Genomic DNA, 72,089 nt, shown 5'->3' on the forward strand with positions numbered 1-72,089 from the left:
TTTGAAAGATCTTTCATTTGTACTCCTTGTGATTTATAAAATTCCTATTGTGGTGATATATGTGGACGCAAAAAATTAAGTCACAAAAATTATTTCCTTGAAAAATCATATTACAACATTTAAGCACCATTATCATACAAGGTGTTAATATTTTATAAACAGAATACTTTAAAAATACAAATACGATTCTTATTAAAAATTTTTTCAAAGAAGATAGTGAACAAATATATATAAAATTTCAAGACTATTTAAGTTTTAATAATTCCTAAATAATAAAGTTTGAAAATGACAAGTGTTTTTAAACAAATATAAACTACAATTAAAACCTTAAACTTATTTTACTTAGTTCTATGAGCAATATTTTTGGTTGGTTATAACAGTTTATATAACTTAGCTTTGTGATCTTTTAAAAAAAGCTTTTATAAAGCATTCAAATTTTCTAGTTAAGTTAAAATTTATTTTTTTTTTATTACACTAAAACTTAGTCAGTAGCAGTTCTTATATAAGTGTTTCAAATGTTTAACAAAATCAAAATAATAGACTTAAAAAAGGCAGTAGATCTTTAAAACTTAAAATAAATAATGTAAGCTTTGCGCGCAAAATTATAAAAATCGGCGGGCCTGATTCCATTTAAGTTTTAAAACAGGCTTAAATGTTAATTTTTAGGTTAGCGGCAAATTTAAAAAATTCAAGAACAAATTTAGATAACAACTACCACGTATTAGACACAAACTAAACTTTTTAGTTTAAGCAAAAATTAATATAATCAAGCAGTTTTAGTTTTACTAAGAAAAACATTTAAAAAAGAAAGAATTTATCTTAGAAAATTGTGTAAAACATAACCGGAAATGTTAAATTTGCTTCCATACAAATTGTTCTAATTATCTAGTAACACATCGAACATCGAACAAAGTAATTTGATGTTCAGCTGGTCAATATGGTGTCAGAGTTTATTTATACTCCAATGGAGTTTTATGCCAAATAACTAACTTTTATTTAGAGTTTGAGAAGTGGTTTTATAAAATTTGAAATATCGCTATGTCTTCCGATTTATTTTCATTTTACTGGTAATAAAATGCCAAGACATGCCTGCTTGCGGGTATAACTAAAATACTCCTTGAGTATATGTATATTTGATTTGAATCTAAAATAACTGATCGACAAAAAGCAACAAGATTATATCACTAACTGGTACTTACGACTATAGGCTTTCTTTTGGCAAAGAAAACATTTAAAAATTGGTTTTAGTTAGCATTAAGTATTATGTAAATTATAATTTTTTACTGTTTTTATACACAATATTTTCAATGTTTATAAACTATTTTAAACTGTAGAATGTAAATAATTAGCATTATCTTTTTTTAAAAACGTATTGTTATATGTTATCTAAAGTTAGTATGCTGTCCTAAAATTGATGTGTGTCTTAATGTTTTCACTACTAAGACTTTCATCAATTTTATATTAAACTAACTTTTTAAAGACAGCGAACGAAACACAATTTACCACAACTTGCATTAGACTCAGTAATTATGAGTCCGTAAAATGTGCAAACAGAATACATTAACGCACTTAATTACATTCGAGTCGATATGTTGCTTGGTGATATGTTGCTTAGTAACCGCGTTGATATCGCGTTACCATACAAAATTATACTTGAGGCTGTTACCATGAAGTTTTGCTTGCCTTATCAAGGTTTATTGGAATCTACATTTTTCGCTTTTGAAATCCTCAAACAAACCGGTTTGCTTAAAAAGTTTTAAGTTTTGTAATATTTCGTTTAAAGGTTTTATAGAATTTTGTGTTACCTGTTAAAAATACCTACTTGAACGAGTTTTGATAAGATTTAATTGACTCTATGTAGCTTATAACCTTATTTATTATTACTTTAAATAAGTTAGAAAACTGTATGAATTTGAGTGCTCAAAACATAAGAGCTTAATTATAAAAATTTTAGCCAACGATTGTTACCTTAGCTCACACTGTTTCTCCTAAAAGGATCTTCAGACCTTTGATGTAAATTGTAAAATAATTTTTCTATAACCACTTTAATTTATTTTTTACTTTGATACTTATTTTTTGAACTTTTCAAAAACAAAACTGTATTTAACCCCTTTTTTTCTAACCTTTAGTAATTTTATAAACAATGAACCGAAATTACTCTTGCTTCAACAAGTTAAAATAAAATAGAAGAAAAAACAAAAACTCAATTAAATTTTGGTTTAAAACCTTTGCAAGCAATTAAAAACGCTTCAAAAGTTTAAAACACACATATCAATGACGTCACATTTGTTATCGCAACATTCGGACTTATACAGTTGAACTTAAAAATTTACATTGTGGAAGAAAAGAAAGTGTGGCGCCATGGCTTATTATTGTTGAAGACATATCATTTTTCCAAGTAACACGGCAACTAATTCCCGACAGCTGATAAGTTGTTCACGCAGTTACGTAGGCGGAAAAACCTGTTCTAAGTAAAATTAAATTTGTTGACTGATAGATTAGATGGCTTTTGAGGATGTAGTTGTGATTGATGTGAAAGTGTATATCTGCTAATACAAATATACGATGGTTCGAAGTTGTATTCAGTTTTTATTTTTTTTGTCCTTTAACTCAATTGACATTAAAAAAGCAATGTAAAGTTAGTGACATGAGCTTACTTATTACATTAAGCTTAATAAAACTGTTTGAAACTTAAAAATACAGTATAGCAGAAATGTTAAGCTTGATTCTAAATTTGAATACAAAAGCTTTATAAAACTATGTATGTAAATAAATGCTATTAAAAATATTTCTATTGTTTTGTTTTGTTATATATAAACCGTTTAGTAGTTTTTATGAATTTATGTTTTATCAACTTATTTTTTTATCAATTAAGTTATGTAATAATTACTAATAAGACTTACTTAATATAGATCTAAAACTTTTTTTGATATATAAGTACATATAAATACAAACACATTTATTTTAATGTTTAAACAAAATTAAAACAAAAACATCGTTAGATCAAAACTATAAAAAAACTAACTGTCGCTGTCTAGTCAATATTTAAAAATAATTCTAAAAACTAAAAAATACTTATGCAAAATATGGAATGTATTTTTTCATAGTTTGAAAACTATCGTTGTAAATTAAATTGTATGTAAGAGTTTTCAAATACGAGTTTTTAAATAACATCTTAATTTTTTTGATTAACATCAATAATGTTAATTGATGAGGCTAAGAAATCTTATCCACTAAATAACTCTATGTCTTTAATACACATAAATAAAACAACAAAAAACTTTCACAAAAATATCAGTCATAGTTTCAAGTGATAACTAGTTTAAAATGAGGCTTGTTTAATGATCATTTTAAAATTAGATGTATGTCAAACGGCAATCAATAATCGCGCGACAAGATTATAGCAAAGTATAAATTAGGAATGATTTATAACTTTGTTCTTCTTCTCACTCACACTTTTCTTCAAATAAAAAGGTTGTGTGACAGATAAAGCTTTGTTTTGCTTATCTGTCTGTAGTCTCATGAATATTTCACAACTTTAAAAAAGGAAAAATTCGTTATTGTTTTATCCGATTGCTGGTCGCATTTATCACAAACTCTATAAGTTTGACAACAAAAAGATGATAGCTTCTCTTACTAAAAGAAACCTGATTACCGTGTGTCTTAAAACAATTAAAATGTAAAACTTTTAGTGAACGCTTAAATTAAAATATAAATAGATCCGGACGGTATTCAGTTTGTACTTTTAAGTCTTAGCAGTGGTTTACAACTACGCCCTGCAATTTAATTTGAAACTTTTTAAATTAGTTTTTTGATTCTTATTATAAGGGGCTTTTTTATGCCACCAAGTTCATTCAAGCTCGCCACTACATGTAAACGATGGTTTTTTACAAGTTTCAAAAAGACTCAAATCGCTATTGTGACGTAACTTCAAAACAGGACACTTGAGTGTGCTCGGTGGAACGTGTCAACCACTAATGATGCCGATTGTTGCTTGGCAACCTCGCTACAGATTGGGGAGGAGCAATTAAAAGGTTCCGATCTCACACACAAACCTGACGTCGGCCGACAAGCAACTTGCGACGTCGAATTGTTGCTTGTCTTTTTTTCTTAATTGCTCCTTTCCTACATTTGAAAGAATACACAAAGCATACACGGTGTATAATTCAATGAGAGAAACACCTTCTCTTAACAAAACTCGCCAAATTTTGTTACTGGAAATAATTTCATACGTCAAAAGTTGTAACGCTGCTAAATACACCGATATGGTTCACCTTATGATGTCATAATTAACACAGACGACTGCTCAACGACACCAACGGTAAACACATCACAGCTTAACAAATATAAGAAGAGTTTATAATTCTGTCACATTTTTTTGATTCAATCCGCTTGAGATGTTGTCATATTGCCATTTAGTTTGTGTGATCCTTGTTAAGTTAACTCGGGATAAAAGGAAGTTGCAGACAAGTTGCTGCTACATTGTCGTTTGCATTTGTAAGCGTTGGTATGACGTATGTAGAACACTTAACACATTTATGGCCAAGTATAAAGTACATATAGTAGTCAAAAAATAGTTGAAAAAACATGGTTTAGGTTGAAATCATATAACAAACTAATTGATGTAATATATATATATGAACTAGTTGATGTTTTATTCTTATTAACTAAATCCTTTTCAAAATTTAAGGTAAATGTATTATCTTAATCTTCCTATTAATAAAATTAAATTCTACTTTGTGCCATTTCTGAGGCATATTTAGGCATATAGTCCTGGACAAGACGTTAAAAGATATCCGTGGTGTGCGACTTGATGGCCGAAAGGTTTTTGTGCCCCAGTTTTTAGTACCGAATATTTTGAGCTTCTTTTTTTTTTGTTTTTCAATAAACTATAGACCATTATTCAAAGAAAGTAAATAACTATTAAAATGTTTTTGATTTGATATTTTAAGCAAATTAAACTTGTTCGCTATGAGTTACAATAGTTTTAATTTGTTAAACTTACTTAGATAATGAGCAAATCACAAGTTCAGTGAATGTTTTCTCTAAGAAACTTGAGTCAAGAGAAAATAAAAAAACTTTGGAGTTTTTTTGTAAAAAACAAAATTATTACCATTTGAAATTACATGATAGAAAACTATAACATATATGTTTGTACGGCATTTAATACAATCAATTAGCATTGTTTTAAATTTCTATCTCAGTGGGCCGCCGTCGGAAATAAAGTTACGTCACTCTGAAAGTACGTCATTCCTAAATGACTTCATATCTGTTTGAGGTCATAAGTTAAATTTGTGACGATTTTTGAGATTCTAGCTAAAAGATGGCTTAATCAACATATAGAAATCTACAGTTGAGTAATAATCGTTATTTTTCAAGCCTTACTAAAAATATTTCTTTTTTATATACTTATTTATTTATTTTCTTTCAAAAATTTTTCATAACTTAGCTTACTTATTTTAGTGTTATCTGCTGTTTATTGAGAGTTTCTGTCGATGAAATTTTTAACTAAATAATGATTATACTAAACTAAATTTAAATAAATAAATGTTAACTTCTAGTTTTACAACGGAATTACAAGAGCGTAAGAAGTAATCGATAAAGTTGATCTTTATAAAAATAAAATTGCAAAATTACTATAACTTTTTTTGAAGTTTTAAAAGAATAAAAGTTGTTTACCAAACTTTATATAATGATATAAATAATATTCATATTGTGCTCGTAATAAAACTTAAGTTTGTTTGTAACTAATAAAAAAGTTTTATGCAGACAAGCACATATTTTAATGTAAAACTGTTTACTAACACAACCTACCATCACTTTATATATGTATTTAATAATTAACAGTCATCTATATTGTTATCACACACACATTATCGTCTACTTCAACAAAAACATCAAAACTGTCAATTACGTTTATTGCTACACAATACATAAAACTCAAACATTAAACAGATTAAAGCAAAAATTCGTTTTTTGTTTTTCCGTAACTTGCGTCCCACGAGCTTCATTTGTAAACTAGGTTAATATTACTAATGTTAGGAAATTTATATAATTATTACTTAACAATTATATCACGTTGATTTCTGACTATATCTTTTTATAATCTTAAAGTCAAATGATTACTAATTATTTATATTCTATGTTCTTATAAATACTTATTATTAATATTTTAAAGCTAGAAATGTAGCAACAAAGTTGAATTAAGAATTCATTTAATTTTTTTTTCAACTAAATAATTTAAAAATAAGTAAATTTTATATTATAAAAAGGGTCATATGTACATTATACAACTGTAAAAAAATACCTATGATACTTTTTGCTTTTAAATAACATTAATTTATTCAATAAATCAACAAAGCGTAAATATGATAAACTGGGATCTAAAAAGTTAATTATAAAATGATAAAACTGGCTTTTATTTGAAGTCTCCTATTCTTAAAATCTTAATATTACTTGTTTAAGTTTTTTGTTAGTCTAGTTTTAACTCCTTGCAACCTGATGTGATGATTAACAGCTTTGAATACCTTTTTATTTTGGTATCATTATTTTAAAGAATGTTTGCAGTACTAGCATGAGTTTTTAAATTCAAGGGTTTCAATATATAAAGCATCAATCTTTTAATTTTTCAAACTTCCTTTAAATTTTAGATGAATATTTTAAGTTTTACATTATATAAATTAAAAATTTTTAGACTACCTTATTTTCAAATATAGTTAAGTTTATTTTATTTTATAATTATGTGATTAGTGTATTGCCTAAAACAGCACTTAAAAATAAAATATATTGATTCAAAAACTTTTATAGTTATTGTATTAATACTTATCAAGTTTATACTTAAATTCTGGATTTTGATTGATCTGTTGCGTTTTAGTAATTTAGTATAATTAAACATAAAATTTCAATTAAACAAAAGTGTTACAACATCTTTTGTACTTATACACAATCTGTAGTATATTTTATAATCATAATACGCTTAATATTGACGTAACTAATATTCAAAAGTAAATGTGTTTGTATCTTTCCAATAATTAAGATCTATAGTGGAATATTTTTTGTGAAACTTCGTAAAGTTTTTTAACATAATTTTTTTAAAGTTTTATATACTTACAAATAAGAATAATGGATTAATCAGTTATAACTAATTTAACTATTGGGGTTTGAGCTGGCAACGGTTTTAGTCGGCGGCCCGAAAAGTTTAGTACTTAACAGGTTAGAAGCATTTAAATCTTATTGAACTCGTAAATATTATCTAATTTATATGAGTAAAATAATAATTAGTGATCTTTTTTTTACTTTATTAGATTTATATTTCAAATTTTCATTTAACTATGTCACAAAGCTTTTTTTTTCTTATACTCTCGAAGTGCCTAGTGTAAACTTCAAGATTTGGTTTAGCAGTCCAGATTTAAAGGCTCGCAGGCCGCACTTTTATCTTTTTTGGGTCGGATATCTTTTAAAATTTGTGAACACCGGCAAGCTATTTTCACTCCACATGTACCACTACCCGTATGCTGTACGTTGCCCAATCCTAGCATAATCCATTAAATATATTTTAATTAGTAGTTATTATTAAAATAAATAATTTAAAACGAGGTAGACTTCTAGTAAAGTAAGTAATATTAAAAGTAGTTTAGATTGTTTGAGTAAGTTTAGTTAGCTCGATATAAATAAATAATTTTAAAACAGAGTCCTATAGTAACTACAAAATTTTAGGTACACTCAAGCTATAATGATAAGTTTATATATATATAATAATACTATTTTATAACTTTTAAGCTCATCGAAATACTTTTGTTTAATATTGTTTGCAATTGATGAACAGTATTAAACTAATAAAAACTAAACAAATAAAAAAATTATACAGCACTCAGTTTAAATTATTTTGAGTTTTTATAAGTAGTTAGCCGTTTATAATATCCCTAAATCAAGTTGATATATTTTTTCTATAAAAGCACAATTTTAGTTTTTACAGCTTTTAAATAAAGGTTTAAATGAGTACCTTTATTTAATATTACTTATTAAATGAGGTAATAAAAACTAGATTTTTTCTTTATAAACAATAAGATAATTAATAGAAACATACAATGAAATTTGTTTTCACATTCTTAAAGAAACAGTAGCTAATCAGTAACTTTTTTTTTGTTTTAACAAAAATAATAATATGCTACTTCTGTTAAAAAATAGTGTTTAGTCTTAAAAATATTTTCAATAATATTAAGCTTACTTGATTCAGAAAAATGAAAATCAATAAAATTATTTAACTTTTTTAAAACTAATTAAGTTTTATTAAATCTACATATATAGATATGTAAAAATGTAAGTTAACTTTTACAGTTTTTAACCGTTGATAACGTTTTTTGTCAACTATATATTAAAAAAATGACATCCAGTTTCAAAAAAGTTAGCAGAATTGTTAGTGATCAGTTTTCGGTTTTGTATCAAAATAGATATTGTGCTCAGGAAGACTTTAATATTGCTGTGTTTAATAGTAAAATGTATGGCAAAAGTAAATCAAATAACAAAGCTTTTCTGATGAACAGCTTTAACACTAAAATGTACCTTCCTAGCCTGCCTATACCTAAACATCGTCTTAAAGCAACTTCTAGTGGTTCTGATATTTTTGTGTTAGGTCAGCTTAAAGATCGAAGTTCGTCAGCCGTTATAAAGTATTCTTCTTTTACTAAAACCTGGGAAAAATTACCTTTATTAAAAAAATTAAATCTATATTACGTGTGTGCCTTTATGCAAAAGGTCTTTGTTATCTGTGGCACTAGTTATAACAGCTATTGTATGTTTTATGATGATCAACGTGACCAATGGACTTCTACTAAATCTATGATGATAAGTAGGGAAGAGGCAGCTTGTACAGTTTTTGAAGGCAAAATGATTGTTTCAGGAGGTTCAAGAACATTAGTTCAAAACCCAGTTAGAGAAGAGGGTCGGGTGGATCGTACTTTATATGTTTACCATCAAAAGCTCAAATCAATGGAAGGTTATGACTTTCATGAAAATAAATGGTCTCGTTTTCCTAATATGCTATCACCAAGAAGCAATCATGCTGCAATTAGCATTGGAAACAAAATGTTTATGATTGGAGGGAATAGTGACCATTTTGAAGTATTTGATAGTGTTACAAGAAAGTTCACATATATTGAAAATTTTTCAAAATGGGTATGGAATCGAGATTTCCAGGTTATCAGCATTGGATATAAGATTTATTTCTTCCGAAAAGATTACAACAGAGTAAGATTTCACAGTTATGACGTCAAGAGCAATAATTTTCGCTTCAAAACTTCGATAGAGATGAAATACTTCAAGAATATTAATTGCATTGAGGTCCCAATGATATAAAAGTACGAAATTTTCATTTAGGTACTTTATGTCATAATAAGTGCAGTTTTAATGTTGGACTTTATAAGTTTTAGTTTATTGTTATTTTCAATTCGTCTCTTAGTTTGTACGCAATAAAAGTATTTTTGTTTACAGCTTCTTTTTTTAATAATGTAAAATAGCTTAAATATATTTTACTTAACTTCTAGATAAAACTGAAGATCTAAATTTTTTTTTGATTTTTGAAAAACTTGAAACTAAATGTTAAAATTAAGTGAAATAAGAACTTAAAATAACTAAACCGTAAGATAACTATTTATAGGCAAAAATGATATTCTACAGTTGTCAATTTATATTCGTCAAAGCTATTTTTTGTAAAGATGAATGTTTCCAACCGGAAGAAAAATTATACTTAATACTAAAAAATTTGTTAAATAAAACTTCAATTCCTCTTATAACTAACTTTTTTTGAATTCTATGAAGTACTTCGTTATTGTCTTTTTTTTCATAAATGGTTCAATTAGATTTTAATTCATGAAAATTATTTTTAATTATTTTTATGTTTTAAAAGTATTTTTTTTGGCATAATTTATGTTTTATGTTTTTTATCAAATAACTTGATTTAATTTCTTATTAATTTTTAATCCTTTTCAAAGGAACTAATGTTTTGGGCCAAAGATTTTATTAAACAATTAACAAAATTATAGGTGATTTCTAAAAGTTTTGTAAACAAGATTTTGACGTCTTTAATAAGCATTTAATGTGTATTTTAATAAAGCACATGTGGTGGCCGCATTCGGTCACAAAAACATCATTATTTCCAAGTCAGTTTATTTCTACATTCAAACGTGTTAAAATTTTCTAAACCGAATATTTTAAAAAAGACAACAAGTAATTTTGGTTAAATTTTGTTTTCAATGAATACTTGAATCAAAAGATTTTAATTTTTATAGAAAATTAAGTCTTATTAATTTCAATTATAGTACAGTGCAAAGTATTTTCCCAAATATAATTTATTAATAAAGCCTTAAGTAAACTTACGTATAATTTTATAAGCAAGATTTATAATTCGGTTGTAATGATTTGTTTATTTTAGTTTTTCTATTCTTAAAGTGAAAAAGACTTATCAAAGCTTGCAAATATTTAACAAGTTATACAGTAATCTATTTCTTATATACGTTTTTATTATGCAGACACTTTCCGTGAAAACACAATTATACAGATAAAATGTTGTTTTTAAAATACTTGTCTTTAGTTTTAAACAATTTTTTAAAAAATTATCAGTGACGATTCTTACGGAAGTTTCTAAATAATATAATAAGATAAAATAAAAACAAATCACAAACAAGTAGTAGATTTCTTAATATTTATATAAAATATTAAAAGCTTTGGGCGCAAAATTAAAAACTCGCGGGTCTGATTCTATTTGATTTTTTTGAACATTGGCGGGCCGGCCAGTTTCACAGTTATTATGAACAAATTTAGACAAAAACTGCTACACATTAGACATAAGTTCAACTGTGCAAAAAAAGTATACAAGCAGTTATAGCTATACTTACAAAAATACTAAAAAAACAAAAGCAGGAGTTTTTTGAATAAAAGTACAAAATTAATTATATAACATTTGCTCACCGAAAATGCGATAATTTCTTCCTTACAAAATTTTGAGTTTTGTATCATCACATCCAGTATCGGCTGACTCTGGTAACTTAATTTCCGGCAGGTCAATTTAATATAAGATTTCAGTTATATCTCAGTGTAATTTACAAGATAAATTTAGTTGTTTTATTTGGATTTGATAAACAGCTTTTATAAAAAATATAAATTTTACCGTGTGTTTCAATTTGACCCGTTTATTTTTACTGCCTACTAACGTGTCACATTAGTACTTAGTACTCTAATAGTATATTTGCATCGGCATTAGATCAAAGAGCAACTGATCACAAACAAACAATATAATTACAAAAACATTTTCGTTTGGCGACTGACAAATTTTAAAAATAGCTTTCAGTTAGCATCACTTATCATGATGAGTTATTATTATTTAAATTAATTTAAACTTTCAGTTTTATCTGACTATTTCACTATTTACAATAGATTAAACCGTTTAGTATAAATAATTATCAAAATGTTTTATAAAAAAAATCTGGTTTTTGTAAGTATTTTTTTTTAATCAAAGTTGCAATGTTTTCAATTTTTTAGTACTGAGACATTCTATATTTTTGCAGTAAACTAGACTCCTTAAGAGAGTGAACGAAGCCATATTTACCACATTTTGCATTAGATTTAGTATTTATGTATCCGCTAAAAGCAAACGGAATACATTAACGCACTTAATTAATTTCGAGTCGATATGTTGCTTGGTGATATGTTGCTTAGTAACCGCGATGCTCGTTGCCATGCAAATTACATTTGCGGCTGCCACTATGAAATTGAGTTCGCCTGATCAAGCGTTAGTGAAATATATATTTTTTTAATATATCAACCAGTTTTCTTTTAACATAAATTCGATATCATTTTGTTATTATTTTGTTATATGTAGCAATACGATTATAAACTTTCTGTCGAAAAATATGATGTCTGCATTAATCTTGTCATACAACTTACTTATATTTGTAGTTTGGTGTTGAAACATGCACGTAAATCTTAAGCCTTTTTCATTAAAAATGTTTCTTTTGCGAATGTTTTATTTCAATATTTTATATAAAAATTCTATTTTTAAAATATTTTGTATTCTTTTGCTAACTTTTATGAATAAAAAAATTATTTTACAGCATTTATAAACAAAGTCAATACTATAAAAATCCTAATTTATACAAGTTAAAACCTTACAGTTGTTTAACTTTTCAAATGGTTTTGTTTAGACTTAAATCGTAAAAAAGGTAATTATAGAAGTTACTAGTAAAGTTTGTTACTAATATAATTAAATATAAATTTTAATGGCTACGTAATCGACTAACTAACTAAGAAACTCATGCAGTTTAGAGGGTAAAAAACTTTGTTAACACTTTTAGATTTGTCATTTTAGCTGCCATTGAGATTAATTTGCTGTGCATTTGAAAACGGAAGTATGTGCTGGTTAAAATTAGATGAACAAAATGCATAAATTTTTTCTTCATTAGTTTTGTATAACTATTTAAAACAAACTATTTAAATTCTTTAAGAAAGAATTCTTAAATGGTAATTTAAATACTACCTCTAGTTTAACCCGTAAAAGCACATCGTCAAAAACTAACGAACATCTTTTACGTTAATTACTTTAGTCACCGCAAGTGTACTGAAGGTTAGCAGTTAAATCAAGATCTTTGTGTTTTTTTTTCATGGTTCATGGTTTTATTTTTGAACATGCATTTGTTATAGTCAAACCTGTTTTATAGTGTGTCTTAAGTAATTGTTAAACAAATATTTACGACAAAATGTGTTTAATGCAATTTTTCTTGTAATACTCAAAACAGCCGCTAGTGAGGCGCAAAGGAGCTGTAACTGAGCGAACCGAGAAAGAAAAAATGAGAAGGAGAGAAAGAGTTTCAGCAAAAACTTTTTACTGTTACTGCTGCGTTTAGGTTTTTGTTAGAAGTGCAACAGACAAAAAAAATAGAGTAAAAGCTAGTAATTGTTTAATTTATTGACTTAAGGAGTTAAATTACTGTAAACTTTTTTTTAGATGTTTGACGTGTTGTTTTAAGCAGTAGCTTTATTGATTTTTTTTGTTTAAAGCTGCACAAAAAAAAAACCTAAATTTTTTTTTTTTTATTATTTTTGAGAATCAATGGTCATATTTTTATTTTATATAAATGTTTAAAACTAAAGAGCTCGTTTTTATTTTTTTTTGTGGTTCGTGGGAAATTTATTTATTATTTATACGTTTGAACTCTCACAATAGCCTTTTCAAACTCGACTTTACAGCGCTACAACAGGTGTGTGTGTAAAAATTTCGTACATAAAAGAAATACACGCGAAATATTACACCCCATATAATTTGTGGTGTAAGTACGGGTTAAAATGGCAGTTTCAACTTAATCAAGCGTTGAAATATGTGGTCACGTAATATAGAAAAAGAGGTTAGGTGATGATATTTTTGAAATAAAATAAAACCCCGAACAGCTGAACAGAGGCTTTTAATGTTTGTTTTTATTGAACAAGTTTGTAAGTTCTCACGTTTGATTGAAGTATGTTTATGTATCAATGAGACACCTGACTTGAATAGTTAATTATTGATTATATTGATTTGTACAGAAATGGCAAAGTTGTGCTGTTTTATACGGTTTCTAATTAATCCAGATACTTAACATGTAATTGTTTATACACTAAACTAAAATGCACATTTGAAATAGTTGTTTTCAAAAGTAAGTTGTATGTAACAATTAATTTTAACTCAAAATACTATGTTGAATAAAAAGCTAAAGTTTAAAAGTATTTAAACTCTTATTTTGATAAACTGCTTTTAAATAAAAAAAATCATTTACAAAATAGCTTGCGAAACTAGTATGTAATTTACTAGAATTATAGTTGGATATACAATCTATGCAATATTTATTTAGCTTCAATCATAAACTAAACTATAAACAACGAATAGATTGATACAAAAATAATGAAGAGAATAATAAAAATCATGTGGTGTTTTAATAATAAAGCTGTCCATTAAAATCACAACATTTTCGCTTGTGTTTTTACTGGTTTACTACTCTCTATTGTAAAGTGCTTCTTAGTAGATAAAATGTTGACAGGACTACAATGATATTGACTAGTTACGGTTCTTATTTGTAATTAGGCGAGGACGAAATGTTTATTTGTTTTTATTTAATTCGCAGTTTGTTAAAGTTTTCTGTGTCTGTTATAAACGCTCACAGCTTAAAAGTGTTCTGTTTGCTCTTTACAGAAAAAAAAACTAACGTTGATTTTAAAGGTAACGCAAACTTTATGTTTTTGTGGCAACATTATTAAGCTTAACATAATCAAAGTCTTTTTTATTAGGAAATAAAGGAGGTGTTAGAAAAATTATTATTTGCTTTTCAGTTACTATTTGACCAGTATTAAAAGTTATAAGGAGTTATAAATACATCAGCAATATTACTTTAATTAATTGGGCTAATTAGTTTTATTTCGACAAGAATATAAACGTAATTACATTCTAAAACATTAATTGTCTTTGGTAAAATACCTTATCTTAAATAAATATGTATATAATAAACAGTTATATATAACTCTTAATGAAATTTAAAAAACCTTTACACGGTGGTGTTAAAACTTACAATTTATTTTTGTAAATTTCATACACAATTGTTTGTTACTTAAATTTCAAAAAAATAACACAAAACATTTGCTTTATATTGTTTGAAAACTTTTATTTTTGTTTAGAGACTTATATTCTGGTAGTAAATGTAACACAAAAAACACAAACCTAAGTATGTATGTTCTACTAGTTTTTCTTTAGTTTAATAGAAAAACAGGTTTAGAAATAAGCGTATAGACAGCACTGTATAGTTTAAATTAAACAACTTTAACAGCTGATATTAAAAATAGTACTTTTTAGTTTTCGTATTAGGATTAAAAGCGTTACAAAAAAAAACGAAACAGATAAAACAAGTTTGCAGTATTGACATTGATGAAAAGTTGGCAAGTTAAAATGAAAAACAGACATTTTAGTTACATTTTACACGTGTTTTTATTCAAACGTTCTGACAATCAATCAATTTTACGTCAGAATCGCAAACGAAAAAAGAAAGCGACATTATTACGTCATAGAGTGTACAGTTTTCGATCTATAGCAAAGTAAGTTTGTGGCTTTATTGTTTACTTCTGCTTTGTTCTAAAGCATTTTTAGCATAATGTTATTCTGCCGATTACGCTTAAAACTTTTATAGAAATTCTTAAAGTCGCCATTCGTGTCAAGGAAGTTTCAGCTGTTTTGATTTAAATCGTATCATTTACATGATTTTTAAAATGAAGATTGTTACTTTAATTTAAAATAATTGGGGAAATATGATACTTTTTTTATAAGGTTAATATTCTATTTTTGTGGTTTAAACCAGTTTTTTTTTGAGTTATTATAAGTACAATAAAAAATCAGCAAAAACATTGTTTCTACTATTCAAGTTAAAATTTATATTTTACATTTGTTTTATTAAGGTTTAAAAATGACAGCATAATATCTTTTCAAATATTAACTGCTTGTAAAACTAATGGTTTTAAATGTTTTATTACCCTGATAGAAACGGAAGTAAATTAAGTTATGATTGTGATAAAAAAGAAGATAAGTGATGTCACTTAAATGAAAAAGAATTGCGAATATTTGCACAAAATTTAAACTAATGCATTCTCCTTAAATTATATATTACAATTAGATACAGTTGTAATGTAAATTATTGTTTCAGAGTTTAAAAAAATATAAAAAGCTTGTTGTTTTTCTTTTTTTTGCAGACACTGACTTCTTGTCTATAAATTTCTGTTATCTATAGTCAAATATTGCTTATAAACTGATATAAGACTACTTATAGTATATTTATTATTTAAAACTAATATAAAGTGCTCTAAAAAAACAAAAAGTATTATATTATATATCAGATAAAACAATCTTTAACCAATAGTCTATACTTTACTTTTTACTAAAAGGTTATAACAGTTTTATTAGTATATAATGAAAATATGAAAATATTTGTTATTTAGCACAGTGGTTCCGGTATTCGCTTATCCGTTAACTGAGAAGTAGAATTATTTAATTTATCTAAAATCAATGTTAAACAAAATATTTTTCTACCTTTATTTTTATAACTAAGTAAGCAGTTTATACTAACGTTATGAATCTATTGTTTATATCAAAGTTTAGCTTCGTTTATTTTTGTCTTTTTAATAGCTTCTTTCTATAAAATACTAATTTAAAATATAGTAACGCAAACGTTAGTGTGTGTTTTATTGTATGCATTGATTAATATAAAAGGGTAGATTATAAAAATAAAAAATGTTTTATTCGTATACGGAAAATGACTAATCAGGCCATTTTTTTTTGAAGAACATAGCCGGATTAGCGAGAAAGTTCCTTATTAGTATATTATTCCTGCTGAGAGTTACTATCGATCAACTAATGTCAATGAAAACAGGTTTTATTAAACTTTAAAACTTAATTTTAAGCTATATATTAGAACTTCATAACTCTAATTTTGATTTTCGTCATGCAAACATTTCATTAAATATTAAATTTAATAGTTGTATTAGAACTTTACACTTAGTTTTATCCGTATCGAAAATCTTTAAACCCTCTATAATTAAGAACAGGCATATCTAAACTTTTTTTGTCTTCGACATTAAATTACTTTTAATATTGTAGAACAATTATTTAATAAAATTTTGAACAAGTATTGTTATGTTTTTAGAATTTCAATATCATTATAAATTTTTAATACACAAACTGGAAAGTGAAAATAAAATTTTAATTTATGTGTTTCATCAATTAATTCGAATTTACTAAGAAAACTATAAAAGTACCATGAATTAATACGTAAACAACAAACATATTTTAACAAAACTTTAAGCTGTCTATTACATCATAATACTCGTAATATTACAACACTTATTTTGTTTTTTATACTCACCTTGCATGGTAATAATTCAAGTATAGAGCGACTGGTTGCTAACAGCAACGCGTTTCAATGCAGGTTTAACGCATGATTGCACACCGGCGGCGCTACCGTTAAGCTTGAATCAATCACATATTGAAAATATTTCAGTGCTGTGTGACTTGACACAGCAATTACTACTTTCACTTCATCTTGGCGGTTTAATACAAATCCTTTGTCTTGTTTTGAAAACCTGAATTGAAAGCAATTTGTAAACCTCAACAGTTTCACAAATTAAATGCAACTGGAATATATTAAATAAAAGTTAGTCTATTTTGTTAAAACAAACGAATAAACTAAAGTTGTCTTTTACTAATCAAATATTGTACTTGCATTGTGTTCAAAGCTTCAACTGAAGTTCTATTTATAGCTTCTAACCACATTGATCTCTCACAGGAAGGAACAGTTAACTGCAACTTATTAATCCAATTAAAATTTACATACTCGGAGTTCTATCTGTATGTGAACATTGTATTAAAGGTTTTGTATGTGTTGAAATTTAAATAGTTATAATGTGTTGCTCGCTTGATAATGAGTTATATCGGCTTACTAACAACTTAAAAGAAATTTACAAATAGTTATAAATAAACACATACAAACAAGTTTAAATAATTTTGTTTTTAGATATTATTTGAAACACATATAGTCATTTAGTTAAACATTTTACTAAGGTTTAAATAAAAAAACTGATCAAAGTACCTACGAACAGTTATAACAGAATTATTTACGTTATTATTTTTTGTGTACACGATATAACAATTAAGGCTTTAATATGATATAAAATTTAAGTAAAAAAACTATAGTGAAGCTTGTGAATTGTCAGGAAAATACCTTAAAATCAAGTTTTCTATTGGAAAAAATTTAAAACCACACGATATGAAAGATTAATTGCGAAATACTTGGCATGCAAAATATAGTGGTTATATCTGTGTACTTCGTGTTATTTGGAACAAAAGAAGGAAGTGTTTGCTGTTTTATTTTGAGTACAGATCTATTAATCTCGATATTTCAATTAAATATTTTAAAAGTAAGATGAATAGACCTTAGAAGATTTTACGTTTGCAATATGTTTTAATTAGTTTTGAAACTGAAAATTTAGTATACAACTTGAAATGTTTAAAATGGCACAAAACTTTAGAAGCACTTTTTTTGTGACAATTGTTAAAAAAAACGTTTATTTCCGAAACTTAATCATTCTGTTATAAACATTGATAATATTTTTAACGAAGACAACTAGAGTTTTAAAGATATGTTTTTATCTACGGCTCATAAAAATATGATAAATTAGTTTTTAAAGCTTTTTATATTCAGCTTAAAAGAACAGTTGCTAACATTAATAAAATTACCTAATCCTTTAAAGTGGCAATAAATTTAAATTTTGTTTACCTTAAAGCCGTTAATGTTTTATTACAGCAACAAATTGTAAATCAAACAAAGAACTCTTTTTGCTCGTCAAAATAAAAGTTGTCTTTTATGTAACCTTATCTAAAGAGTGCTAGCTTTACGAAACTTTCATCGCTGTTGAATGACAAAAACATGTGCATTAGTATGCAAACTAGTTAATTAGAGTCAGAAAAGGCTATCTAAGTTCCTGATTGCCAATAAATTAATATAAAACACATGTAGCTACAAGATTGTTATTTTTTATGCGCAATAAAGATAATTAAAAACAAACATATTTCACTTTGTCAGCAGGTTTTATCTAATCTCTTTTTTATTTGCGTCTCGTATTTTTATTCCATGAAAAAGCTACGAACCTTGAAAGCCTCTTTCTAAATTTTTTATATGTTTTACGTTACAAAAACTTTATATCAAAAGTATTTCGTTTAAAAAAGATAGGGAGTATTTCATTCTCATACAAGTTAATTAAAATATTTTAATATTCAATCATGTATTTTTTTTTAAACTCTTGATTAACCAAGTCGTTATAATCACGAATTTTTATCGGTTAGGTTTTGTTATATTTGCTTAGAAGATAGTATTAAAAATATCATTCTTGCTTTATTTAAGCTACCTAGTTTTTTATCCAATAGTTGTATAAATATAGATGTAAAGTTTCTTATCGCTTATTTTTCGATGAAAATTTTCAATTCTTTTGTCCTTTTTTATTTCATGGCGTAGGTCACAAATTCTCTCAAGAATTTAATTTACAAAATGGAGAAAAATGAATTACTTTCAAGGGTTCGTTTCAGGATTTTACGGTTTGAAGTACTAAGATAAGTGCGATGATAACTGCGAACAGAATTGTTTGCTAAGAAGTGTATGTATTTGTGTTGTGTCAAATTTTTGTTTACTATTTTGTACTTGTTTTGTTATTAATCTTTTAAGTCTTTACAACAATAGTAATTTTTTTTTATAACAGTACCGATTGGTTGCTAGTAGCAACAACTTATAACGAGCCTATGTTGGCAGGAAACCGTCGAAATTCTAAGTATTTTTTTAAAGAAATTTCTCCGGTGGCAGATGTGCAAATAAATAGTTGCAGCAGAAGCAACGTATCATCATCGTTTTTAGCAGCTATTTAACTAATTTGTTTTTATATATACCGGTTTTAAAAGACACGGGTTCAAATGGCATTTTAGTAGTAGAAACATCAAAAAATTGACACATCTTAATAACTCATTGTTTTTATTTTGTTTTTACAACACAATGTTGCGTTTTAAAGTCTTTTATAAGTTGAATTTTAAATGAAGTTAAATTAAAAAATTTTAATAAAAGCGTAAAGTAGTAATAAACTTAAACAACGAAGTAAAAAAACGTGTTTAATTTACTAAACTTGTAAATACTAGTTTATTTCTTTAACATATTTCTCAAATTTTATAAACACTTATAAAATGAATGATGTTTTGACTAATTCGAATAAAACTAGTGAAAGTTTTAATCGAGTTTATGTTAAACGAGAACAAAATTAAAAACGATAATTGTATATCATTTTATTAACTTTATAAAAGTATCTTCTTGTGAAATAAAAATAATATTTTGTTTTTTCAAAAAACTTTAGCTTGCTAAAAAATAAAATTTAACGAAAAGCAATTATGTAGCTGAACTAAGGTGTGTGAAATTAATTAAAAAATTTTTTAAATGCTTTTTGTTATAGAACTTTTTATCAAGACAGCTGGTTATTTAACACTTTTGTTTTTTCAGTTCTAAATAAACTGATTAAGTTGTGTACTATCAACTAGACAAAACTTGTAAATCATTATAAAACACGAACTTTTTTTCTCGCACTTGTAAAGTATAGATAAAGAGTAAAAAGTTTTAAAATGAAAAACTAGTTAAATTACTTGTAAAGCGCAAAGTAGTCTCAAACTTGACATAATTTTTTTAGCTTATAGTAAAATTATGTTAAACTTGTCAAAATTGACCAAACGTATGTCATCAAATCGGGCGTGAGATGAAAACCTCTCAGCAGATGGTCCAATTAAAAGGAGACCTTCCACCTTGTCAGAAACCACCAGAAAGTCAGGACATTTTTGATTGGAACAGTTTTGACGATTACTCGGTGGGCAGCAGTTCCCATGGTTACTTTTCACCTGGGTACCAAGAAGGGGGAAACACTGGAAGCGAGATGAGCTTTTACTCAAACCAGGGACAAGTTTCGAACCAGGGGATGACTTCAATGTCGAGCGGGTCAAGTCAGATTGTGATGAATGAAGATCTTGAAAATACCGAAAAGCAAAAAGGTAATAGAAATGAGATATTTTTATAAAAAGTTTTCTTTTTTTAACTTTTATTGTCAAACAAATTTTAAAATAACTTAATTGGAGATAATTATTTTCGATATGTTAGTTTATGCTTTACTTTGATGTGTTTTAATATGAGTATTCTATTTAATAATTTTGATTAATTTTTTATACTTCAGTAGAAGCTGTCTAGATATAAGTCTGAGAGATTAACAATCATTTAATAAAATATTCTTATTTTTTTTTGCTAATAACTGAGCTAATTAGTTATTTTTAATTTTGTTCAATATATTAAAATGTATAGTTACTTATTTTGAAAAATTTAGTAAATTAAATATTAGAATACAAAGAAACTAAATTGTTAGTTTTGTCATTTCATAACGAGTAAGTCACATCAAATAAGAAAACATTTACAATAAATTACTAAGGTTGGTATTCATATTGGTATTTTTATAATTTATAGTTTGTTGAAAATTAAATGAAAAACCTTTAGGACTTGGTACCAGAACTTGTATGGGCTGTGGTCACCTGATCCACGGTCCCTACATCAGCACCTCACAGGGGGTCGACTGGCATTCAAAATGTCTCAAGTGCGCCGCATGTGGTTGCAACCTGGCAGATGTGAAAACCTGCTTCGTAAGGGACAACAAACCTTACTGCAAAAACGACTACTTTCAGTATGTTTGTTTTAAACAGTACTATATATAAAAATATAAACTTAAGGTTTATGTTTGCATTATATCTAAGTTTATAGTTTAACATAAGCCGATTGTATTCTTAAGCTAAAAATATAATGTATATAGTAATATTTTACCAATAAAACTAATAGAAAAATTTTAAAGAAATTAGTTTCTAGAAAAAAGTAGTAGTTAAATGTGTTACAATTGAATTTATAAATTTAATCGAAAATATTTTTCTTAATTCAACATTTATGCATTTAAAAGAAAATATAAAGTTACATTTAACGATGAATACATAAAATCATTTCTTATAATTTTTTTTGATGACACTGATAGATTTTATAGAAAACGTAATTTTAAATATTTAATAATGACGTATAACCGGTTAAATAATATTTAGCAGAAATACAGATATGAACTTTTTAAATCTGACACTGTTGATTGAAAATACCTTTTAAGTTTAGTTTGTAAATTTGTTGTTTGCAAAACAAAAAAGATTTTCCAATTGTCAAGTTGATCTCGCTTGTTGACCTAATAAACAGTCGGTTAAAATTACTCAAATCTCAAGTAAAAAAATGTTTAAACGAGTGGATAAAACTACATTGTTTTATATATTTTTTGGATTACTTGATGTAAACGTTAAAAACAAAGTTATTTTTTTAAGGAAAAAAAAACTATGTAGCATCATTATTGGGCTCATAAATTTTGTTTTCGGCTTAAAACAACTCGAAAGCTCATTATAAAAACATTTTTAAAACGAACTTACTAATGTTTTAATTGTTAAATAATCGACAATAACCATTCGGCTTATTGAGTTGTCAATACTAATTAAAGTTTACAGAATTGATTACCTGACTGAGAACTTTTGAGTTAAACTTTTGAGTTAAAAGTTTGTTAATAATAAGATATAAACATTAGCAAACAAATTACTAGACTACTTTTATACAAATTTGTTTTATTTTTAAGATTTAGTTTTAGCTATTTAATGTCATTAATTAAATTCACGCTCACCTATGCAAGACTTGTAATGATGTTTACAAGTTTCAAATAAGTGATCTCTATTCAACGAGGTCAAACCACTATTGTGACGTAACAACAAAATAGGAAACTAGAATGTGCTCGGTGGAACATGTCATTCACTAATAAATTCCGGTTGTTACTAAGCAACCTCGCTACAAATTGGGGAGGAGCAATTAAAAGGTTCCGATCTCACACTAGAATCTGACGTCGGCCGACAAGCAACTTGCGACGTCGAATTGAGGCTTGTCTCTGTCACAATTGCTCCTTGCCGACTTTTGAAATACTAAACAAATGCTAAAAATAATAAAAATTCTGCTATACTTATATCGCATCATCACTTCGATAAAAATGATATTCATAAAACTCGAAAGTAAGTTGTCATTTGAAAAGATACAAATTAAAAGTTTTGTTTACAAGTTGTAATGCTGAAAACATACCTGATTCACTGTAAAGTTTATGACGTCATAACCAACACCGAAGGCTACTTAGCAGAGAAGTGTCGCCACTTAACTAATATTTGACAAATTCATTTTCTCTTAGAAACAGTTTGATTCATGATGTTTGTGATACTACCATATTTCCAATTAGAATGCGTAAAGATATTTATGTGACAATAGATGGTGGTTGCTTATAGGCTGCTGTTACTTTGTCGCTTGCAGTGGTCGCTTTTGGTATAAAGCCAAAATATCAGTTAACACAGCTTTAGTTGAATATAAAACGCAGTCAAATGTAAACTTATACAAACATAGTTCAAAACTGTAAAAATATGTAAAAGTATTTTCATTATCATTCACACAACCATAAACATCATTTTACAAAATTATGTTACTTAATTTTTATGATAGTATTTCTGTGATACTTTAGACATAATTTAATTAAAGGATAACTATAAACCATAAAGCATAAACACGCTAATAAGCAAAGTAATGAAAAGCATAAAACTTTCAGTTTTGATATTTTAGGACACTGAAAATATTAATAAAATAAGTTTAGTAATGTTTGCATAGCTAATTACAAGTTGAGAGAAAAAAAAACTGTTTTTCTTTTGTACTTACAGCCTCTAAAACAATCAATAAACGGTTTTTGATTTGCAAGCTGACTGCCGTCAGAAATTCAAATGACGTCACTCCAAATGACTCAATGTCTGCTAAAGGTCGTAAGTTCAAGTTTACGAAGTTTTCCCATATGCTAGTTTTGCGATGATGTAATCAATAGAGTGGTGATTGGTTAAAAAACAGTGTTTTTTAATAGTGTATGCAACTGATTAAGATTCGTTTATTAGTTTTCATGCTTTATAAAAAATCAAAAAACAAACGACAACTGATACACTAATACAACATACTCGAACGAAATTAAAAATCTGAAAAACTTTTTAAGGATTTGCCAAAAGTTACTACAATTGGTTATACTTCTAAATTACCAAAAATAAATAGGAAAAGCCGCTAAGTAACAGGATTGTAATAACAACATAAAATACAACAAATAGTGGTTTTTATCTGCTTTTGTCGCGACAGCCGACATATGTTATCCACTGCAAATAACTCTGCTTACTTATCACTGATTCTACATGTCTTATTTTTTCCTACTTAACCAAGCTTTGATTTTTTTAATTTAAAAATTTTACAAAGCTTTAGAAAATTTTAGGTAGAAAAATGCGCATGTTGTAAGACATAAGCATTTTTTTTCTTATTTCTAATTATTCAAGGACTTACTTATTTTAAGAATCAAACCATGGCCCAAAAAACACCTTTGATTATAAATGGTTTGTTTTCATGTCCAAGACTAATGGATATTTGATTAGTTATTCAATAAAATTCTAAAAAGAACAGCTTTAACTCAAGTCTCGTTATGACGTCATAATAGCTGTTGAGGTCAGCTTCCAAGTTGTAATGCGGATCACGTCACATCAGTAAGATTAAGTTCTTTTGATCCGGACAGCGACACTTCGCCCAACTGTATAAACATACAACGGCAAAAAATAAAAAAAAAAAATTTAGGCTAAATTTGCACTTCAAAACTAAAATTACTTTAACAAGAACTTATTAATTATCAATTTGATGTAAATTTACAGAGTTTTTTTGAATTAATTGTTACTAACAGTATTAAAACCAAAGCTTTTCGATAGATTCTTAAAGGTAATATAACACCCACTAAGTCTATTAGAAAACGCTTAAAACTTTATTAACTGAACTATAGAACGTCGTTTAATTACAAAAGAAAAATATTGATTTTATGGATTTTCCTATAATTAGTTATTTTATGTAGAAAAATTATATATTTTTACATTGTGTCTATAAAACAGCAATTTTAATATCAGTTTACGAAACGCTTTAGCTTTTATACTTGTAATTAAAACTTTTTAAAAGCAATTTTATTGCTTTTTTTTATTAAAGAAAAATTAAGTTTAATTATTCAAGGTATACTATCTGCATGTTTGATATTTACAACTAACTTATAAATTAGTTCTTTTATTTTTGTTTTTCAGCTTATTTGCGCCAAAATGCGCAAAGTGCAAACTTGGACTGGTCAAAGGGGATTTAATGACGTCCGTCAGAAATAAAAAGTACCACGTTCAGTGTTTTAGGTTAGTAAAAACAATTAAAAAATATTACAATCTATGTTTTGTAACCCATAAAACAGTCACAACTTCAGTAACGTGCACATTGTTATAAAAGTAAACATTAAGCAGAATCAAATGATTTCAAAACAAAACTGTTTGAAACTGATTTTTGTTTTGTGTTAAACCTAGTATTTATAATTGTTATTCATGTAGTTGAGCATATATGACATTTAAATGACAGTAGTTAATAAAAGTTTTTTACTACTAAACAGATGTTACGCTTGTCACAATCAGCTGATACCAGGAGATTCATTCGTGTGTAACGAAGATGGAAGCATCTACTGTATAAAAGATTACGAAAGAATTTTCAACAATTCAGCAGATGACAACAGTATTATTGGTAAGCGATCTTTAATTTGTACTCATACATTATACAGTTTATTTGAATAAAATATTTAAACTTTGCGTGTTAATTGTAATTCATTTTATGTACATAAACATAGTTATCACCGTTTTTTGATGTTTTATGATTAGAAAAAAACGTTTAGCAAAAAGGGTGTTTAGTTCAGAATTTAATGACAGATGAACAGAATTGTTATATTTTTAAGAGTTTGTCCTCTGCAAAAAAAAGTTAAGTAACTTAGATTTACTTATGAAATTAAAAGACTTTCTAACTATTTTTTATAGATAATTTAACTTTAAATCCAGTTTAGGGACATGCTACTAAAATACTTTAGCCATTAAGTAAGGGTTTATGCAACTTTAACATCAAAATTACCGCTTCAACCACTCGTTTACCTCTAATGCATGAGATATTAGAAGCTGAAGAATAAATCATTCATGCGTATAAAGTCCCAACAACTGCCGGCTACTGTGCGTTAATTGGATAATCCGTGTTACTTAACCTCGCACAAACAACCTTCACAGATTATAATCTCATCATTTTTTCCGTAAAAAAAATTGATGAGATTAGTAAGTGCGAGGTTATTTGTGCGAGGTGCGCTTTTAATACCCCTTTGATAGTTGAAACACGTTAGTGGCTCTTTCATGTTTTCATTTTTCTTGTTTTTTATTATCCGATTTAACTTGCGATAATGCAATATTAAGTCTTGGCTGTATTGATACCGTTGCTTTGCTTATTAAAGGATATCATTATTTTTTTAATCACGATGTTTGTGAAAATTTATTATAAATAGCTGCGGTAAATAAATTCGACAAAAGTTTTAAAATTTTATCTCGAAGTTTGGTAAAAAAAGCTACAAAATTGTTATTTCATTTAGAACTTGTAAAGATGCAAAATAAGTCAATAATTTAGGTACGTTTAAAATTAATAGTAGCTCTTATAATTTTTTTTACTCATATAGTTCTATTAGTTGTTTTATTTTGATAATTTTCGAACAAAAATGTTTTTGTTTTTTTAGATAAAGTTTAAAACTTTGTTTTGTTTCAATACCTAAAATCGAAGGATTGATTATTATGCAACTCACACAAGTGTGACCAAATAAAAGCTGACAGCTTATTTTTAAATATTCATTAAAATAAATGAATGTTATATGAAGTGACTTCAGCTGTCATTCTTTGAAGTCATCTTAAGTTCCATAGTAAGTTTTTCTAGTGAAACCGTAATTTAAGTATTAAAACGACTATAAACTCACCTGCTAAGGCAGAAGGTTTGCAAAAAAGTCATTTAACCTCATTAACTGCCGCAGTTAATAAAATGGGCATTATCGGAGATTTGGATAAACTTAAACTTACTTATACAGACGGTTGAATATTTTGCTTTGTGCTAGTAAAAAAATATATATCCTTAGTTTCTAATAGTTTTGTTTACAAAAATATTTTTTAAAATAATTACAGAGTATTTTAGAATACAAAAAAAGTTTTTAGTTTTGCTAAAGTATATGTCAAAATATATTTTAAGTTTTATACTGATCATAACATGCTTTAATCATCAGACGCCATTTTCTACGTAAAATAAGTTGAGGTAGTATGCACTGGTTCTTCTGTTTTTTAAACTAATTTTAAATATTTTTTTAGTTGTCAGACATCCTTTTTTATAATAACAGTTTTATAGTGCTTTTACGACAGACAGTTAGTTTTATAATGCTTTGATTTAACTTCTTTCTTATTTTAACAAAATAACTTGTTTTATAAAATTACCTACGGAAAAAATCATAAAAAATTATCTCAAGTTAAAGTTTATAGACCTAAACTCAAACTAGTAAAAATTTGCAGACGCTTATACGGGCGATATAAATCCAGGAGAGAACATCAACTCAGATCACTCAGGTTGCATTAACAGGGGAGGACACATCAGCAAGGAATCAGGAGACTCAGCAAGATCAAACAAGAACAAGGGGAAGACGACGAGACAGAGGACGGTGCTGAACGAGAAGCAGCTGACGGTGCTGCACACCTTCTACGAGAACAACTGCAGACCCGACGCCATCATGAAGGAGCAGCTGACCTCGATGACGGGACTTCCTCAAAGAGTCATCAGGGTGTGGTTCCAGAACAAGCGGTGCAAGGACAAGAAGATCGCTATGAAGCAGCAGCAGGAGCAGAAGATGAGGAACGGCGAAGGAGGAAGGCAGCAGGATTGCAGGCAGCAAAAGCAGCAGGTTGGCTTGATGATTATTTGAAAACAAAGTTGTTAGGAATGTTTCACATAGATAAAACTTTTAACTTTTAAATATAAAAATAATATCATTACCTGCTAAAACATATTTAACTCTTTAAAAAACAGCTAGCTTAGTTAAATTATTAAAGAAAATTATATTTATCTTAAAAAGTAAATTTGAAAATAAGATCATTAGTCTTATTATTAAACATTATCATGAAACTTTCTTAAAACTACTTAATGTTTTATTATATACATTTTTAGGTAGTTCATTACGAGTATATTTTGGTATTTTGTTATGTTTAAACGACAGGAATGTTAAAATTTTTCCTGGATTGCCTTACCTGGAAACCTAAATAATGTCAGATATTTTTTTACATAGTATATAACACACATTTATACTTAATGTTTAATAATAATTAAAATTTCTATTAAAACGATCTTGAACACATTTTTAACCTACGACAGTTGTTTATATAACATTAAGAACTATTACGATTTTTTTTACTAATCAAGCAGATGTTTGTTATTTTTAATCGGAGCTACATTTTCTTTATGTAAATGGTTTTCAATTTTAGTACTAACGAATGCTTTAGGACCTTGTTGTCAAAATTTATAAAAACAATATTTATTAATTTAAAGATGTTGTATTAGATTTTAAAATAACGACAGCTAACACTAAGTAATTGAAAATTGTTTGCTTCAAAACAGAAAAAAAATCCGTGTTTTGTTATAATAAACTGCGCAGATTTTTATTATGAACACAAAAATAGTAATATATTTGCTCATCTCAACATGCTTTGAATAAAAATACTTATTTAACATTAAAACTTTAATTTAGGAAACTATACTTCAAACTTCAAGTTCGAGTTTTACACTCGTTTTACACTATACATAATATAAAGCTGTCGTGCGCTTGTAAATGTTTATTGAAATAATAAAAGTCAGTCAAAACATATGCAATGTGACAAATTTTACACAACTTGATGCCGACCCCTGGCATTGACAATACTCTTGCGTGTTGGCGATACATTTCAAGCAATCTGCATGCCACCGATTTATTCTCAACACCTGAGTCTTATGACAACATAACCAAATGTATTTCACAGAGATGCACTATTTAAGGTGGCTTTCTTTATGTCATTTTTATCTTAAAAATACTGACTATCTATGATCTAATGATATTTGTGCTTAATAAACATTTTATATTAATAAGTGAAGTAGATTATAAAAAGAAAAAATAAATATTAGGCATAAAAAAATAATTAAACTGAATGCACTAAAAGTGTTGTCAGTTGAGTAAATAAGCTTAAGGATTATAAAAAAAACAGTTTAAGACTAGCTTGTGTAACTTTTAAATGTATATAAAACCTTTTATTGAACCGCAATAAATAAAATGCTTAAAATAACTGGTTCTAATACCTGGTAACGAAATAACATTCTGGTTACCGAGTCAAACACCGATCGGATAAAGTTTATTGTTACTGGTCAATAAATAAATTAGATTTTAAAGTAACTTATTATTATAAAAATATATTTTTTTATTTATTTAAACTTTGAACAAATATGTAAAGTTATTTTTTACGTTTACATATTTGTTTTTTCTTACCGTATAGTATTAGTTAACTTATTAATAAGTTGTTGTATAATCGGCTTTGTTAGTACTTTTCTAATAGTTTTAAAAAAAGACAACTTAGCTTTAAAGTATAGTATTAGCTTACAAAACGACAAAAAAACGCTCAAAAGATTTGGTCCTAGGACCTGGTTCACGAAGAATTTCAGTTATCGAGTCGAAAGTTTGTTTTAATTAAAAAAGTTTCAGTTTATCAATTTAAAGTGTGTAAATACAACTTTGTTCTAAAAAGATAACTCGTAAAGTATACAAACTAAAACACCAATCACCGCTTTATAAATCACACACATTAAATCCTTTTAAAACTCATAGATCAAATTTTCTGTACTTAAAATTAAATTGAAGTTCAGAACAATATTTCGTTGGTCGTTAAATGCAATTGTGAAAAGTTTACAACGTAGACAAAATAACAAATATCATTAAAATTTTTCTAGAAAATAGTTAGTATTTAAACATCTTATAAATAGTGATTAATGACGTTATTATGATAAATAGCATTAATTTTCGTTACCACGACGATGGTTGCCATACCTTTAACACGCTCCTCAGAAAGTTGTTGCTATGGAAGCGCTGTGACACAGAAATAATTATTCGCCCATCATGTTAGTTTTTATATCGGTGGAAAAAAAATCAATTCTTTTAGCTAAATTTAAAAAAAAAATGTTTTCCAAAATTCTGCGTATGCTTAAAATATCAGTGTTTATCACAGACAGATTTATTTTAGATAAAAAATTCCTACATAAGTAATATTAAAAAAAAGGCGGTAGATATAAAAAAGAACAACTAACAGACAGTTCTTTAACTAAAGACAACATAGTTTTATTAAGAATAAAGAGTTTAACTTAAAACTTTAAACTTTAAGAGTTTAAAAGAAATCAAAAAAAAAATGAATAAAAAGTTTCTCCAATTAAAAATATTTTTAAAGTTTAGTTGAGATTTTAACTTAAATTACTTCTGCCTATATTTTTTGCATCTAAATTTATACCATTAAGAAAATAAAAACTATGGCTTTAGAATAATTTGTATTTTAAAGAGAAAACAAACCTACGGAAGTAGTTCATTTATACTTAATTGACTCGTATTAAGAAAAATATTGCTGAAAGATACATTCTGTTACGTCACAAAGGTTAAATAACCGAGACTGCTCTTATTGTTTGTCGGCGTTGCAGGTTGAGTAAGGTTGGCGATTGAACCTTCTTAAATATTTATGATGCCATCGATCAATGTGGTACATCTGAGATGCTGAGTTTCTTCATGGATTAGTGACAAGCCACGCTTGACCTATTCGCCTCTATGCACCTTTCTTGCAAGTGTTTTCAAATAGAAAGAGGCATCTTATCAATTATTAACTTCAACTCATCACATGCAATCTGCCAATTCGGTTTACTTTGAAAAAAAGTATTTGATAAGTAAAGTGTGTTGTGCATCTTTAACTGAAGTAGCTTGTCAGCAAAAAATCCTATCTCTTTAGTTTTGAAAGAAACCGTTTTCCATAAGTTTGATTTTAACTATGTGTGATTAGAAAAATCAGTAATATCTCGTTAATGAAAACTTTATTTAATTTTCTTAAACTTTTGTTTTTTCGATATAGAGTGTATACTTAAAAGGAAATACTTAATAGAGTATTAATTGAGTGGTTTTCTGTAATAAAAGTGTTTTACCTTTTCTAGCTATTGAAACTTTACAGTTCAAAAACCAATTACTTTTTATTATATTTTTCTTGCATTTGCATGAGCGAGTGAATGTGATTAATTTACTAAATTAACATAATCGAAGACGCATAAAAAATACAACGCATCACACAACAGAAAGTAGCTTCAGCAAGCTTTTAGGTATTTACAATGGTACAACAAATATTAAATTTTTAAATGAAAAAAAAAAAAATTTTTTTTCACTCATAATTCCCTGTTGTAGATTATGGCGTAGTTTGTTATATTTTTCTAATGATACTTACGCTTATCAGTATAAATGTACCAACTACTAAAGGTAAAATTATTATAAAGGTTGAACCTTTTTCAAGTTTTTTATAATCAAGTGTTTTAGGAATTCACATTTTTTTATAAAACAAATTTAGTTGATTAGTTTTAATAACACTGCTCTGATTGTAAACCTTATTTATTAATGTTTATTTAAATTATAATAAAAGTGTGATAATAAAGCACAAAAACTAAAATTCTAAAAATATTTGGTCTAAGTATCCAATGTATAAAAACACTTTTCATTCACCGAGCCGTACACCACTAACATACAATATAACTATTTTCTAATTAATTTGTAGTAGAAATAAATTGTTGATTTATTAAATTGAAAAGAATAATTTAATAAAAAAAACTTTATAGTTTTTCAATGTAGTGTCTAACTAAATTTTATAGAAACACCTGTCTAAAATCGATTAAAAAAACTACAATCTATTTATAAAAAGCGAATTGTAATAAACAACAGAGTTGAGGCTGGTTGTGTGTGAGATCAGTTTTTGAGCCTCAAATCCATATCACTTAATTTGAAATCCGAATTATTTCAATACAGTGACGTCATAACCACAAGTAGATTATTACGTAACATACTAGTTTGTAGCATGTCTCTGTAAATCAATAACTAAGTGTTTATCAACGCGAATAAAATAACTGGTATCGATTGTAAAACTATCAATCAACTATTAATTTCGCAGTCGATTGAACCAATTTAAAGTTGTGTGAGTTTTGATAGCCTTAAGGTTGGTGTTTTAATACTTAAAAGCGGAGAGAGTCATTGTTTGAAAAGTAATGTAATAAAAAAAACAGTAGTATGAATTATGTATATATAAAAATTATTTAACAAATCTTCTTAAAATTTCTTAAACTATTTTTAGAAAGAAGCTTACAACTCAAACGACGAGCCTAACACTAAAAACCAAAATGTTAACGATTCAGGACAATCTTCTAACCAGTTCACAGACATCAACGTGGACCAATCAAATTACAACCATCAACACCAACCGGCTTGGAAGGCGCTGAGTGATTTCGCGTTGCAGAGCGAAATTGAAAAACCCCCTTTTCAGCAACTAGTAAGTATTTGTATGAAATGTTTTCAAACATAAAAGTATTTAAAATACTTTAAGTAACTTAAAACTTTTGTGTTATTAATTTGACTTTATAACTAGCTGTTTAAGTAAATGTAATGGAAACTTGTTATACATTCTTACTATATTGTTAAAATTACTTTTTATCTGAAATGTTGAACTGTTTAAAATATTTGAAAATAACTCAGATTTAGTTTATCGTGTGTTCAACTTTCTATTTACTTTTTGAAAAAATGTTCTGAATACTGAGAATTCTAAACAGTGTAGTTTTGTTTTTTATGCAATCATTGTTACTTATCAAGAAATTATTATTTTTAATTATCTTATTCTTTTTTATTTCAGGTGAGCAACTTCTCTGATCAGACTCCCTCTCCGATATCTGATAGTTCGGATGTTTGCAGCATCCCCTACGTATCCTCCCACAGCTACGATCTCTCCACAATCTCCTGCGCCGTTCCTTTCCACAACAATTCCTCACAAACCATATGCGGCTAATTGTGACCTCATAATATGAAAGATAAGCGGTGCGGGCACTGCATATATGTTATTTGATTTGCTAGTTATTTGTTTTGAGCTTATTTTGGGTTCACTTCATGATTTTTTTTTTGCTCTTTTTGCTTTTTTACTAGTTTCGACTTAAATATCTTATGTCGCTCTTTTTATAATAGTTTAATTCATTAACTGGAGTAAAAGTAGAGATTGATTGGATTATAAAGAAGAATAAATAGTTTAGTTCATTTTGTTCGTTTACTGTAAAACTTTCTTGACAATAAAACCTAAAACAAAAAACAAATAAAATAAAATATCATAAAGCTGCTTGACCATAAGTTGAATTTTAGTTTCTTAACTATTTTTTATTCGTTTTTGCAAAATTGTTTAAAAATCTAAATTAACTTTCGCTTGTTTATGTTAACTTATGCTTGTATTTGAGAAATTTTATTTTAAGTACTATTTACTTAAGTTTTAACGAGTAATTAAATATTAAAAATATATGTTTTAATAAATTTTCATGCTAGACTTTTTAAATAATGTTTTCAAAAGCTTTACTGACCGCAATACGTAAACATTGTTGTGAAAAAGAAAAATATCGTAGGCTTTGATAGAATTTAATTGTTTATTAGTATATACATTTTTTTGAATAGTTAAGACTATAATATTTTATCAAAAATACTAATTCATATGTGTTGTGATTATAAATAATAAAATGCAGTAAAAAGTAAACAACTTACAGTAAAATGATTTATCCTGTTTTTTAATTCTTTTATAAACTTTTAAATAAATTATAGTAAAAATGTCTATAATTTTTTTGTTTATTTTTAGCAATTGTTAAGACCTGGTTTAGTTTAAAGTTAATTAAATTTTTAGTTGATAAATTAAAAAAAAAATATTTTAAAGTCTTATTGAAAAAAAAATTAAACTTTACGTCGTGACAACCAACCTTGTTATTTTATTACAACTCATCTGTTTCAGTATTTTTACATGTAAATTTTTGTACGTAGTAAAAAACATTTAAATATATATAATTAAATACACTTTGTCACAAATGAATTAAATTAAAATACGCATCAAAATCAAAGCAATATTCTGAATTTAGTATATCTATGTTGTTTATTTGTAATTTTAGTTTTACTCTACTGTGTAATAAACTTTTATAGAGAATTACCACTAAAAAAATAAACTAATAAATGTGTTTTTCAAAATTCATTTACGTTATCGCCGACTAAAAAGAAGTTTAAAAATAATCGTGCCCTTTATTAGATGTTGCCACATACTAGTTAATTACTCAGTTAGTTTTTGATCATCTTACTGGTTAAAATTGCTCACTTTGGGAGACTGTGATTTAATTCCTAATAGATTTTAAACATAATTACAACAAAATTAATCAATTTTCTATTATTTATTAACTTGTAAAAATTGTTATTATTAAAAAACAGAAAAATAAAAAATTGCCTTTTTTTTTTAACATAAAATAATTTTAGCTGAAACTAAAACACTTGTACACTGATACACTGCCATCAGTTATTTCAGACATAGTTTAGAGTTCATTTTTTTACTAGAAATTCTAGAAGTTAAACTTCACACTTAGAACTGAGATTACAAAGGGTGCCGATTTTAATTAATGTAATGGTTGTTTTTGTCAAGGGTAATCAGATGATATATTATTAAAAAAAGGCTCTCATCTAGCACACAGATGCATTTTAAGCAACATAATCAATGACATCTGAATAATGATAAAATGAGATCACTGGAGCGAAAGGAATAATAAAATCTTTTTTTACATTAGATTTTGAATGTGATATAAACGAGTATATCGCTCAGTTTCGACTCAGCAGCTGACTTTTCTAAATAAGGATAACTGAAAAATAGTTTGAGTTGAAAGTAACTTAATCAAATACCTGCACTGTTTTTAAATAAAGTTTTAATGAGCAGACAACCATAAAATAAATTTTAATTAAAAGTTGATTTAGTACGGCAAAAACTTTATTTAGTTATTATATATCGACCGAAGTTTTCGTTCACTTAAATTACACAAATTGGTGCTTAATAAAATAGTAAATTATAATAGAGCTTGTATTTAAAGTTTTTAAATATACAAGAACTTTCATATTTATACTTATATTATAATGATTGATAGTACACACATATAACCTAATCACTTCAAAATGTTTTCAGTAAAACTGTTTTGATATTGTTGGCAAATTTAAGTTTCTTATTAAAGATGCATGTAATGAATTTATAAAAAAAAAAGATTAAAGCTGTAAAAAGTGTTTGAAACTTAGACTTTAGGGAGTCTACAGTACCAATTTACAAAATATTTTAAAAACTAAGTGTAAATATGACCAATGGGGGTATAAAACATAACTTAATCGATAAAGTTAGTCTTGTTTTTTATTCTTAAAATCTTTACATCACTTGTTTTTATCGTTTCTTTGGTCATACTTAAATTAATTTTTATCTCTTGTGTTGATTTAAATCTTAATTTAATTTTTATATCGAATTAGAATTTTAAAGGTATTTTTTTATCATTAAAATTTTTTTTAGGTTATGCGATAAACAAAGCATCAATCATTATTTTTTTATTTTTCATGAAAACTTACTTTGAAGTTTATAGAAAAACTTTTAGTATTTAGTTTGTATGGTTTGAATGTTTTAAACTACCTTATTTACCTTTAATTATCTTGTTGTATATAAGTATAAAAAGTGTATTGATCAAAACAACAGCCCAAAACACAAAATACTAAAATTAGAAAAATTAAATAGGCGATATAATAAATTTTACTAAAACATACTTAAACTTTGTTTTTTTTTTAAATAATAGTGTAGTAATTTTATATATGAGTCAAAATAAACACAAAACTTTAGTTAAACAAAGCGTTACAATAGTAAGAAGTTATTGGTTATTCAAATTGTTTTAAAAAAATCGGATTGCAATCGAAGTACGAAAAAAAAATCTATCGTTGTATCAACACTTGCTAAATTAAACGATTCTAAAGATACTTATGTCAGAATTAGATTCATTTTATGTTACATTTTACAGATGAAAAAGGGAAAGGTACATATAAATTTTACTTTTAAGCTCTAATTTATGTTACTTTCAGCTAAAACAAATTAGCTGTAGTTTTTGTTCATCTCTTTTACTTTACGGTTGTTTGTAACTGCTTAATTCACATTCAATATTTTTATCCTATTAATCTCTCTAAAACAAAATAAAAAAAAGTAAACAACATAAAATTTTGGTTTTTGGCAAAAAAAGTATTTGAAGCAAACAAGTATTTTTTGCTGTAGTTTATCGAAAGTTTCTTTTCTGAAAAAAATTAAAAATTAAAAACTGAAAAAGTTCGCAACTTTAGTTTAAATTGTAAAGTAGAGCAATTTTTGTTCTTTAGTTGAGTAACTTTGAAAACTATTTCAACAAGCATATATTAAACTAAACAAATCTTTAATGAAATTAGTTAATATGAAGTTTTTGTCTTTATCAAAAGAAAGTAGTATTTTTACTTTTTTTTGGAGTAAGTAATCTTCTTTTGTTAATGTATGTTTTAGTTTCACGAATTTTATAAAGTTTTAAGCATAAAATTAGTTTAAGCTATTTGAGTAAGTTTAATATGGTAGGTAAGAGTAGCTTTATTTAAATTACTTTACTAAATTTAAACAATTGTATGAAGCTTAAATAAGTTATTTCAAAAAACATACACAACACTCAAATTTCATAAAATATTTAAAAAAAAGTATGGTAGTTTACCAGTTTAACTGCTTCTGTAAAGATAGTTGTGTCAGAATGACTTCTAGGCAATTTGGCAAAAGGATAAAGGAGCATATTCCAAAAAGTACTGTTGTATTTTGTAAAACTAGTGAGTAATAAGGAGAATAAATCTATCAGAGTAGTATATGTTTCAAAAAGATCTACTCTAGCAGAACACTTAGTTAATAACCTCGATTGTGCAAGTAATTATAGCTTGAAAAGGTTTAAAGTTATTAAAGATTGTTTTAATCTTTTTGATTTAGTTAATTTGAGGAGATATGTATTTAGTAAAAAACCTTAATTGTGTAAGCATAAAGACTTTGATTATACTGTTTCGCTGTTTTCATAAACTGTTATATTAGTTGTTACGTATTTTTAGTTATTATTACTTTTACTTTTTTACATTTTTAGTATTTAAGCTAAATTTAAAACTTTATTTTTATTGCTTAAAAAACAACTGATAAATTAAGCATAAAATATATACTTTTAAAGGTTTTAAATTAACTTAAACTATAATTATAAGTTAATGTAGTAAGTTACTAGTTTTTAAAGCTAATGAACAATAATAATTTATAAAAAGTTTGAAAAATATACTGTTTATACTACACTCAATTTAAAAAGTTCGAAATTTTATTAAGTAGTAGGCTGTTAAAAATATTTGTATATTAAGTTGATATATAACCTTCTCTACAAAAACATAAATATATTTATAGAAGATCAAAAGGTTTCAATAAACCTTTTTTATTAAATAGTATTTATAAACTGTGGTAACAGATCTTTTGATTTTTTAGTAATTAATTATTTTTTTATTAAAAATAAATTTATCCTGAATATATTTTTCACATATTAAACAAATACAGTAAAAATACAGCTTAAATACTTTTTATATGCTTAAACTAATAACTTCCTTGGTTTAAAAGAAATTTTGTTAGCAAAAAAAATTAACTAGTCAATTAAGCTGGATTCAAAAAAAAGGTGAGTTTGAAAACTAATAAAAAGTATTTAATTAAAATATATGTAAATGTTTTCTGTACAGTACTGATTTATTAAAAAAAATTCGCAGCATTATATAAAAATATGCCATCTAGTTCTAAAAAAAGTTTAAGTGATCATTTTTCTGTTTTGTATCAAAACAGATATTGTGATCAGGAAGACTTTAGTATTGCTGTGTTTAGTGGTAAAATGTATGGCGAAAATAAATGGAATAACATACCTTTTCTGTTGAACAACTTTCATAATAAAGTTTACTTTTCTCACCTACCTATACCTAATAATGATGTCAAAGCTGTTTCTAGTGGTTCTGATATTTTTTTATTTGGTCAGTTTGAAGATCACAGTTCATCAAACGTTATAAAGTATTCGTTTTTTACAAACACCTTGAAAAAATTACCTTATTTAAAAGAATTAGATCTACCTTACTTCGTGTGTACTTTCATGCAAAAGGTGTTTGTTATCAGTGGAACTAGTTACAACAGGTCTTGTATGTTTTATGATAATCAACGAGACCAATGGAATTCTGCCGAATCTATGATAGAAATTAGGGAAGAGGCAGCTTGTACAGTTTTTGCAGGTAAAATAGTTGTTTCAGGAGGTACAAGAACAGTAGTTAGAAACCGGGTTAGAGCAGATTTAATGGCATTTTGTAATGTACTTGTTCGCGATGAAAAGCTAAAATCAATTGAAGCTTATGACTTTCATGAAAATAAATGGTCCTGTTTTCCTAACATGCTATCACCAAGAAGCAATCATGCTGCAGTTAGAATTGGCAATAAAATGTTTATGATTGGAGGTAGTAGTGACTATTTTGAAGTATTTGATAGTGTTACAAGAAAGTTCACGTATGTTAAAGACATTCCAAAATGGGTAGGGATACCAGATCTATTTATCATCACATACCAGGTAGTGAGCATTGGATATAAGATCTATTTCTTCCATAAAGAAAACAATAAAGTCAATGTCAACAGTTATGATGTTAAGAAGAATAATTTTAGCTTCAAAACTTCAATAGAGCTAGAAAATTTTGATAAATTTAGCTGCGTTAAAGTCCCAATGATTAAACAGAACAAAACTTCAATTTGAAGTACTTTTGTGTTAACTTTAAGTTTAGTTTAATTTTTTTTTTTCAGTTTTTAGTTTTTTTATTAAATTCTCTTTGAGTTTTTATACAATAAAAGTATTTTCGTTTACTGCTTATAATTTTAAATTTTCAATTAAATAAATATTTATTAAAATAGTTTTCATTAAATATCGTAAATACACTTTTAACACTAACTGAACATATATGTTATATAAACTAACAATTGTAATCTTTTACCGCAATTTTGCACTCCTTAAATGAATAAAATGATATTGATTATTTTTATTTTCTAAAGATTAGCGGGCCGGTCATTTTCATAGTTTTCTTAAACATTAAAAATTGAAATTATCGCAATCTAGGCATACATCCAACTTTTAATTCTAAGCAAAATTAATACTATTTTCTAGGTACATCTAAACTAACAAAAACAAGTAGAATAAAACTAAGCTTCGGTAAAATTGTTTACGCACAAAACTACACACTTAACACCAGCGTAATTTTAATTAAGTAAATTAATATCCTGCAGATCAAGATAGTACAAGAAACTCCACATAAATAAGTGGAGTTTTTACTTTAAATATATATTTTTTTTTAATTCTACCTGTTTAATTTTACTGTTACGACAAACCTACATACGGGTCACACTAGCACTCTAAAAGAAATTTGCTTTTAAAATAAATCTAACAGCAACTGAACTTTAAGATTTTGTTTACTACGTTTACTTAATTATATATTAGTTTTAGTAACTAAAAGTTTAAATTCTTTTTTAATTTGCATCATTTATCATAAACAATTAAAGATATTAAAATAATTTTGACATCTTAATTTTATTTCGTAAATGTTTGTTCGATATTTTAAAGTGAAGAGTTTAATTATTCAAAATGAATTTTTATACAAGCTATTTTGTCTTTTATGAGGTAGTATGTTGTTTAAAGTTTAAATGTATTCGTATTTTCACTATTGATACTTTCTTAATTTTCTTAAACTAGCTTTTAAAGACAGCGAACGAAATATAAATACAACAATTTGCATCAAACTCAGAGTATGAAATCGCAAAAAGCAAACATAATACATTAACGCACTTAATTATTTCGAGTCGTTATATTGCTTGGTGATATGTTGCTTAGTAACCACGATGATATCTCGTTGTCACCATGAAATTTTGATCGCCTGATTTTGAGGTAATGAATATGAAACCTTACTACATTTATGATTTTGTCTTATTGAAGCTTTTGCTTGCATCTTTTACATAAATCTTTAAAAAAAAGTAATATTGTTGTAAATTTTATTTCGAAAAGCCTGACGCCTTATTTTAATAACCTTTAAATTAAACTTACTCGTATATATATTTAAAATAGCATAAACATCAGCTAGTTTAAGAACTTCATTTAAGAAAAATAAACAAAGCATCCTTCCTTAGAACTGTCAAAAATTGATTTTCATTTGTCAATACTTAAATAGTTAGTAAGATTGTAATAGAAATAGATAAATAGTACCACAATCATTTCTTTAGTTATTGTTTTAATTGAAAATTTGTGTACTTGAGTAAATAAGAAACTTTTACTTATCTCATTGATACAAACGTTCAAAATTTACTATTGGCTACAATTAAAAGACTATTTGTTTTTACGATATAAAACTTCTCTTACACATATTTAACCTACCTATTTTATTTAAAGAAAAATTAATTTTTCTAGATAACTAATATTATCTTTTTACTTTTTTTAGTTATTAAAATTCAGGTTAGTTAAAATGATCATTTGTATAACTATAATATTTCAACTGCCAATTTCCAACCAAAACATGCTTGAGCATACAAAAAAAAACTAAACTGTAAAAGAAACTAATACATTGTTTTTTTTTTACTTTAAAAAAGTTAGTCTGAAAAACAGTTTAATGTTGATGCCGTTTTTGTGAGAAGCGGTATTTGTTTTCTAATCAACAAAATTAATATATGTAGTTTAAGGTAAATGCATTAGTTTATGTTTATGGTGAACATTTAAAGCAGCTGCTTACTTTTGGTTAATTTAAATACTCACCATTACCTATTTACTATATAAAAAAAATTTTAAATGAAGAAGTTAAAAAATGGTCTTGAATGTTTTCCATCTAGCATAATTAATTTTTTTTTCTGAAATTTTATTGTAACATAATGAATTTTGTCAGTTGGGATCACCTTATTAGTGATTAATACTTTAGTAAATCTCAGCTAGTTACTCTATATATTATTTCTTCAACTAAAACATAATCGTGTTGTTACGTCAAAGTTGTTATATTGCGCTTTTTCGTCGCCTCCTTTTACTTTCTACCTTTATATTGTGAGGCAAACAAAAATTGGCGCCAAATTTAATCTTCAATGTTGATTTTCACTGTCGTTCAGGCATCAATCTTCCAAATATCACGGCGACAAATTCTCGACAGCAGATTTAATATTTATGCAGTTTCTAAAACTTGTTGTGTTTTGTGAGGTTTGTAAAATAAAATTAGCAAATAACTTGTCTAATATTTTTAAAGTATTTAATCGTATATCATACTTAATACGTACATTGTAAATCAGTTTTATGTGTACAAACTACAAAGCAACATTTTACAATACTAACTTTATGTGTACTAAATTTTATTATATTGAGTATAATTGTATTAAGTTTAATTTAAAATATAAAACAGAATGCACAAATAAATTCAATAATTTAGTGTATTTTGAACTATGTAAATATTTTATAATATGTAATTAAGCTTTTTATTTTATAAAATTTTATTATAGATTTATAGTTTTAGATATTTAAACGACCTGAAGAAACAAAAAACTTTAGAATAAAAGCTTTAGTTTTTTAATTTTCTCAGTACATTAAATACTACTTAAGTTGATAAATTTTTAAATAGTTACATTTATAAACTAAACCTTGTTGCTTTGTTTTAAATAATTTAAATGATAAATTATTCACATCCATAAAATTACACCCTTCATATTTAAACTTTGAAAACACTTTAAACGTAAATGCAAAATTTATTGATTTTGCATTGAACTTGCTTCAAACCCCATCAATTGCTTAAAAAAGTCGAAGCAAATACTTACAAAAATAACAAGGCTGAAGTTAAACTGAAATAACAAAGAAAACTGTCAAAAAACTTTTACAATCAATCGCATTTTTAAACAAAAAGTTCGTTTTAAGTGTTAAATAGGCGCTCGTTGTTTTATGTTGAGCTTTTAATCTGTTTTGTAGAACAAAACTGCAAACTTATGATAAATATTTAAAGCAGTTACTTACTTCTGGTTAATCTAAATACTTAGAAAACTCACAATGACCTATTTATTATATAATTTTTTTATAAAAGAGTTCAAACTTCACACTTAAGTGAAGCAGTTAATTTATTTAGTGTAAGGAATTTTTCTTTAAATAAACTTTACAAGATTATTTTCAGTAGGTTCAGTAATTATGAATCCGCAAAAAGCAAAAGAATACATTAACGCACTTAATTACATTCGAGTCGATATGTTGCTTGGTGATATGTTGCATAGTAACCACAATGATATCTCGTTGCAATGCAAAATTACACTTGCGGCTGTCACTATGAAATTTTGTTCGCTTGATCAAGCTTTAATGGAATTTTATTTTAGTTTTTAACACCTATCATGCCGATTTGCTAATTTCAACGTTAGGTTTGCATCATTTTGTTTATATTTGTTACATGTAGCAATACGTTATAAACGATATTTTAAACCCTTGACGCCTGCACTAAAGTACCTTTTAAAATAATTGTATTCTGTAAACATTTTTTTTAAACTTAACCAGTTTACTATAAAGTTTTATTTTGTTATAGTCTTAATTTTAAAAACTTTTATAATAGCAAAATATTTTTGATATATGTTTATAAAAAGAAAAAAATACAGCACTAACAACAGGTAACCAACAAAGCTATTTAAAAATGTATTTGATGAAATATAAAACTGTAACCCTTAAAAAGTGTTAGAAAGTTTCCAATTAAAATATTATAAAAAGTTGTCGTAGCAGTAACTGAACAACTTGTAATTTTTTAGTCTTGAATATTAATTTTTTTTTTACTGTGCACTCGCTTAACTCAAACATTTTTTAATAAATTGTTAAATCAAGTCATCAACATTACTTTGGATTATCTTTCTTTTTTTTGCTTGTACCAGTAGACACTTGATTTTAAAACTTTATCGTATTGTTTTTTTTTTTTTTTATTAGTACATGTTAAAATACTTATGAGCAAACATTCAATAAAAAAACAGTATGTACGAGTGTATTCGTTAAGTTTTTAAAATTTCTAAACCTTTAGTATTTTGTAAAGGCCAAAATAAAATGTATAAGTACAAAAGTATAAAAAATAAACGGTAAGTGAAATATAAAACACTAACCATAAAACATTAACTTGGTTCTTTGTGATTTTAGAATGTTTACAAGCAGTCAAGGAAGCTTGGAGTCTGAAAGACATTTGTGACGCAACAATGACGTAACGATGTCGTGCGTATCTTTTCTTTTTACTTTAAAACATTAGACTGTAAATTGAAAGTGTGGCGCCAACTTTAATCTTTAATGTAGATGGTTTTCACTATTGTTGATACATCGATCTTCCAAACAATAGGGAAACAAATTCTTAACATCTGATAAGGTATTTGTGCAGTTTCGTGGGTGGCAAAAGTTGTAGAGTGTAAGATGAGATTTGTTGACTTGTGGATTAGATGACTGTTTAGAATGCAATTGTGATTGATGTGAAGTTTTACATCGTAAAATAAAAATATATGTTAACTCGAAATAAACTGTACAAAAGTTGTAAAAGTTTTACTTAGTAGCTTTTTGTCATTTCTGACTATTGATCATAAAAAAATAAAACATTTTAAAAACAGTAATCAATGTTTAAGAAATATTTTACAAATGAAACATTATACAATTTGCCGAAACTTGTACTTAAAAGACTGTATTACAAAAACTTTAAGCATGATTTTACACTTATGTACAAGAGCTTGCCGACTTAAGCATCTGGTTAAGATGTTAAACACCAACACGAAGACGGAAACTATTTATTTTGTTTATATTATCATAATATAAAAAGTCAATCGTCACACCAAAGGGAATGATATTCGTCCTTAAAAAAAATTATTTTACTATATTTAAAGTACAAATTATTTTATCATTGTGAATTTTTCATCAAATCTTAAGTTATTTTAATGAAATATGTTAATTAAATTTTCCTTTTCAGAACTGTCTCTTCTCATAGAGACTGGTTCTTTTCTTTGAAGCACGATATAAATCATGAATGTCTCTTTTTATGTAGGTATCTAATGCTTTATTATAGAAATAAACAAATAGACTTATTTTTCAAGCACACAATAATTCAGACGTTACATTTTATAATTTATTAAGTACAATCTATTGTTTAATCCGTAGAAAAGCATCGACAAAAATTTACGAACTTATTTTACGCTTATTTCTTATCTTGTTGTCATTCTTGTTTCTATCGAACTAAGAAAAGGTAATGTTCACCCTTACTGTCTAGATCTTCTTGTTTCCGTTTCATGATTTATGTTTTTATTTTTAAACATGCTTTTTCCATAACAAAATCTACTACAATAATGTTCCTTAAATGTTTATTAAAACAATTATGTCAAAATGTAGCCAATGAAAACGGCAAAAAATTTATCTTGAAAAAACGGCTTGTATGTTTATAAGCAAAGCAGCAAGTGTAACTAGAAAATCTGATATATAAATACAACATTACTTACAGTCTTTTTAAAAAGTATGACAACTGAGCCCTATTAAAAAAACTCTATTAAAATAAACCAATTTAAACGTCTGTTATTGAGTGATGCTTTCACGACCACATTAGCAACAAGCTTGTTATCGAAAAATTAAACTGCTTTACACTGTTGCTCAACAATTAAACAAACCAAACAAACAATCTTATGTTCAAGTTTGTTAAATTTTTTCTACTTTTTCTCGTTATGGCCAATAGTGCAGTGACATAGACTTATAGTTAAGCAAAACATGGAAAATAAAAAACAAATAGAAGACAAAAGGTTTTGCAAGTTTTAAAATAATACTGCTGCGTTCAGATCTCTGTAAGAAACGCACCAGACAAGAACTATAAAACCAGAACTGAATGAATGTTCATTTATTAAACTACATTGAAACGGGTCAAAATTGCACGAAGACATAATAGCATGAAGGAGGCTAAATTGCACGAAGGGAAAATTTTGCACCCACGGTAAATTTTGCACGGTGGTTTATTTTTGCACGAGAGTAATAAAAAAAAAATATATAAAACAAAGAAAAAAAGGAAAAATTAAAAAAAAACAAAATGAAAAAAAGTTTTAAGAAGTAAGATGTTTTTTAAAGCCTTTATTGATTATTATTTATTTTTAGCTATTGTGAAGGACCAACAGTCATAGTTTATTTTGAGTAGATGTAAAAAACTAAAAAGATTCTTTTGTCTGTTATTAAAAAATACTTCTTGTTTATTTATTTAAATTCTCATGATTGGTGTTTCAACAAACAAAGATCTAAGTTTTATTTCAAACCTGTTTTGCGCTACAACAGATATGTGTGTGAAAATCCTATACATAAAAGGGCTACGGGCGAAACACTACACCCAACAGAATTGTTGTGTAAATACAGGTTAAAATGACGGCTTTAACTCAACCAAGCGTTGAAATATGTGGTGACGTAACAATAGAAAAGGTGGTCAGGTTAAGTTATTTCGAATCAAACGGTAAAAACAATGTGTAATAAGACCCTTTACAGCTGAACATGAGCAGTGAAATTTACTTTTAAGGTTGAAGATGACAAGTTCTCACGTTTGATTGAAGCATTTCATGTATCGATGAACCACCTGACTTGAAAAGTTAACTTTTGAATTTATTGATTTGCACAGGAGTGGCAAAGTTGTACTGTTCACTGAAGTTAATCAGTATTTTAGATTCTTTTAGATATTATTTATGTTAAAGTAAAATACAGTGTTGCACATAAGAATTAAACAAATTAACAAACTTTCAAATTTTTCGACAAAATTGGCTATAAAATATAAAATTAAATAATTAAATCAATTAAAAGTTGAATTTTAGAAAACAGTAATATGATAGATAATAATAAAAAAGGATAATTTAGCTATGAAATATAAGATAAAATAATTTACAAGTTTAAAATTAATATCTGCTTTTGTGGCTTTGTATTCAGTTTAACTTAATCAAAATAAATTTCAATAAGGAAATAAAGAAGGTGTTATATAAAAAAATTATTAGCTTTTCAATAGCTAATTAACCGGCATTTAGATTTATAAAATAGTATAACTACCTGAGCAATATAAGTCTAATTAATCAATCAGAATTAGTTTTAATTCTACTGTGATATAAGCGTAGTTACATTTTAATACATAGAAAGTTTATTGATTAAATACTTTTGCTAAAATAAATAAAATTTAATAAAGTAATGTAAATAACGAAACAATGTTTAAATTTTGGTACGAGGACTTCTATGACTTGTGGTCACTTGATTCACGTCTCTTACATAATCACCTAACAAGGAGTCGACTGGCATTCAAAATGACTCAAGTGCGCCGCATGTGGTTGTAATCTGGCAGATATGCTTTATAAGGGACTAAAAACCTTACTTCAAAAACGACTACTTCAGTACATTAACTATTTAAACATACTAGTTATTAAGTTCGTGTTTGTAACAAATTAAAACTTATAAATAAACAAATAATGTTTATATTAAAGTTGAACAACTATAGTATTAATATGTTATAAAATATATTAAAGTATTAAAAATTTTTAAATCGGTTTGAAAGTGAAATGTAAAATATAATACACTAAAATCTACAAAATTTTATAAACAATTTGGATATATAACTTCTCCAACTAGAAAGTATAAAATTAATTTTTTTACACATGACATATAAAATTTAAAACCGTTTTTAAAGCGATAGAAAACGAGGTATGAAAAATTAAAACTGCATAAAAGACGATTATTCAAAGTTGCTAGTGACACATTATCAGTTAAAGAATATTTAGCAAAAAAACAAAGTTGAACTTTTAATTCTGATACTGTTGATTTAAAACACCTTTTTGGTTTAGGCTTTTAATTTAATGCTTTGAAAAACAAAAGTAAATTTCTCTATTTGTCAAGTTGATTTCGCTTGTTGACCTAATAAGCTGTCGGCTCGATTAACTCACATGTCAAGTAAATAAAGTAAAAACGGTAAAACTACAGTGTGTGGTATATGTTTTAGAATTTTTTAAAGTGTTTTGTTAAATAGAAAACAGTTTAGAGAAAGAAATCAAACTGCATTTAAACAAAACAAAACTAAACAGTGTTTTTCTTTAAAACAAAATTTTTAAAACAAGTACTTTTAAAATGTTCATTTTTCAAAACTGAAAAACTCTAAAGCAAACGATAAACAATATTGTTTAGACATATAGTTGTAGGATATTTTATAATAACTGTTTTTAAGCTTATGTTAATTAACTAAAATATTGTTTTAAAAATAGTCAATATATGCTAAAACTTAACTTTTAAACATTTTTGTATTTAATTTATTTTTTTTAATAAAACAACAATTATGCTATTTTACTAATGATTTCAAAACTTCATATTTAAAATTCGCATAGTCATAGAAATTACGCAAATCAAAACTCTTAAATCAGTAGGTTATAACAGTTTTTAGATTATTATTAATTTTTCATGCTTATGCTTTAGTGCAATAATATATAATCAATTTAACATGCGATGCAAGAATTCACACTTTTAACTAATAATCTCAAAAATATTCATCTTATCATTTTGCTAAATGAATTATTTATGCCTTTTAAGCTTTGGCAAGTCATTTATATTAAGTATTAAGTAAATTGTTTTCCGTATTGATACATGCATTGTTTGCTTTTAATTATATTTTTATTGTAAAACTTATGAAGTACTAAAAATTTAGAATAAAACGAATTGATTTGAACAATTAACATTTCTTTTAATACAAGTGAATTAATTGTACGTAATTATAAAAATATAAATAATCATTATTTGAAAAAAAAACAAAACTAAAAGCTTAAAATTCTTAAATTGTTAAGTTATCAAAAACTATCAACGCTAAGTGTAATTATAAACTACAAACTAAATTGCCAGTTCTAAATATAAACTACTGAATCTTACAACAGTTGACAGTTTTTGAGTTTAACTAAACTTTTTGACTCAGTTATTTTCAATATTTTAAAGATAAAACCTATATTGTACAAAAATTCACTATTTTATGCTATTTGAACTGTTTTTATTTTTTAGGCACGAAAATTCTTTGATTACTTAAAATCTATGTAGTCCATATCTTACTCTTAAGTATGGTAAGGAAGTACAGTTTAATGAGTATGATCTAAGTGAACTTAGACTCAGCTTAACATACTCGTAAAAATCTATTTTATTAAAAAAAGTTCACAACTTTATTTACAATTAAATAAAACGTTAACCATTATGTTACTCTACAAATTTCACACATACAAATGATAACAACTTCAAAATGTCCCAAAAGTCTCGATTCATATTTTTGAGCAATAACTTATGATAAAGTGTGTTTTATTTTGAATATTAACACTATAAGCATTTTAACAATATAAAAGATATTCGATACTTGTGTGACAAAAAACTTGTAAAATAAATCCAGCATTTTAAAACCTTATTTTTACTTCACTCGCACTTCTCTGCAAGCAAAGCTGTTGTGTGACAGAAAATTGTCTGTTTTGTTGTGTTCCTCTGTCGGCACACTCATCAATATTTCAAAACTTAAGACAAAGAAAAATTTCTTAAACATTCTTTTCTAATTGCGATCTTCTGATATTTCACAAACTCCTCAACTTTGACCTTAAAAAACCGATGTTTTTTCACTTCCGGAAATAAGTTCAATTAACCTTTTTAGTGTTTATATTGGCAATAAAAACTAAAACTTTAAGCTACGAACAAAATTTTTTTAGACATGTTTCAGTTTAATTTGACACTAAATATTGCCTTTTATCTAAAATTCAAACTCATGACTTTTTCCTAAGTTTTCTTTTCAGCTATTTATTCTTAATAAATTTATTTACGTTCGCCTATGCGTGAAATATAAATCAATGTGTGTTACAATTTTCACTATTCAGTCAGCTCAAACTGCTATTGTGACGTAACAACAGAATAAGAAATTCAAGTGCGCTCAGTGGAATGTATCAATCAATAATAAATGCCGGTTTTTTGCTAGGCAACCTCGCTGCAAATTGGGGAGGAGCAATTAAAAGGTTCCGATCTCACACACGAACCTGACGTCGGCCGACAAGCAACTTGCGACGTCGAATTGAGGCTTGTCTCTATCTCAATTGCTCCTTGCCGAACTTTAAAAAAACTTAGCGTAGTGTTTTGTTGTACACAGTTAAAGAGAAAAATATATCTATATAAAAATTCAGAAACTGTTAATGGAAGTAATTAATAAATTTTATAAGGAAATTGTACGATCACATCACAATTTGTAGTGTTATAAAGCGACGTTGATATGTATTAAGTTATCGCTTTATATCTCATCGTATGACGTCATAATCAATGCCGACGACAAATCGTCAACACCAGCGATGATGTAGCACCGAGACGAATATAGATAATCAGAAAACTTTTTATTTGATTTCTTATTTGATTTATTTGATCGCTTAAGAACCTTCAAGAACTTGCATCTCACACAAAAAGTTTGCGTTAAGGTTTTTTTACTTAACTTGTGACTACTTGTGCTTTTAAGCTGCTGCTATAATGTAGCTTACAGCTGTCGTTGTTTGTATGAAGCCAAGACAAACCCTAAACACAGTTATAATCAAGAACAAATTAGATTTATTGATAGTTTAGGAAACGTTTCGAGATTTCAACTATATGATTAGATAGTTGAAGTTGTTGCTTGTTTACTAAGTACTTATGCAGTTTTACATTTTCATTTTTTTTGTTGTTTGTCTATTAACCAAATTAAATGCTGCTCTGAGCTATAAAGCTTACTTAGGAGCTTAAAAAAGTTTGTTAGTGTTTTTATTTATATTTTTATAGGCTCAAACCAATCTAACTTGTTAACAGTTTTATCATAATATAATTTCGTTAACGTTGACTAGATATAGAGTAAACAAAAGGTTAAGTGAAAATTTTTCCTCCAAAACTCGACTCAAGAAATAAAAAAAACATCTAATTAACTTTTTTTTTTTTTTGTAAAATGATACTTTTTAAAATAATCAATAAAATTAGCATGTCTATTTACCAGTTTAAAGAAATTAATATTTCTATTGTTATTAGCACTTTAAACAGACAATAACTGTCTTTTTATTTGCAACTCAGTAGGCAGCCATCGAAAATTCAAGTGACGTCACTCCGAAATGACGTCATGTCTGTTCTGTAAGTTCAAGTTTGCGACGTTTTTCGAGAAAATATTTTTTTATGTCGTAATCAATACGTAAATATTTACATGTGAGGACAACTCGATAATTTGTAAGCCTTCTTGCATATTTTTTCTTAATTTTTATTGTTTATTAGAGTTTTTTAATGAGAATTTTTTCAAATTAAGTTCTTACCTGTTGTTTATCAAAAATTTCTGATATTAATTTAAATAAAGTAAGAATTAAATTGGAGAATTTTTGAATAAAATTTATTAGTTTAACAACAAAATTATAAGATTTCAACAAGTAATTGATTAAAAATGCTCTTTGAAAAACTACAGTTATATAATCATTATAACTGTTATTATACTTTTTAAAGCTGTTTCACTAAGTATATCTAATAACAAACTCATGTAGTGCTCATTAAAAAACTAGAATCTGTATGTAATTTTTACAATAAAATTAAAAAAAATAACACAAAAGCTTATATTTCAAATTCAAACTGTTTACTGACAAAATCTATTACTACATGTTTGTTTATATATAAATAATGTGTAACTACCGGTCAACTCTATGATGATCAAACACGTAAATTCATTTTCCTAATGAAAACATCAAAACTGTAATCTACGTTAATTTTCACCAAAAATAAAAAGTCATTAAACAAATTAGTGCCGAATTTAGTAAAAACATTTTCGTCTTTGCGTTTCATGACTTGTTCGTACAATGATCTTTAAACAAATTCTTATCAGTTTCAAAGATAAATTATAGTACTATAAGGTGCCAACCATATTAGAAAATTTTACTTAAAAAATTATCTGAATAAAATTGGTTATGTATGTGGTAGTTTCGTGATAAATTCTTTAAAGTAAATAGAATATAAACAAAGGCAGAATTAAATATTCATACAAAAACTTGATGCTTTTTTTATAAAAATTATTAAGAAAATGTACTTTAGTGTTCAAAATAAGTTTAAGTGAGGACCAAAAAAAAAATATTTTGTTAACTTGCTCAGATTCTAATACACAAATTTCTAAACTGAATTAGAATCGAATGAGTTACTTTTATTTTTTTGTAAAAATTATTTAAAAGCTAAAAACATAATAAAACACAGTTAGATGCCGCAAAGTAACAGGGTTGTAACAACATAAAATACAAGAAGGTTTTTGTCTGCTTAAATCGCGACAGCCGACATATGTTGTCAACTGCAAAAATGTTCTGCTTACTTATCACTGATTTTACACATCGTACTTTCTTATTCGACCAAACTTCAAATTGTTTACATAAATAATATTTAAGCTATCGATAAACTTCACATAAAAAAAGATGCATGTCTTAAAATAAAGAAATTTGTTTCAAATTTGACACTTAACTTCAATTTACTGAGTTAACGGATCAACACATGGCTGAAGAGTTCAGTTTTAATTCTAATGAGTTTTATTTTTCAGTCCAGAACTAAAGGACTTTTGAATAATTATTAAATAAATTTCTTTATAAAAAGCTTGAGGACAAATCTCGTTATGACGTCATAATAGCTGTTGAGGTCAACTGCCGAGTTTTCATGTGGTGCAGGTGACATAAATATGATTGATTTTGTACTTTCAATCCGGACTGCGACAATTGAGCCTCCAAATACAAGCTACCAGGTAGACGCTACGAAGTGACAAAACGTCACCGGAGTCGTAAAAATGTCGCCATTTGATGGAAGTCCTACGGGAGTTCATTTTGAGAAAGATTTGAGCAGCGCATAATAGCATACTGTTGCGATATATTTAAACATGCAGACATGTTTCGTGTACATGAGTTCAACCGGTTGTATTTTTCTCAATATTCAGAAAAATAATTCTTAGCGTAAAACTAATAAACTTGTTAACACATAAAGCAGTAACATATGAATAAAACTAAAATTAAACACAGTTAAGTTTAAAAAAATGTTTATGGAGCGCTAAGAGTATAAACTCAACAAAAAACTGTGTTTTTCTAGAAGTTTTTTAAACAATATCCAAAGTAAAGTATTTGCAGATAAGTAGTTATAAAGCTAATAAAAAATCCATTAAGCCATTCAAAAAACTATAACTATAAAATTGATTAAGATGTAATAAGAAAAGATAATTAGAAATACATTAAGTTGAATTTATTAAACCTAATCATAAAACGTTTTAAATATCAAATAAATATTTCCTTCTTAAGCCTAGCAAGCAGTAATCAAAGTATCAATTTACAAAATGTTTTAGTTTTATACGTTTCATTTAAAAATCGAAAATTATATTTTGTTGCAAATATAACTGTTTTATATAAAATTTCTTATAAAACGTTTTGAAACTGATCAACAGCAAGTTATATTTACACTAATTACTTAAAAATAAATTATTTATTTCAGCTTGTTTGCGCCAAAATGTGCAAAGTGCAACCTTGGACTGGTCAAAGGGGATTTGATGATGTCTGTCAAAAATAAAAAGTACCACGTTCAGTGTTTTAGGTTAGTGAGAACTGTTAAAGTAATATTTAATATTGTATTTTATACCTTACCCTTATTTTATGTAAGTGAGCATTATAACAGTACTTGTCTTAAAATTTAGAAATATTTAGAAATAAAATGATGTAAGTAAATTAGAGGTGATAAAAACATTAATTTATATTTCAACAACATATACAATTCATCATTTAAACTTAATATTAAGTAAATAAAGTTAGTTTGAAAGATACTGGCTAAAATGTTTATCACTGTGTTATTTAAAAATGAATTGTTTATATGAAGACTATTTGTATCATGTTATAATCACATTTATACAGTTCAGGACTGATGACTTGAAACTGGCAATATAATTTTTTACTACTAAACAGATGTTACGCCTGTCACAATCAACTGATACCAGGAGATTCATTCGTGTGTAACGAAGATGGAAGCATCTACTGCATAAAAGATAACGAAAGAATTTTCAACAGTTCAGCAGATGACAACAGTATTATTGGTAAGCGATCTTGTTTTTTTAACAAGTCTAGTTTTAATTGATATATTTAAGAATTCTCCTGGTGCAGTTTTTTTTTTTTTTAGACAAGCAAAATTTCATGTCTGTAAACGTAGACTAAAAAATTGTTTAAGCAGCTTAAACACAGTTTTACTATTTTTTTAATTCTATAAACGTAAAATATTTTATTTCTTTAGTTAAACTTTTAATCATATTTGAGTGTTTGAAGTTAATTTCAGTTGCTTACAAAGTACTTAAAACAAATAAAATGCGAATTAATATATACTTACTTAAAAATATTAAATATCATCTAGTTCTGCTAAAACACAATATTTTTTTATTTTTTTTTAGAATTAAGGAACATAATAGTTTGATACCGTATTTTAAAAGCAGTTTATTGTAACCTCGTAACTTAAGTTGATGCATAAAATCAAGCTACTGAAAAGATTTTAATAGTTTGTAGATATTAAAATCTACATAAACACTTTAAGTTCTAAAGTGATGCTGCATCCAACTTTAGTACAAGAAATTATCGTTTTAACCACTGATCGGCCTCTAATACATGAGGTTTTAAACAAGTTCAAATAGAAATCACTCATGCGTAAAAATGTGCACTACCGCCAGCTACCGTGTGATGATTGGATAATCCGTGTTACTTAACCTCAAATAACTTCACCTTCGCACATTGTGCACATTTTTGTGCAAGAAAGGCCAACATTTTTTGAAATTTTGTTATAAAACTCTTTTGATAATGAAAGCGCTTTAATGTTAAAAAGTGTTGGCTCTTTTATGTTTTGGTTTCTGTTGTTTGTGTTAATTTTCAGTTTTAGTTTGCGCCAATGCATTATTAAACTTAGCTGTATTTTACATTAAACTTTTCTTTGCTGAAAAAAAATCATCGGAAGTTTTGTTAATCATGGAGTTTGCAAAAAAAAAACAGTGAATAAATAAAATAATATAATTTCAGACAAAATAGTTTAAAAATTTGAAAGACTTCTGAGAGTTTGGTTTATAAACCTATACAAGTTATATTTTACTTTAAACTTTTAAAGATGCAAACTATATTGATTACTTTAGCTCATTTGAAAAACAAAACCAACACATAAAGGTTTTTTATTTATGATTTAATTAATTTAAAGAATAGTATATAGACTAAAATATTCTTAATGTTTTATAATCCAGCTAGAAGTTGAAAGCTCAACTTATGTAAAAATATAAATTAAAAACAAAAGAACACAAGTTTATCAAATACTTGAAATCAATGGACTCGTTAAAATGCAGTGTATATAAAGTGTGAACAAACAAAAGATGTTGCCACCTGACAGCTTATCTTTAAACATTCATGACAAAAAATGAATATTTTATGAAGTGACTCCACTTGTCAAAGTTTGAAGTCGTCTTAAGTACGACAGTTAATTTTTTCTTTCGGACGAACCCGCAATTAAAGTATTGTGACAACAAAAAGTCAACTTGCAGCTCATAAAGTCACCTACTAAGGCTGAAGATTAGCAGAAAAAATGTTTCACTGATAAACACTGCAGCTTAAATAATTGGCCTTATCGGGATTTTACATCAATTTTAACGTACCTATCAGACGGTTAATTTTTTAGCTATACTCTTAAAAAAATACCAAAATTTTATGACCGTTTTGTTTCAAAATACAATTTATTAAAAATTATTAAAAATTATAGAATATTATTAGAGGAATTATGACATTGATATTAAAATAAAAACTTATCATTGTTATAATTTTATGATATAAGGTTATATAAGTTTTGACTTTATTTTGATGACAGCCTAAACAGTCTTTTACCGACATACGCTATCTTGACGTAATAAAAAAAGAAAAAGATTTAATAAACTTTTATGAATATGTTTTTTTTAAATTATATATTTTGATAATAACTATCGACATCGATGAGTTAATATACAGTTAAAAATATTTTTCACAGCTTTTAAACGGCAGTCTAACAGCTAGTATTGTTTATGATTTTTAATTTTTTTTATTTTTAACTTAGTAAATCAAGTTTTTAATTGACCTAAAAACATGAATGTTATAAATTATAACAAATTGTAGCTTTTGTATTGTTTTCAAGTCTTCTAAATTTAAATTATAAAAATTTTACAGATGCTTACACGGGCCAAATGATGCCAGGACAGAACATCAACTCAGAGCACTCAGGTTGCATTAACAGGGGAGGACACATCGGCAAGGAATCAGGACACTCAGCAAGATCGAACAAGAACAAGGGGAAGACGACGAGACAGAGGACGGTGCTGAACGAGAAGCAGCTGACGGTGCTGCACACCTTCTACGAGAACAACTGCAGACCCGACGCCATCATGAAGGAGCAGCTGACCACGATGACGGGACTTCCTCAAAGAGTCATCAGGGTGTGGTTCCAGAACAAGCGGTGCAAGGACAAGAAGATCGCTATGAAGCAGCAGCAGGAGCAGAAGATGAGGAACGGCGAAGGAGGAAGGCAGCAGGATTGCGGGCAGCAAAAGCAGCAGGTTACTTGATGATTATTTGAAAACAAAGTGTTAGGAATGTTTCATGTACTTAAAACTGTAAAGTTTTATAGATATAAATATTTTTTTTGCAAAAAGATATTTTACTCTTTACATTTAATTTGAAAAAAAGTTAAACTCATTTGAAAAACAATTATTCATCTCAAAAAATGTATTGAAAAAAATAATATTATTGTTCTTATTGTTTAACATTTTCATGAATTTTTTTTAATGACTTTTTTTTCATATACTTTAAGAAAGTTAATTAACAGTGTAGTTCAGTATTTTAAAATGTTTAAACTTGTATTAACTAAAATCAGCCAAAATTATTTATACAAGTAATTGTACCATATAAGCGTTTTTATTTTTATATCCGAAAAAACAACAGGCATATTAAATACTCCTGCCTTACCTGCAAACCTAAGTAATGTCATATAATTTTGTTATCTACTTATTTAATATAATGTACCCAGCACATTGATAGTTAATGTTTAATAATGAAAAAATATATATTAAAACAAACTTGAACACATCTTTAAAGTACACAGTTATTTATGGAACAATAAGAAATATTACGATTGTTTCTACTAATCAAGCAGATGTATGTTAATCGCAGCTAAATTTTTTTATGGAAATTGATTTTCAGGTTCAGTACCTACGAATGCTTTAAAACCTTATTGACTAAATAAAGTAAAACAATATTTTTAGTTCAAAAATGTTGCATAAAATTTCAAAATAATGACAGCTAACACTAAGTAAGTGAAAGTTGTTTTCTTTAAAACAAAAAAACACTATGTTTTGTTATAATAAACTGCGCAAATTTTTATTTATGTATACAAAGATAATATAATATTAAAGCTAATATAATTGCTCATTTCAACATGATTTGAATGAAAATACTCATTTAACCTTACAACTTTAATTTAGGAAACTATACTACAAACTTAAAGTTCGAGTTTTACACTATACATAATATAAAGCTGTAGTGCGCTTGTAAATGTTTTTTGAAATATTAAAAGTCATTCAAAACATATGCAATGTGACAAATTTTACACAACTCGATGTCGACCACTGGCCTTGACAATACACTTGCATGTTGGCGATACATTTCAAGAAATCTGCATGCCACCGATTTATTCTCAACACCTGAGCCTTATGACGTCATAACCAAATGTATTTCACAGAGATGCACTGTTTAAGGTGGCTTTCTTTATGATACTTTTATCTTAAAATTAATGATTATCTATGATCTATTAATTTTTGTGCTTAATAAACATTCTGTATTAATTAGAGTAGTAGATTATAAACTGAAAAACTAAATATAAAACAAAAATACTAATTAAACTAAATGCACTAAAAGTGTTGTCAATTGAGTAAATAAGCTTAAGGATTAAAATAAAAGTTTTTAACTAGCTTGTGTAACTTTTAAATGTATATAAAACTTTTTATTGAACCGCAATAAATAAAACGCTTAAAATAATTGGTTTTAGTACCTAGTAACAAAATAGCATTCTGGTTACCGAGTCAAACACCGATCGGATACAGTTTATTGTTCCTAATCAATATATAAATAAATTATAATTTAAATTAACTAATTATTATAAAAATATAATTTTTTATTTATTCAAACATTTAACAAATATGTTAAGTTATTTTTTACGTTTACATATTTGTTTAATCTTAACGTATAGTATTAGGTAACGTATAATAATAACTTGTTGTATAATCGGCTTTGTTAGTATTTTTCTAATGTTTAAAAAAAAGATAACTTTAGCTTTAAAGTATAGTATTAGCTTACAAAACGACAAAAAACGCTAGAAAAGATTTGGTCCTAGGACCTGGTGCACGAAGAATTTCAGTTATCGATTCAAAAGCTTGTTTTAATTAAAAACGTTTTAGTTTATCAAACTAAAGTGTGTAAATACAACTTTGTTCTAACTAGATAACTTGTAAAGTATACAAGTTTAAAAATAATCACTGCTTTGTAAATCACAAACATTATATCTTTTTAAAACTCATAGATCAAACTTTCTGTACTTAAAATTAAGTTGAAGTTCAGAAGAATATTTCGTTGGTCTTTAAATGCAATTGTGAAAAGTTTACAAAGTAGACAAAATAACAAATACCATTTAAATTTTTCTAGAATACAGTTAGTATTAAACCATCTTAAAAATAGTGATTAATGACGTTATTATGATAAATAGCATTAATTTTCGTTACCACGACGATGGTTGCCATATCTTTAAGACGCTCCTCAGGGAAGTTGTTGCTATGGAAGCGTTGTGACACAAAATAATTATTCGCCCATCATGTTAGCTTTTATATCGGTGGAAAAAAAAATCAATTCTTTTAGGTTAAAAAAAATGTTTTCCAAAATTCTGCGTATGCTTAAAATATCAATGTTTATCACAGACAGATTTATTTTAGATAAAAATTTCCCACATAAGTAATATTAAAAAGCAGGCGGTAGATATAAAATAAAACAACTTAAAGACAGTTCTTTAACCAAAGACAACATAGTTTTATTAAAAATAGGAAAAAAAAAAACTTAAAGAGTTTAAAAGAAATCAAAAAATAAATTTAATAAAAAGTTTCTTCAATTAAAAATGTTCTTAAAGTTTATGAGATTTTAACTTAAATTACTTCTGCCTATATTTTTTGCATCTAAGTTTATATCATTAACAAAAATAAAAACTATGTGCTTTAGAATAATTTATATTTTAAAGAGAAAACAAACCTACGGAAGTAGTTCATTTATATTTAATTGACTCGTATTAAGAAAAATATTGCTGAAAGTATACATTCTGTTACGTCACAAAGGTTAAATAACCGAGACTGCTCTTATTGTTTGTCGGCGTTGCAAGTTGAGTAAGGTTGGCGATTAAACCTTCTTAAATATTTATGATGACATCGATTACTGTGGAACGTCTGAGATTCTGAATTTCTAATTGGATTAGTGACAAGCCACGCTTGACCTATTCGCCTCTATGCACCTTTCTTGCAAGTGTTTTCAAATAGAAAGAGGCATCTTATCAATTATTAACTTCAACTCATCACATGCGATCTACCTATTCGGTTTACTTTGAAAAAAGTATTTGATAAGTAGAGTGTGTTGTGCATCTTTAACTGAAGTAGCTTGTCAGCAAAAAATCCTATCTCTTTAGTTTTGATAGAAACCGTTTTCCATAAGTTTGATTTTAACTATGTGTGATTAGAAAAATCAGTAATATCTCGTTAATGAAAACTTTATTTATTTTTCTTAAACTTTTGTTTTTTCGATATAGAGTTTATACTTAAAAGGAAATACTTAATAAAGTATTAGTTGAGTTGTTTTCTATAATAAAAGTGTTTTACCTTTTCTAGCTATTGAAACTTTACAGTTCAAAAACCAATTAATTTTTATTATATTTTTCTTGCATTTGCATGAGCGAGTGAATGTGATTAATTTACTAAATTAACATAATCGAAGACGCATAAAAAATTCAACGCATCATACAACAGAAAGTAGCTTCAGCAAGCTTTTAGGTTTTTACAATGGTACAATAAATATTAAAATTTTTAAATGAAAAAAAAATATTTTTTTTCACTCATAATTCCCTGTTGTAGATTATGGCGTAGTTTGTTGTATTTTTCTAATGATACTTACGCTTATCAGTATAAATGTACCAACTACTAAAGGTAAAATTATTATAAAGGTTGAACCTTTTTCAAGTTTTTTATAATCAAGTGTTTTAGAAATTCAAATTTTTTTACAAAACAAATTTAGGTGATTAGTTTTAATAACATTGCTCTGATTGTAAACCTTATTTATTAATGTTTATTTAATTTAGAATAAAATTGTGATAATAAAGCACAAATACGAAAATTCTAAAAATATTTGGTCTAAGTATCCAATGTATAAAAATACTTTTCATTCACCGAGCCGTACACCACTAACATACAGTATAAATATTTTCTAAATAATTTGTAGTAGAAATAAATTGTTGATTTATTAAATTGAAAAGAATAATTTAATAAAAAAAACTTTATAGTTTTTTCAAGGTAGTGTATAACTAAATTTTATAGAAAAACCTGTCTAAAATTGATTAAAAAAACTACAATCTATTAATAAAAAGCGCTTTGTAATAAACAAGAGCGTTGAGGCTGGTTGTGTGTGAGATCAGTTTTTGAGCCTCAAATCCACGTTACACAATACAAAATCCGAATTATTTCAATACAGTGACATCATAACCACAAGTAGATTATTACGTAACATACTAGTTTGTAGCATGTCTCTGTAAATCAATAACTTAGTGTTTATCAACGCGAAGAAAATAACTGGTATCGATTGTAAAACTATCAATCAACTATTTGTTGCGCAGTTGATTGAACCAATTTAAAGTTTTATGAGTTTTGATCAGCCTTAAGGTTGGTTTTAAATGCTTAAAAGCGGAGAGAGTCATTATTTGAAAAATTAATGTACTACGAAAAACAGTAGTATAAATTATGTATATATCAAAACTATTAAACAAACCTTCTTAAAGTTTCTTTAATTATTTTTAGAAAGAAGCGTACAACTCAAACGACGAACCTAACACTAGAAACCAAAATGTTAACGATCCAGGACAATCATCTGATCAATCCACAGATATCAGCATAGACCAATCAAGTTACCAGCATCGACACCAACCGGCTTGGAAGGCGCTGAGTGATTTCGCGTTGCAGAGCGAAATTGAAAAACCCCCGTTTCAGCAACTTGTAAGTATTTCTTATGAAATGTTTTATAACATAAAAGTACTTGAATTATTTTAAGTAACTAAAAACGTTAGCGTTATTTCTTCAACATTATAACTGGCTGTTTAAGTAAATGTAACTAAAGTTTTTGTTATACACTCGTAATATATGATTAAATTTACATTTCATTTTAAATAATGAACTGTTTGAAGTAGTTGAAAACGTCTCAGTTTTTGTTTATCTTGTGTTCAACTGTCTACTTACCTTTTGAAAAATTGTCCTGTTTAATGAGAACTTTTTAACAATGTAGTTTTAACTTTTATGTCATCACTGTTACTTATTAAAAAATTATTATTCTTTATCATCTTATTCATTATTCTTTCAGGTGAGCAACTTCTCTGATCAGACTCTCTCTTCGATTTCTGATTGTTCGGATGTTAGCAGCATCCCCTCCGTATCCTCCCACAGCTACGATCTCTCCACAATCTCCTGCACCACTCCTATCCAAAACAATTCCTAACAAACTATTTGCAGCTAATTGTGACGTCATAATATGAAAGAAAAGCGATGCTGGCACTGCATTTTTTGTTTGTTTTGAACATATTTCGGGTAAAGTTCATGATTTTTTTTTGCTTTTTTTGCTAGTTTCGACTTAAATATCTTATGTCGCTCTGTTTATAATAGTTTAATTTATTAACTGGAGTAAAAGTAGAGCTTGATTGATTAAAAAGAAGAATAAATAGTTTAACTCATTTTGTTCGTTTACTGTAAAACTTTCTTAACAATAAAACTTAAAACAAAAAAACTAATTAAGCAGAATATTATAAAGCTGCTTGACCATAAGTTGAATTTTAGTTTTTTAACTAGTTTTTGTTCTTTTTTTCAAAATTGTTTAAAAATCTATGTTAATTGACGCTTGTTCATGTTAATTTGTGCTTGTATTTAAGAAAATTTATTTCAAGTTCTATTTGCTTAAGTTTCGAAGTTTAAAAATATATATTTTAATAGATTTTCATGCTAGATTTTTAAAATAATGTAATCAAAAGCTTTACTGAACACAATACGTAAACATTGTTGTAAAAAAGAAAAATATCGTAGTTTTTTGATAGATTTTAACTGTCATCTAGTGTATAAACATTTTTTTTGATTGTTTATACTATAATATTTTATTAAAACTTTCAATTCATATGTGTTGTGATTATTAATAATAAAATGCAGTAAACGTAGACAACTTATAGCAAAATGACTCATCCTGTTTTTTAATTTGTTGTAAACGCTTTAAAATTCATCGTAAAAATGTCTATGATTTTTTTGTTTATTTTTAATAATTGTTAAAACCTGGTTTAGTTTAAAGTTAGATAAAATTTTAGTTGATAAATTTTTAAAACAAAATATTTTAAAGCCTTATTCAATAAAAATTAAACTTTATGTGGTGACAACAAACCTTGTTGCTTCATTACAACTTATCTGTTTCAGTATTTTTACATATAAAGTTTTGTACGTAGTAAAAAACCTTAAAATAAATATAAATAAATTCATTTTGTCACAAGTAAGTTAAATTACAATACGAATCAAATCAAAGCAATATTCTGAATTTAGTATATCTATGTTGTTTATTTGTAATTTTTAGTTTTACTCTACTGTGTAATAAACTTTTATAGAGAATTACAACTAGAAAATAAACTAGTAAATGTATTTTTTATCTAAATAAAGGTTTCCAAAACTCGTTTACATTATCTCCAACTAAGCAGAAGCTTGAAAATAATCGCGCCCTTAATTAGATACCGCCACTTTACTAGGTAACTACTCAGTTAGTTTTTGTTCACCTTACTGGATAAAATCGCTCATTTTGGGAGACTGTGATTTAATTACTAATAGATTTTAAACATAATTACAACGAAATTAATCACTTTTCTATCATTTATTAACTCCTAAAAATGGTTGTGATTGAAAAAAAAAATGCCTTTTTTTTAACATAAAACAATTTTAGCCAAAACTAAAACACTTGTACACTAATACACTTCCGTCAGTTATTTCAGACATAGTTTAGAGTTCATTGCTTACTCGAAATTCCAGAAGTTAAACTTAAGACTTAAAACTGAGATTACAAAGGGTGCCAATTTTAATCATTGAAATGGTTTTTTTTCGTCAAGAGTAATCAGATGATATATTATTGAAAAAAAGACCTTCATCTAGCACACAGGTGCATTGTTAAGCAACATAACTAATAACATCAGAATAATGATAACATGTGATATCTCTTGAGCGAAAGTAATGATAACTTCTAACTTTACATTAGATTTTGAATGTGATATAAACGAGTATATCGCTCAGTTTCGACTCTGCAGCTGGATTTTCTAAATTAGGATTAACTGAAAAATAGTTTGAGTTGAAAGTAACTTAATCAAAAGCCTGCACTGTTTTCAAATAAAGTTTTACTGAGCAGACAACCATAAAATAAATTTTAATTAAAAGATGATTTAGGACGGCAAAAACTTTATTAAGTTATTATGTATCAACCAAAATTTTCATTCACTTAAATTACACAAATTGGTATTTAGTTAAAAGTAAATCGTAATAGAGCTTGTATTTAAAGTTTTGAAATATATAAGGACTTTCATATTTATACTTTTATTATAATATTTGATAGTACACACATATAATCTATTGACTTAAAACTGTTTTAATATTGTGAACAAGTTTAAACTTTTACATTGAAAATACATGTATTAAACTTATATAAAAAAGATTAAAGCTGTAAAAAGTGTTTAAAAACTTAGACTTTAGGTAGCCTTCAGTACCAATTTACAAAACCTTTAAAAACTATGTGTAAATATGAGCAATGGGGATATAAAAAATAACTTAATCGATAAAGTTAGTCTTGTTTTTTGTTCTTAAATATTTTAGACCACTTTTTTCTATCGTTTTTTTAGTCATATTTAATTTATTTGTTATCTCTTGTACTGATCTATATAATAAAATTAGTTTTTTTTTTAATTAAAATTTTGAAGGTTTTTTTTTGTCAAAAAAGCAGTAGATTGATTTAGATTATGCAATTAACAAAGCATCAGTTTTTTTTTTTGATTTTTCATGAAAACTTTCTTTAAAGTTTATACTTTAGCTTTAAAAGTAATTACTTTTAGCTTTAAATTTTTATAATTTGAATGTTTCAAATTACCTTATTTCTACCTTTATTTATCTTGTTGTAGATTTTACAAAACAACTGCCCAAAACATAAAGATTAAGATTTTAAAAATTATATAGCCAATATAATATAGTACTTTAAAACATACTTAAACTTTTTTTTTTAGTGTAGTAGTTCAATATATGAGTCAAAACAAACACAAAACTTTACTTAAACAAAGCATTACAATAGTAAGAAGTTATTGGTTATTAGAAAACAATTGGATTGCGAGCGAAGTACGAAAAAACAACTGTCGTTGAATCAACACGTGCTAAGTTAAACGATTCTAAAGATGCTTATGTTAGTATTTGATTCATTTTATGTTACATTTTACAGATAAAAAAGGTAAAGGTACATAAAGTCTCACTCAAGAGCTCTAATTTATGTTACTTTCAGCTAAAACAAATAAGCTGTACTCTTTATTCATCTTTTTGCTTTACATTCGTTTTTAACTGCTAAATTCACATTCCATATATTTATCCTAATAACCTCTGTGAGACAAAGTGAAAAAAAATAAATAACACAACATTTTGATGTATAACAAATAAAAAAAAACTAAGAAATAAAACAGTACTTTTTTTTCTGTAGTTTATCATAAGTTTCTTTTCTGTAAACACTCAAAAAATAAAAACTGAAAAAGTTTGCAGTTTTAATTTAAATTGTAAAGTAGATCAAAATTTTGTTTTTTAGTTGAGCAACTTTGAAAACTTATTTAACAAGCATACATCAAATTAAAATAAATCTTTAATGAAGTTAAGGAATATGAAGTTTTTGTCTGTATTAAAAAAAGTAGTATTCTTACCTATTTTTTGAGTAAGTAAGCTTCTATTGTTTATGTTTATCACAAACTTTATAAAGTCTGAAGCATAAAATTTGTTTGAAACCTTAAACAATTTATTTCAAAAAATATACACAAAACTCAAATTTTATAAAATATGAGAAAAATGTATGGTAGTTTACCAGTTCAAGCGCTTCTGTGAAGATAGTTATGTCAGAATGAATTCTAGGCAACTTGGCAAAAGGATAAAGTAGCATATTCCAAAAAGTATTGATGTATTTTGTATAACGAGTAGTAAGGAGAATAAATCTTACAGAGTATCATATACTTCAAAAAAATCTGCTTTAGCAGAACACCTACTTAATAAACTTTTGTGCTAGTAATTATAAATTGAAAACATTTAAAACTATTAAAAATTGTTTTAACCTTTTATATTAAATTAAACTTGAGGAGATATGTATTTTTATAAGAAAACCTAAATTGTGTAAGCATAAATACTTTAATTTTACTGTTTCGTTGTTTTCATAAACTGTTTTACAAGTTGTTATGTATTTTTAGTTATTTTTCAGTTCCATTGTAATTAGAAGTACTTATTTATTATTAATTACCCTTTTCATTATTATTATTACTTTAACGTTTTTACATTTTTAGTATTTTAGTAGATTTAAAATTTATTTTTATGGCTTAGAAAACAATTGATGAGTTAAGCAGAAAAAATATATTTCTAAAAGTTTTAAATTAATTTAATTTAATCTATAATGATAAGTTAATGTAGTAACTGCTGTTGAAGCTTTATTTTAGATTTCTTGGATCATAAAATAGTTTAGATTACTAGTATTTAAAACTAATAAACAATAATAATTTATTAAAGTTTGAAAAATATACAGTAAATGCTACACTCAATTTAAATAGTTTGAAATTTTCTCATGTAGTAGGCTGTTTAAAATATTTGTATATTAAGTTGATATATAACGTTCCTTACAAAAACATAAATAAATTAATATAAGATCAAAAGGTTTCAATAAACATTTTTTGTTAAATAGTATTTAAAAATTGTGGTAACAGATCTTTTGATGTTTTAGTAATTAATTAGATTTTTTATTAAAACTACATATATCCTGAATATATTTTTACATATTAAACAAAAACAGTAAATAAACAGCTTAAATACTTTTTATATGCTTAAGCTAATAACTTCCTTGGTTTAAAAGAACTTGTGTTAGCAAAAAATTAAACTTTTCAATTAAACTTGGTTCAAAAAAAAAACTTGAGTAATTTAAAAACTGAATAAAAAGTATTCCATTAGAATATATGTAAAAGTTTACTTGTACAGTTCTGATTAACATAAAAAAATTTCTCAGCAATATATAAAAATATGCCATCTAGTTCTAAAAAACTTAGCAGAAGTTTAAGTGATCAGTTTTCAGTTTTTTATCAAAACAGATATTGTGATCAGGAAGACTTTAGTATTGCTGTGTTTAGTCGTAAAGGTCATGGCGAAGGTAAATCAAACAACAGACCATTTCTGTTGAACGACTTTCATAATAAAACTTACTTTTCTCACCTACCTATACCTAATAATGATGTTAAAGCTGTGTCTAGTGGTACAGATATTTTTGTATTTGGCCAGTTTAAAGACCGCAGTTCATCAGCCGTTATAAAGTGTTCGTTTTTTACAAACACCTTGAAAAAGTTACCTCATTTAAAAGAGTTAGATCTACCTTACTTTGTGTGTTCTTTTATGCAAAATGTGTTTGTTATCAGTGGAAATAGTTACAACAGCTATTGTATGTTTTATGATGAACAACATGACCAATGGACTTCTGCCGATTCTATGATAGAAAGTAGGAGAGAGGCAGCTTGTACAGTTTTTGAAGGCAAAATAGTTGTTTCATGAGGTTCAAGAAGAGTAGTTCGAAATCGATTTCGAGAATATTATAGGCCAGTTTGTAAAGTACTTGTTCGCGCTGAAAAGCTAAAATCAATTGAAGCTTATGACTTTCATGAAAATAAATGGTCCTGTTTTCCTAACATGTTATCACCAAGAAGCAATCATGCTGCAGTTAGAATTGGCAATAAAATGTTTATAATTGGAGGTAGTAGTGACTATTTTGAAGTATTTGATAGTGTTACAAGAAAGTTCACGTATGTTAATGACATTCCAAAATGGGTAGGGATACAAGATCTATTTATCAGCACATACCAGGTAGTGAGCATTGGATATAAGATATATTTCTTCCAAAGAGAAAACAATAAAGTCAATGTAAACAGTTATGATGTCAAGAAAAAAAAATTTAGCTTCAAAACTTCGATAAAGCTTGAAAATTTTGAGAAATTTTGCTGCGTTAAAGTCCCAATGACTAAACAGAACAAAACTTCAATTTGAAGTAATTTTGTGTTAACTATTAGTTTAGTTTAATTTTTGTTTTCAGTTTTTAGTTTTTTTATTTAATTCTCTTTGAGTTTTTATACAATAAAAGTATTTTCGTTTACTGCTTCTAACTTTAAATTTATAATTAAATAAATATTTATTAAAATAGTTTTTCATTAAATATCGTAAATACATTTGTAACACTAACGGAATATTTATGTTATTTATATTAACAATTAATCTTTTATCGCAATATTGCACTCCTTAAATGAATAAAACAATATTGATTATTTTTATTATCTAAACATTAGCGGGCCGGTCATTTACATAGTTTTTTTAAACATGTAAGATTAAAATTATCGCAAGCTAGACATAAATCCAACTTTTAATTCTAAGCAAAAAACTTTACTATTTAGTAAGTACATCTAAACTAACAAAAAAAAGTAAAAAACAAAACTAAGCTTTGGTGAAATTGTTAAAGCACAAAACTACACACTTAACAAATATTAAAGCGTAATATTAAATTAAGTACATTAATATCCTGCAGATCAAAATAATACAAGAAACTCCACTTTAATAAGTGGAGTTTTTACTTTAAATATATATTTTTTATTTCTACCTGTTTAATTTTACTGTAACGACATACCTACATACGGGTCACATTAGTACTCTAAAATAAATTTGCATTTAAATTAAATCTAACAGCAACTGAACATTAAGATTTTGTTTATTACGTCTACTTAATTATATATTTTATTAGTAACTAAAAATTTAAATTATGTTTTTAATTAGCATCATTTATCATAAACAATTTAAATTATTAAAACAATTTTATGATCCTAATTTTATTTCGTTTATTCACTGTTTATTCGATATTTTAAAGTGTAGAGTTTAATTATTCAATATGATTTTTTATAAAAGCAATTTTATCTTTTATTAGGTAGTATGTTGTTTAAAAGTTTAAATGTTTTCATATTTTCAATATTGATACTTTCTTAATTCTTTTAAACTAATTTTTTCAAGACAGCAAACGATGATACTTTACAACAATTTGCATTAAACACTGAAAATATGAATCCGCAAAAAGCAAACAACACATAAATGAAGTTAATTAAATTCTAATCGATATGTTGCTTGGTGATATGTTGCTTAGTAACCGCGATGCTCGTCGCCATGCAAAATTACACTTTCGGCTGTCACTATGAAATTTTTTTCTCCTGATCTTGGGGTAATAAAACCTTACTACATTTATGTTTTTTTTATTAAAGCTTTTGCTTGCATCTTTTTCATTAATCTTTATAAACAAAGTAATACTGTTGTAAATTTTATGTCGAAAAGCCTGACACCTTATCTAAATAACTTTAAAATTGAACTTACTCGTACATATATATACATATATATCTAAAAAATAGCATAAACATAGCTAGTTTAAGAACTTAATTTAAGAAAAATAAACAAAGCATCCTTTCTTAGAACTGTCAAAAGTTTTTTTTTCGTTAGTCAATACTTAAGTAGCTAATAATATTGTAAGAGAAATAGATGAGTAGTACCACAATCGTTTCTTTAGTTATTGTTTTAATTGAAAATTTGTGTACTTGAATAAGTAAGAACCTGTTACTAATCTAATTGATACAAATATTCAAAATTTATTATTGGCTACATTTAAAAGACTTTTTGTTTTTACGATCTAAAACTTATCTTACGCATATTTAACCTACCTATTTTATTTTTTATAAATTAGATTAGTTAAATAAATAATTTTATCTTTTTACTTTTTTTTTAGTTATTAAAACTCAGATTAGTTAAAATGATCATTTGTATAACTATAATATTTCAACTGTCAATTTCTAACCAAAGCAGGCTTGAGCATACAAAAAAAAAGTTTAACTGTAATAAGAAACTAATACATTATTTTTTTCTTTAAACAAGTTAGTATTAATAACAATTTTATGTTTATGCCGCTTTTGTGTTTGTGATCAACGACATTAAATTATGTAGCTTAAGGTAAATGCAGAAGCTTATGTTTATGGTAAACATTTAAAACAGCATATACTTTTGGTTAATTTAAATACTTCGAAAACTCACCATGACCTATTTAGTATAAAATACTTTTTAAATGCAGAAGTTAAAAAAATAGTTTTGAATGTTTTCCATCTAGCATAACTAATTTTTATTTTCTGAAAGTTAATTGTAACATAATGAATTTTGTCTGTTGGAAATACCTTACTGTGATTAATACTTAAGTAAACCTCAGCTAGTTATTCTATAAATTATTTCTTCAACTAAAACATAGTTGTGTTGTCACGTCAAAGTTGTTATATTTCGCTTTTTTTCTCGCCTCTTTTTACTTTCTAACTTTACATTGTGAAACAAACAAAAAGTGGCGCCAACTTTAATCTTTCATGTAGATTTTCACTGCTGTTCAGGCATCAATCTTCCAAATAACACGGCGACAAATTCTCGACAGCAGATATGACATTTATGCAGATTCGTGGGTGGTAAAACTTGTTGTGTTTGGTGAGGTTTGTTAGATAAAATTAGCAAATAACTTGTCTTGACATTATGAAAATATTTAATAATATGTCATACTTAATAAGTACTTAGTCAAACGGTTTTATGTATACAGAACAAAATTTTACCATACTAAGTTTATGTGTACTAACTATTATTAAATTGAGTATAATTGTATTAAGTTTAATTTAAAATATATAAACAGAATGCACAACTAAATTTATTTATTTAGTTTATTTTGAACTTTGTAAATATTTTAAAATATTCAATTAATCTTTTTATACTGAATAATTATTATAAATATGTACTTTTAGACATTGAAACGACCTAAAAAAAAGTAAAACTTTAGAACAAAAGCTTTAGTTTTTTTAATTTTATCAATACATTAAATACTACTTAAGTTAATAAATTTTTAAATAGTTTCATTTACAAACTAAACCTTTTTGCTTTGTAGTAACTTAAATGATAAATTATTCACATCCATAAAATTGCACCCTTCAAGTTTAAACTTCAAAAACGCTTTAAATGTAAATGCAAAATTTATTGATTTTGCATTGAAAATGCTTGAAACCCCATCAACTGCTTTAAAAAAATCGAAGCAAATACTTACAAACAAGGCTGAAGTTAAACTGAAGTAACAAAGAAAGCTATCAAGAAACTTTTACAATCGACCGCAATTTTAAACAAAAAGATCGTTTTAAATGTTTAATAGGCGTTCTTTGTTTTATGGTGAGCTTTTAATCTGTTTTGTAGAACAAAACTGCAAACTTAGTATAAATATTTAAAGCAGACACTTACTTCTGGTTAATTTAAATACATCGAAAACTCACCATGACCTATTTTGTATACATTTTTTTAAAGAGTTCAAACTCCACACTTAAGTTATGCAGTTAATTTATTTAGTGTTAGGAACTTTTGTTTGAATAAACTTTTGAAGATTGTTTTCAGTAGGTTCAGTAATTATCAATCCGCAAAAAGCAAACAGAATATATTAACGCACTTAATGTTACACTTGAATCGATATGTTGCTTGGTGATATGTTGCTTAGTAACTGCGACGCTCGTTGCCATGCAAAATTACACTTGCGGCTACCACTATGAAATTTTACTCGCTGGATCAAACGTTAATGGAATTTATGTTTAGTTTTTAACACCTATCATAACGGTTTGCTAATTTTAAAATTAGGTTTGCATCGTTTTGTTTATATTTGTTACATGAAGCAATACGCTATAAACGTTATTTTAAACCCTTGACGCCTGCACTGTAATACCTTTTAAAATAAACATTTTTTGTAAATATTTTGTTGAAACTTTTATAATAGTTGCTTATTAAAATTGTTTAAAACAATTTTGATATATGTTTATAAATCGAAAAAAATAACAACACTTACAACAGGTAATCAACAAAAGTTTCAAAAATGTAATTAATGACATTTAAAAATGTAATCCTTAAAAAATGTTTGAAAATTTCCAATTTAAATAGTAATAAAAAATTGTCGTAGGAGTAACTGATAAGCCTGTAATTTTTTTAGTTTTATATATTAGTTTTTTTTTTGACTGACACTCGGTTAATTCAAACATTTTCTAATAAATTGTTAAAAACAGGTCTTTAACATTAATTTGGAATATCTTTTTTTTTTTTGCTTGCACCAGTTAATATTCGATTTTAAAACTTTATCTTAATTTTTAATATTTTTATTAGTACATGTTAAAACACTTACTAACAAACATTCAATAACAAAACAGTATGTACGTGTGTATTCGTCAAGTTTTTCAAAACTTCTAAACCTTTAGTATTATATTAAGGACAAAATAAAATGTATAAGTACAAAAGTATAAAAACAAACGGTAAGTAAAATATAAAACCCTAACCATAAAACATTAACTTCTTCTTCGTGATTTTAAAATCTTTACAAGCAGTCAAAGAAGCTTTGAGTCTAAAAGAAATTTGTGATGCAACAACTGATGTATCAACAACAGTGAAGCTGACGTCACGATGTCGTCAACAATGAAGTCCCGATGTCATGCGTATCTTTTCTTTTCACTTTAAAACATTTGACTGTAAAATGAAAATGTGGCGCCAACTCACCTTTAGTGTAGACTGCTTTTCACTTTTGTTGATACATCGATCTTCCAAACAATACGGTGACAAATTTTCGGGCAGCTGATAAGATGTACGTGCAGTTTCGTGGGTGGCAACAGTTGTAGAATGTGAGATGAGATTTGTTGACTTGTGGATTAGATGGCTGTTTAGAATGCAATTGTGATTGATGTGAAGTTTTACATCTTGAAATAAAAATATGTTTTAAATATGTTAATTCGAAATAAATTGTAAAAAAGTTTGACTTAGTAGTTTTTTGCCATTTCTGACTAATAATCATTGATCATAAAAAAAAACATTTTAAAAACAGTAATCAATGTTTAAGAAATATTTTATAGATGAAACATTATAAAACTGGCCGAAACTTGTACTTAAAAATACTGTATTACAAAAACTTTAAGCATGATTTTACACTTAACTACAAGAGCTTGCCAACTTAAGCATCTGTTCAATCCTTAAAAAAACCTACTCATTTTACTTTGTTTAAAGTACAATTTGTTTTTTCATTGTGTATTTTTCATCATATCTTAAGTCATTTTAATGAAATATGTTAATTAAATTTTCATTTTCAGAATTGTCTCTTCTCATAGAGACTGGTTCTTTTCTTTGAAGCACGAAATAAATCATGAATGTCTCTTTTTATGTAGGTAGCTAATGCTTTATTATGAAAATAAACAAATAGACTTATTATTTCAACCACACAATAAATCAGACGATACCTTTTATGGTTTTATAAGTACAATCTCTTGTTTAATCCGTAGAAAAGCTTCGAAAAAAATTTACGAACATATTTTACGATTATTTCTTATCTTTTTGTCATTCTTATTTCTATCGAATTAAGAAAAGCTCACGATCGCCCTTAAAGTCTAGATCTTCTTGTTTCCGTTTCATGATTCATGATTTTATTTTATGTTTTTCCATAACAAAATCTACTATAAAAAAGTCCCTTAAATGTTTATTAAAACAATAATGTCAAAACGTAGTCAATAAAAACGGCAAAAAATTTATCTTAAAAAACCGGCTTGTATGTTTATAAGCAAAGCAACAAGTGTAAC

The 72,089-nt window shown here is 26.4% G+C and overlaps 2 protein-coding genes across 2 annotated transcripts; both read left to right on the forward strand.

Moving 5' to 3' along the window:
• Positions 1–20,340: 20,340 nt before the first annotated feature.
• LOC145836815 (insulin gene enhancer protein isl-1-like) lies at positions 20,341–32,695 on the forward strand. The gene is made up of 7 exons (XM_082944588.1): positions 20,341–20,629; positions 21,123–21,306; positions 24,815–24,913; positions 25,162–25,289; positions 27,125–27,510; positions 31,991–32,185; positions 32,543–32,695. Exons 1-7 carry the CDS (start codon positions 20,341–20,343, stop codon positions 32,693–32,695), a joined length of 1,434 nt encoding a protein of 477 aa, XP_082800714.1.
• Positions 32,696–45,164: 12,469 nt separating this feature from the next.
• LOC145836817 (insulin gene enhancer protein isl-1-like) lies at positions 45,165–60,610 on the forward strand. Its single transcript, XM_082944589.1, has 6 exons — positions 45,165–45,229; positions 52,278–52,376; positions 52,742–52,869; positions 54,995–55,380; positions 59,920–60,114; positions 60,476–60,610. The coding sequence occupies exons 1-6, from the start codon at positions 45,165–45,167 to the stop codon at positions 60,608–60,610; spliced, it is 1,008 nt and encodes a 335-aa protein (XP_082800715.1).
• Positions 60,611–72,089: the final 11,479 nt, after the last annotated feature.

Source organism: Thalia democratica, chromosome 5, assembly GCF_965202585.1.
Source record: "Thalia democratica chromosome 5, ktThaDemo2.hap1.1, whole genome shotgun sequence".
Lineage (NCBI taxonomy): Eukaryota > Metazoa > Chordata > Thaliacea > Salpida > Salpidae > Thalia > Thalia democratica.

Bases quoted from the DNA above. Each gene is read 5' to 3' on its own strand.
- LOC145836817 (XM_082944589.1), top strand. From the start codon at position 45,165: ATGACGGCTTTAACTCAACCAAGCGTTGAAATATGTGGTGACGTAACA. The intron at 52,870-54,994 runs GTAAGCGATCTT...AAAATTTTACAG, and splicing joins AGATGACAACAGTATTATTG to ATGCTTACACGGGCCAAATG. The intron at 60,115-60,475 runs GTAAGTATTTCT...TTATTCTTTCAG, and splicing joins AACCCCCGTTTCAGCAACTT to GTGAGCAACTTCTCTGATCA.
- LOC145836815 (XM_082944588.1), top strand. From the start codon at position 20,341: ATGAAAACCTCTCAGCAGATGGTCCAATTAAAAGGAGACCTTCCACCT. The intron at 21,307-24,814 runs GTATGTTTGTTT...TTTGTTTTTCAG, and splicing joins TGCAAAAACGACTACTTTCA to CTTATTTGCGCCAAAATGCG. The intron at 24,914-25,161 runs GTTAGTAAAAAC...ACTACTAAACAG, and splicing joins TACCACGTTCAGTGTTTTAG to ATGTTACGCTTGTCACAATC.